This window comes from Ahaetulla prasina, chromosome 4 (genome assembly GCF_028640845.1).
Source record: "Ahaetulla prasina isolate Xishuangbanna chromosome 4, ASM2864084v1, whole genome shotgun sequence".
Lineage (NCBI taxonomy): Eukaryota > Metazoa > Chordata > Lepidosauria > Squamata > Colubridae > Ahaetulla > Ahaetulla prasina.
Genome location: NC_080542.1, coordinates 69,226,322 through 69,298,410, shown reverse-complemented (window position 1 = coordinate 69,298,410; position 72,089 = coordinate 69,226,322). Strand labels below are relative to the sequence as shown.

Below are 72,089 nucleotides of genomic sequence, written 5' to 3'. Positions count from 1 at the left end.
CATCCCAAGCGGCAGAGACGCTTACAGAAACCGGTTCCACAAAAGGCGGCGCGAAGGCAACCCCGGTGAACCAGGAGGAGGTTCAGACCGAATCGAAGGTGAAGATGAGGAAGGGTCTGCCGGACCGGCAGCGACAAAGGGACCGAGATGAATGCGGAAGCTGCGGGGGTCAACACCAGCGCCAACGCTGCAAATTTAAAGATGCGATATGTCGGAGGTGCGGGAAGAAGGGACACCTAGCTCAAGTTTGTCGAGCGGCCCAACCTTCCCGCCGAAAATTCAAATCGGCCAATCAGAGCGCGGAATCGGCAAGGCGACCCGCGATTGGCTCAAACAAAAAAGGCGCGGATTCCAACCAAACAACCGTGGTCATAGGCCGCGCCTCGACCAAAGTGGAGAAGAAGATCTTCACCAAGCCAAAAATAGAGGGAGTGCGGTGCCGGCTTGAAGTAGACACGGGATCAGCGATAACCATCATGTCCTGGGACACTTTGGCGAAGTCGCTGCCGTCCGTCGCGAAGCGCCACCTGCAAGCACAACGACTACGAGTCCACGACTACCAGGGGAATCGCATCCCTGTTCGAGGGACCACCTCCGTCCGAGCACGCCCTCACAAGAAGACCCTGCCCATCACGATCGTCGAAGGAACTCTGCCCAGCCTGTTGGGACTAGACTGGTTTCGTGCCCTGGGCATGGGAGTGACTGGCATCTACAGAAGTGACTGCAATTTGAAAGACATTCTCTTTAACGAGTTCGAAGATGTCTTCAAGGACTGCCTGGGCAAGTACAAGGAACCCCTATTTCCTTCAACTTAGACCCCAGGTAGCCCCCATTAGGCTTAAGGCGAGGAGAGTCCCTTTGCCCTAAAACCAAAAATCGATAAGGAGCTGGACAAGCTCATAAATCAGGGATCTTGGTGCCAGTCGATCACGCAAAGTGGGAGACGCCAATCGTCACCCCATCAAATCGGACGGGTCAATTAGAATTTGCGCTGACTACAAGGCGACGCTTAACAAAGCCTTACAGAAAAGCGTGCACTGTTCCGTAGTGCAACACTTATTGCACTCTTTGGGGCAAGGGCAAGTCTTTGCAAAGTTAGACTTGGCCCAAGCCTACCAACAACTGCCAGTAGACGCCCGCGACAGAAGCCCAAGATTGTGACGCACAGGGGGCATTCAAGTGCACCGATTGCAATTTGGGGTTAGTGTGGCACCAGGGCTGTTCCAAAACCTGATGGAACGACTACTGCAAGGGCTCCCAGGGTAGTCCCTACTTGATGATGTCCTAATTTCAGGGAAAACATGGAGGAATTGGGGAGCGGTTAAGAAAGGTCTTGAGCATTTTCCGGACAGCGGATTAAAAGTCAAGACAAATAAATGTCAGATAGGGAATCGGTCGATTTCTTGGGCTACCGGATAGACAAGAAAGAATTCACCCTACTGAGAGCAAGGTTAAGGCAATTAGAAGGCTCCAGCGCCCAAAAACAAAGCAGAGCTGCAGGCATTCCTGGGATTGGTTAATTTTACGGTCTTTTAAAGAACAAAGCAACCGTTGCGGAACCGCTGCATAGGCTCTTAGGGAAAAATACTGTTTGGTCTTGGGGAAAGTCAGAAAATAGGGCTTTTGAAGCAGTAAAGAACCTGCTCTCAAGTGATAGCCTGCTCATCCAATATCACGACTCACTACCCCTAGTGCTGGTTTGCGATGCATCCCCTTATGGGGTGGGGGCTGTACTCAGCCATAGACTTCAAAGCGGCACAGAAGCCCCTATAGCGTTCTACTCTAGAACGATGTCCTCCCAGAGAGGAACTACAGCCAAATAGACAAAGAAGCACTAGCCATTGTATCAGGGTCAAAAATTCCATGAGTATGTCTTTGGGCGGAATTTTGAAATCGTGACTGACCACAGACCGCTACTAGGATTACTGGCTGGCGATCGCAACGCCTGTGGCACTTTCGCCACGCTTGACCCGATGGACTATATTTTTGGCCGCTTACAAGCTGCAGCATCGCCGGAAAGAAGTGGGGCATGCAGGCGCGTTGAGCCGATGCCCACTGCCAGGGGCGACCGAAGACCCCACTCCGGGACACCCATCCTCCTTATTGACTCTTTGGACTCTGGCCCAGTCACATCAAGGAAGTGGCTCGGGCATCATACCGGGACATTGTGTTAAGGACTGTACTCGGTTGGGTACAGAGAGGGTGGCCCTGCACGCGTGACGGTTCAAGAATTTGTTAAGAAACGATGAGCTCTCGGCTCAAGGGGTGCCTGTTATGGGGTGATCGTGTAATAATTCCTGTTAAGTTAAGGGCAAGGTATTGGACCTCCTCCACGAGGTCACCCAGGCATCGTAAGGATGAAGGGGTTAGCTAGAAGCTATGTATGGTGGCCACTCATGGATGCAGAGATTGCTGAGAGGGTAGGGAAATGCCAAGCTTGCCAAGAGTCCAGACCGCTACCCCAACAGCCCCAGTCAGAGAATGGGAAAAGCCCCAAGGGCCTGGTCAAGAATCCACATTGACTTTGCTGGCCCTTTCACGCCAAACGTTCCTAGTGGTGGTGGACGCATATTCCAAATGGTTGGAGATCATACTCATGAAGTCCACCACGGCCGAGGCAGTAATCGCAACACTCGCCACCTATTCGCAACTCACGGGTTGCCGGACACTCTGGTGTCCGACAATGGGCCCCAATTCACGGCAGCCCAGTTTGAAGAGTACCTGGCAGAGGAAGGCATCCGACATGCCCTCTCTGCGCCTTTCCACCCTGCGTCGAATGGCCTTGCAGAGCGTTCCGTCCGGAGCGCTAAGGAGGCATTGTCAGGCTCCAGCCAGGTGACTGGCAAACGAAAATAGACTTTTTCCTAGCCGTCCAGCACAGAACCCCAAGCACAGCCACTGGGAAAAGCCCAGCCGAATTGCTAATGGGACGGAAACTCCGGTGCCCACTTGACCGTTTGAACCCCCATTACACACCCGAGGGTTACAAGGGGGAACTAGAAAGACAAGGAAATGAGCATAGGCGACGGGTGTGGGCCGGAAACTATGGGGACGGCCCGAGTTGGGTCGCAGGACAAGTAACAAAGATAACAGGCCCAAAATCGTACGTGGTAGAGCTACCAGACAACCGAGTGTGGCGACGCCACATAGATCAGTTAAGGAAACGAATAACTGACCAAACCAAACCAATAGAGACAGGTAATGACCAATACCACTTTGAATCCACAGCTGACAATGACCCGGGGGAGGCGCAAGACTTAGCTGAGGTCCCAGAGTTCCAGCGGCGCCATCAGGTCCCCGAAGGGAAGCAGCAGGGAAAATTCCAAAATTAATCCAAGGCCGGATGGCCAAGAAAAAGAGTCGGCCAATAATCCGGAGCCCGATGGCTCAGAGAAAGAGCTGGGAGGAGAAAACAGCCCCTCCGACCAGCTCAAAACACCACCCAGAACTGAACCGCTTTCTATTCATTTATTAGATTTGTATGCGACTCATCTAATTGAGAGGCAATTCAAAGCAGCTTACAAACCTTTTCAAACTCCTTTCTCTACCTTGAACAAATAAGCTCCTTGTCGTGTTTATACAATAACCTCTTGACCAGATATAGTGGCCTCCCTATTTCTTGTAGGACTCCCCACAGTTAATCAGTATTTTTTTATTCTAAAACTTCATGATCTCTAGGAAGGAGAATAATAATTGTGGGGTTTCTGTCCTCAGCTCCTGGCTGATGGATACTTGGAACAAAGACACCTGTGATAGTTTCACTGGATTAGATTGGCTGAACCAGGCAGACATTTCTTTGATGCACAGCTCCATTTCCATTATGTGTATTTTAACCATTTGAAATCCTTGGAAAACATTCATAATTTGACAGATCCTTTAAGATCAAAGACAGTTGATTTGGAAATATCTTCAAAGAGCCAGAGCAGCTTGTCTGATTTCACTTCCATGACAACAAATGCCTGGTATTGTCTTTGATATGCTGGCAGCTGCAAAAGTTTGAAGTTTTCTATTAAGACAAGCAGTATTTACTTCAGTGGCACTTACACATAATAGAGCACTTTTGACTTCTATAAAGTGTATGTTATTAAAGCACTTGGCTAATGTTCCCAAGCTCTTGCACAAAACGAGGAAAGATAGTAGCAACCCCTTTTCAAAGATCTTTTGGAGATGAAATGAAAGAGAGGTGGAAGGGGGGAATTTCAGGATGCAAAGCAGTTATTTAACAATAAGAAGAGTTGTCTTGAAGTGTTGCATGCAATGCATGATTAAAGCCATAACTTTTATACTTGGAAGTATTTTTATAATAATTTGTAACAATTTAAGCATACTCTACTATTTTATACTTCCCACTCAAGGATTCTTCTTATTAGTGGCAACATTTTGGATGAAACTGAAGAGGAAAGATAGAGAAGAATAAGTCTACTCAGCAGCCTTCATGAGCTTTCTATCAGAAGAACAATGGTGACGTCAGAAAGATAGCAATATGACATTGTTTTTGTTCCCAGGTAGCTGCTATGGTTTGAAGATTGAGGGTTACAAATTGCATCACACAGCTATTTCCTGCTCATCCCTTTCAAATTAAATGTGTTGACACTGACAAAATAAATGCACAGAAACTGGAATTCTAGAGTATGGTAGACAGGATCTATTGGGAGAATTCTGGATGATATATTGAAACTATGATATAAACTTTAGTGGAACAAGGTACTCTCTTTTCCTGGCTTTGAGTCATAGAACTGTGGGGCTTCGCCACAGATCTAATCCTGGAGCATCCCATTTTTCATGGATCTTACCTGGTTATAAGCTTTAATGTGTATTATATTCTATAAAAGATAAACTCACAGGAAAGGGACTATGAATATAAATCCAATTGTTTCCATGATTCACACCATTGCCATTGAAAGGAAAAAAGAGATACATGGAGTTTTCCTGCTTTAGAAATCTGTGCTTTTTATGCTATATACTCTGGTCTGTTATTACAATAGAAGCATTACTCCCAAAGACAATTCAGGACTTTTACTTTTTTATTAATTGTTTTTGTAACAATCAATGCAACAACTTATCTGGAGTTGAACTCTAGCAATTTCTAGCATGTAAGTATTTGGGTGTTCATGCATTCAAATAAGAGGCATGCTTACTAAGCATAAGTTGTCCTCTTTTACCTTTTTCTCACAACTATTTTCACTACCTTCAGGACATCCATGCCTGTAATTCATCTGCTGGTAGAGAATCTTCACTTGTATCATGGTATGCAATCTATTGCTTATACATGTTCAAAGACTTTATATTATCAGGGCACAATTACACCAACGAAGGATTTATTCAGGTATCTTCCCAAAATCCCCAAAGCTTCAACCAAAAACTGTCCACTATTGACCTCACCCCATTTCTAAGAGGTCAGTAAGGGGCATGCATAAGAGCACAAGCGTGCCTACCGTTCCTGTCCTATTGTTTCCTTTCATTATATCCAATTAATATAGTTATTACATATTCATACTTATATATATATACTTATATATTCTATGGTTATTACATGCTTATGCTTATATATACTGTGTGTGACAAATAAATAAATTAAAAAAATTAAAAAAAATCATTGTGCTAAATCCAGGAGGAGGCTCATTTGATTAAAAACCTTAGATATCTTCCTTTTCTTTTTGACTGCCTTTAGGAAAATAGACTATGCCTGAATATTAAGCAGTCAAAACTTCATTAAAAAGGCATATATTGGCAGGACAACTAAAATCCTCTGTTAAAAATGGATACACAACATCTTTCTACCTCTGAAAAATAAACTTTATTTTCGGAGCAAATGAGTTCTCTACTCTACTTCACTGCTTTTCCCCCCTATCTATTGAAAACTTCTCTTTGGTCTTGAAGCTCTACCCTTGATCTCGCTATCATATAGAAATGTAGTAAGATAAATACACTATAGCCGAATTCCTACACAAAGAGTTCATTTTGGTACATGAAATTAATCTCTCATGGGTGTTGTTCAAGAACTCAAAATGACCCCATTATATGAAGTCCTTTGTGTAGAGATCTATAACCTCTTATATCTAATTCATTACTGAATTGCTGTTCCCTTTATAACAAGGTAGGATTTTTTTTCTCTTTTAACTATAAATTTAAACCTTCTTTAAAATGTCATAAAAACATTTGAAGTATGTTTGCCATAAGCTGATTTATAGAACTTGAACCCATTCACAGCAACAGCATATCTTCTTATGTTTTTTTCTTTCTATTAGCAAAATAAGGCAGATTTTTAATTTAATTTTCCTATAAAAATATAAAGCATATTTAATTACAATTGGTAGGGAATATCTAATTAAGCTAGATACTTTTCTTCTATTTTCCTGCCTTCTTCATCTGCCTTTCTGATAAGCAGTAATAAAGCAGTAAACAAAAGGCTTGATTTAAGGGCAGTTGGTCAAGTTATTTTTAAATTTAACTCTCTTTCAACTGGATATATATGATCCAACAGCCTAAATGTGTATATTCTTATTTCTAGATCCTACTTTATTTTTATTTTATTTATTTATGTATTTATCCATCCAATTTAAAGACCACCTATCTCATAAAGTGCCTTGGAGTGCTATACAATTAAAAATATAAAATGTATGAAGTAGTAAGGAAAGTTTGTGTATGAAATTATTATGTATGGCTGGCATTTTGTCACTTAGGCTGAAGAATAGGGGCTCCATCTTCTCTTTACTTTAGCTTCCCATTGAAGCTATCTGTGATAAGTGGAATTTTTTCACGTTCCTCCTTTTCTTCTGTGGGTCTCCTCTGGGCCCCACCAGCTCTGCAACAATAATTTTGTCCTCAGGCTTCTCTTGGAACCAACAAATTTTCATCAGCTAATGCTGTCTAGAATCTATTTTGGATTTGTCAGACAACCAACCATTCCTTCTTCCTCTTTTTAGAAGTCTCTCTCCAATTTTCTTCTCCTCTTGCCAGTGCAGCAAGAATAACAACCCCCCTCTTTTTTTTTCCTATGGGAAACTTACTGTCTATGAAAAAGTATGCCATCTTTCCTAATATCCATTCTGGTATCAACTAAAAAGAATAGGCAGTATGTTAGCAAGCTCACATGACAGGATGGCAGATAGCCCTGGGCTACTGTATGCTGTCACAGTGGTGAACTTCATCTCTTTTTAGTTCACAAGGAAGTACATTTATTTTCAATCATGCTTCTAGGTGGTTAATATCCATCAGATCCTCTGTTTCTTAGATTTAATTTTGACATGTCAGCTGTATTATTGCTATTTAGATTTTAGATTTTTGTTGATTCCATTACTGCTACCTTGGCATTGAAACAATGAAGTTTCAATAAACAGTTGATGTAAAATAGCATAATTGTCTCTTCTAAAAATCCAAGATAGATTTTAAAACCAAAATGTTGATTATTGAATGGACTTTTATTAGCAAGAACTTCCTTCATCTATGATAAATACATTTGAGTGAACTTGGGTCAGCCACTCTCTCAGTCCAACTCACATCACAGGATGGTTGTTGTAGGTAAATAGAAGGAGGAAAGCATGTTGGATTTGTTCACCAGCTATGTTATTTGTAAAAATAATAAAGTTGTGAAATAAATAAATAAAAATTGCACATAGAATAGATGGAATAGATGGAAAAGGTGATTACATGACCAACCAATTGCTACTCAGCACCTTGTGTAAAGAATAAGGAAGATTACCTTGATGAAGATATGTAAGATCTGTTACAAAATGATAAAGAATGAAACACGCTAACTACATAATGGAGAGAAAATGTACAGAAGAACCTCAGAGAGAGATATTACTCTTTTTTAGTAGTATAAGAAAAATAGAATAGAATTCTTTATTGGCCAAGTGTGATTGGACACACAAGGAATTTGTCTTGGTGCATACGCTCTCAGTGTACATTAAAAAAAAATACATTCATCAAGAATCATAAGGTACAACACTTAATGATAGTCATAGGATACAAATAAGCAATCAAATCATACTAGGAAACAATCAATATAAATTGTAAGGATACAAGCAACAAGGTTACAGTCATACAGTGATAAGTGGGAGGAGATGGGTGATGGGAATGATGAGAAGATTAATAGTAGTGCAGACTTAGTAAATAGTTTGACAGTATTGAGGGAATTATTTGTTTAGCAGAGTGATGGCATTCGGGGGAAAAACTGTTCTTGTGTCTAGCTGTTCTGGTGTGCAGTGCTCTATAGCAGGGTAGGAATTGAAACAGTTTATGTCCAGGATGTGATGGCTCTGTAAATATTTTTACAGCCCTCTTTTTGACTCATCCAGTATACAGGTCCTCAATGGAAGGCAGGTTGGTAGTAATTGTTTTTTCTGCAGTTCTACTTATCCTCTGAAGTCTGTGTCTGTTTTGTTGGGTTGCAGAAGCAAACCAGACAGTTGTAGAGGTGCAGATGACAGACTCAATAATTCTTCTGTAAAACTGGAACAGCAGCTCATTGGGCAGTTTGAGCTGTCTGAGTTGGCGCTGAAAGAACATTTTTTTGTTGTGCTTTTTTTTGATGTTTTCAATGTTAGGTGTCCATTTTAGATGTTGCAATATGGTAGAAGCTGGAAATTTGAAAGTCTCTACTGTTGATACTGTGTTGTCTAGTATTGTAAGAGGTGGTAGTATGGGAGGGTTTCTCCTAAAGTCCACCACCATTTTTTTGGTTTTGAGTGTGTTTAGTTCCAGATTGTTCTGGTCGCACCACGAGGCTAGTTGTTTAACCTCCCTTCTGTATACGAATTCATCATTGTCTCAAATGAGACCGAGCACTGTTGTGTCGTTTGCAAACTTCAGTAGTTTAATTGATGGATCATTTGAGATGCAGTCATTGGTATATAGAGAGAAGAGAAGCGGAGACAGCACACAGCCTTGGGGGGTGGCTGTGCTAATTGTACAGGTATCTGATGTGATTCTGCTTAGCTTCACCTGCTGCTTCCTGTGTGTTAGGAAGCTTATTATCCACTTACAAGTGTGTTCAGGTACCGTTAGCTGCTTTAGTTTAGTTAGAAGAATGTCTGGAATGATGGTATTCAATGCCAAACTAAAGTCAACGTAGAGGAACCTTGCGTAGGTCTTTGGAGATTCAAGATGTTGTAGGATGTAATGTAGAGAGAGATGTAGTGCAGGGAGAGGAGGGAGACCACAATCAGTTTACAAGATTCTATTATAATTTTCATTCTCAGTAAAAACAGTTTTACTTTTCCTGTGAAGCCGATTTCCTGTTTGGGGCTGGGGCTGTCATCATGTTTGATCAATGCAAAGTTTATGTTAAACCATGAGAAAACTGGAAGAGAAAAAGCTCTGGATTTAATCTAAAATACAGAAGGGACATCATGCCTTAGGTAGTTTATTCTTCTACACAATTATGATTCTCATCCAGCTGTGCTGTGTCAAGCTCCAAGTAGCTCCTACTGAATGAGGTTGGAAGACTAATTTCATCAAATGTTAAATGAGAAACAATATTTTTGGAGTTAATCAATAAAGCAAAGGAGGATATGGAATATCATTGAAGTTAATGTCTATGGAGATTCTCATTCATCCAGGTCAAAAAGTCCCAAAGGTACTTTTTCAAGAGGCTACTGGACTTTGTTTTTGCTTGCAGACATTTATCTTCTCATGCAAGAAGCTTCTTCAGCTGTTTCCCCACCACCCACTCAGAGCTGAAGAAGCTTCTTGGATGAGAAGCAAAATGTCTTCAAAGAAAAACAAGGAAGTACAGTTACCCCTTGAAAAAGCACCTTTGGGATCACTGAAATTATATGATGTTTGAGACAATATTTGAATATCAAGTATTTGTATCTTACTAAAACTGCCATTGTTATTACCTTTAAATGTACATTACAGGGAAGGGAAGGGAAGGGAAGGGAAGGGAAGGGAAGGGAAGGGAAGGGAAGGGAAGGGAAGGGATGATTTCCACTGTTCCGTGACAAATTCCCACAAAAAAACTCAATGGAGAAATCAGAAGTCATCCCTGCTCCCAATGCTTTTTGCCCTACTTCCAATCATTCTGAATCTCTGTTTAGGTAAAGAAATATTTCTGAAATTATGACCCAATGGAGTTCAATTTGTCTAATAATAAATAAAAGAGAAGAATATTAAATTGCATCAATTGAGATATCTCAATTAAACCTTTATTTATAATAACTACTTTATTTCTATGAGTATATGTTGTATTTAATTTATTCTTAGGCTATTCTGGTGGAATACAGTAGGATGTAAACCATAACTGGAAAGTATTCTACTTCAGGACACTATAGTATATGCTTCCTCAACAGGTACATTTAATTCTTTAATTCTTGGTTACTTATACTCACACAATTCCTTCCTTCCTTCCTTCCTTCCTGATTACAGTCAAACTATATGGAGTAGAATTTTTCTTAGTGTACTTTGACATGTCTGGCAGTTCATCTAGAAGAATGTAGCTGAACAAAGCATCTCTTATGTTGTCAGAAACACAATGAAGATACTATCTGTTGCAGTTGCTACCTACCATCATCTGTATGATTTTCTTGTCTTTTTAATGTATCAGGAATCTTCTAATACTCTAATACCTGTGTCAGGCATTCCTCATATTACACTCTAGTGTAATAATATAGTGCAAGATTTATGCAAAAATCCTGGGAAATCAGCTTCGCTATATTGAAATGCTGAGTTTTCTTTTGAAGGCTCCTAAGTTCTTTCAAAGCTCTTAGCAGGCTCAAAGTAAATGTAGTCATTATGAAAACAGCTCCTGTTTTCTCATGCAGCTTTCTCATACAGCTGCCAAGAACAATTACCAGTAAGTTAATAATTTTATTTAACAGCAGCATCTTCAGGCAAAATCTAACAATCAAGAGAAAGATCATGGCAAACCATTGTATTTTGTATGTTCATGCAATGTTGACATATATATTAAAAGGATGGATTTCATTATTGCTGCCGCAATTGCCATCTTGACCATTTTCAGACACACAGATACACATGATGCAGATACTACTCCCACTGCCTTTTTTTCAAATAATTTTATTAAGAATTAAAACAAAGAGAATAAAAATCAATATAAAGTACCAGGAAGGAAGGAAGGAAGGAAGGAAGGAAGGAAGGAAGGAAGGAAGGAAGGAAGGAAGGAAGGAAGGAGAAGGGGGAAAAAGAAGTAACTTCCTCTTTCATTCAAACAGGCAAAAAATATTTTAATAGCTTATCACAATTTCTAAACAAAATAAAATCTCCCTTCCCTCTTAGAAAAGGAACAGAAAATCCAAATGGTATATCAATCAATCTAATCAATTAATCAAACTCCAGTAAGGGCAAACAGATGTAACTATTTTCTTCTTTTAACCCTGCTCAAGCAAGCCAATCTTATCTTACCTTCCCTGATTGTTTTTTAAAAAACAATTCTTTGATCCCTTCAAATAAGTTTCAGAAGTAGTTTACTATTCATCTATATTTCAAAGCAAAAATCTTTAGAACTTTACAGTTTATTTTCTATTGATAGCTAAAATTTATCACAATTTGTCATGTTTAAAAAATACCTTTCAAATCTTAGCAGAGCTCTTTTTATTGTCCAGAAGAAAAAAACCATCCAGATCAGTTTCTTGGTTTAATATCTGCTAATCTCTTTAGGGAATGAGATATCCATCAGATCTATTTCTACCTATATTTAAAACCCTCTTCAAATTAATTTTATAGACATCCATTGCTGTTCATTCTTGTTTTACAACCTCACTAGAACATGCTCTTTCAATTTTATCAAGCATTTGATCCATGTTTCATCAAACATGGTTATTCAAAAGTCAACTGTGAACTGGATGACTGAGAACCACCATAAGCATGGTTAAAAGATATTCAGAAATTTTCACTAAGGATTTCTGTTCCATTTCCTTTATCTTCTTGTTCTAATGTCCAATCTTTAAGATTTTCTTTAAGAAAATAAAAGCAATCTCCATTTTCCCATGATAAAATATCTTCTAAATAATTCAGATCTGTACTTCCAAATTCATTTGATACTTTAATCTGTTATTTATATTCATAGTATATATGTTATTATTAATATATTCATATTAAGTATCTTTTTTCTGCATTGTGCAAAAAAAAATAAATCGGATAAACTTTAAAGAAAAAATTTACACCATCATCTTTAAAGAGGTGGAAACTCACCAGATGATAACAGCAAAACTTGTCTGTCCAAAGGGTCTCTCCAATATGCCAAAAAACAAACAAACAACTTTCTAATTCTTTCATGTTTTCCCAGGTTAACCTCATGTTTTACTGAAGTTTTCTTCGAGTCATCCACACACTATATGCAATTATAAGTAAGTTTGCCAAAAGTATAAAATAGGAAGTAACACTATTAACTGAAATTCATATAATAAAGCTAATTTCTAAATCTGCCTGCCTGCTGGCCTGTCTGACTATCCATCCATCCATCCATCCATCCATCCATCCATCCATCCATCCATCCTCTATCTATCTATCTATCTATCTATCTATCTACCTATCTATCTATCTATCTATCTAATCTAATATAATATAATATAATATAATCTATCATCTATCTATTATCTATCTATCATGTCAATTCCTTGCACAAAGACACATCCAAATGGACTCTGTTGGTTTATTCACACAAGTAAGCTAGGCATCCATTTGAAGCAATAGCCCTGAAAAGACAGATATATGAAACCAGATATCTGTTATTTCTCTCTGCTTTAATCAACATCAGTAGGAGGAAGTTGAAAAATGTTTCCCCCATCTCTGAACTATATTGTTTCTTCCTATTGTTTTCCCCCTCCCTCTCAAGTTAAAAACAGAACAGACGGTAAAAGTTCCTTCTGTGAGTTGCCAAGGTGCTCCCAGACCATTGTGCACAATCATTGTCAAGTTAAATTAGAAACAATATTTTGGAGTTAATCAATAAAGCAAAGGAGGATATGGAATATCATTGAAGTTAATGTCTATGGAGATTCTCATTCATCCAGGTCAAAAGTCCCAAAGGTACTTTTCAAGAGGCTACTGGACTTTGTTTTGCTTGCAGACATTTATCTTCTCATGCAAGAAGCTTCTTCAGCTGTTTCCACCACCCACTCAGAGCTGAAGAAGCTTCTTGGATGAGAAGCAAATGTCTTCAAAGAAAAACAAGGAAGTACAGTTACCCCTTGAAAAAGCACCTTTGGGATCACTGAAATTATATGATGTTTGAGACAATATTTGAATATCAAGTATTTGTATCTTACTAAAACTGCCATTGTTATTACCTTTAAATGTACATTACAGGGAAGGGAAGGGAAGGGAAGGGAAGGGAAGGGAAGGGAAGGGATGATTTCCACTGTTCCGTGACAAATTCCCACAAAAAAACTCAATGGAGAAATCAGAAGTCATCCCTGCTCCCAATGCTTTTTGCCCTACTTCCAATCATTCTGAATCTCTGTTTAGGTAAAGAAATATTTCTGAAATTATGACCCAATGGAGTTCAATTTGTCTAATAATAAATAAAAGAGAAGAATATTAAATTGCATCAATTGAGATATCTCAATTAAACCTTTATTTATAATAACTACTTTATTTCTATGAGTATATGTTGTATTTAATTTATTCTTAGGCTATTCTGGTGGAATACAGTAGGATGTAAACCATAACTGGAAAGTATTCTACTTCAGGACACTATAGTATATGCTTCCTCAACAGGTACATTTAATTCTTTAATTCTTGGTTACTTATACTCACACAATTCCTTCCTTCCTTCCTTCCTTCCTGATTACAGTCAAACTATATGGAGTAGAATTTTTCTTAGTGTACTTTGACATGTCTGGCAGTTCATCTAGAAGAATGTAGCTGAACAAAGCATCTCTTATGTTGTCAGAAACACAATGAAGATACTATCTGTTGCAGTTGCTACCTACCATCATCTGTATGATTTTCTTGTCTTTTTAATGTATCAGGAATCTTCTAATACTCTAATACCTGTGTCAGGCATTCCTCATATTACACTCTAGTGTAATAATATAGTGCAAGATTTATGCAAAAATCCTGGGAAATCAGCTTCACTATATTGAAATGCTGAGTTTTCTTTTGAAGGCTCCTAAGTTCTTTCAAAGCTCTTAGCAGGCTCAAAGTAAATGTAGTCATTATGAAAACAGCTCCTGTTTTCTCATGCAGCTTTCTCATACAGCTGCCAAGAACAATTACCAGTAAGTTAATAATTTTATTTAACAGCAGCATCTTCAGGCAAAATCTAACAATCAAGAGAAAGATCATGGCAAACCATTGTATTTTGTATGTTCATGCAATGTTGACATATATATTAAAAGGATGGATTTCATTATTGCTGCCGCAATTGCCATCTTGACCATTTTCAGACACACAGATACACATGATGCAGATACTACTCCCACTGCCTTTTTTTCAAATAATTTTATTAAGAATTAAAACAAAGAGAATAAAAATCAATACAAAGTACCAGGAAGGAAGGAAGGATGGAAGGAAGGAAGGAAGGAAGGAAGGAAGGAAGGAAGGAAGGAAGGAAGGAAGGAAGGAAGGAAGGAAGGAAGGAAGGAGAAGGGGGAAAAAGAAGTAACTTCCTCTTTCATTCAAACAGGCAAAAAATATTTTAATAGCTTATCACAATTTCTAAACAAAATAAAATCTCCCTTCCCTCTTAGAAAAGGAACAGAAAATCCAAATGGTATATCAATCAATCTAATCAATTAATCAAACTCCAGTAAGGGCAAACAGATGTAACTATTTTCTTCTTTTAACCCTGCTCAAGCAAGCCAATCTTATCTTACCTTCCCTGATTGTTTTTTAAAAAACAATTCTTTGATCCCTTCAAATAAGTTTCAGAAGTAGTTTACTATTCATCTATATTTCAAAGCAAAAATCTTTAGAACTTTACAGTTTATTTTCTATTGATAGCTAAAATTTATCACAATTTGTCATGTTTAAAAAATACCTTTCAAATCTTAGCAGAGCTCTTTTTATTGTCCAGAAGAAAAAAACCATCCAGATCAGTTTCTTGGTTTAATATCTGCTAATCTCTTTAGGGAATGAGATATCCATCAGATCTATTTCTACCTATATTTAAAACCCTCTTCAAATTAATTTTATAGACATCCATTGCTGTTCATTCTTGTTTTACAACCTCACTAGAACATGCTCTTTCAATTTTATCAAGCATTTGATCCATGTTTCATCAAACATGGTTAAAAGAGTCAAAGATGCGTGAACTGGATGACTGAGAACCACCATAAGCATGGTTAAAAGATATTCAGAAATTTTCACTAAGGATTTCTGTTCCATTTCCTTTATCTTCTTGTTCTAATGTCCAATCTTTAAGATTTTCTTTAAGAAAATAAAAGCAATCTCCATTTTCCCATGATAAAATATCTTCTAAATAATTCAGAGCTGTACTTCCAAATTCATTTGATACTTTAATCTGTTATTTATATTCATAGTATATATGTTATTATTAATATATTCATATTAAGTATCTTTTTTCTGCATTGTGCAAAAAAAAATAAATCGGGTAAACTTTAAAGAAAAAATTTACACCATCATCTTTAAAGAGGTGGAAACTCACCAGATGATAACAGCAAAACTTGTCTGTCCAAAGGGTCTCTCCAATATGCCAAAAAACAAACAAACAACTTTCTAATTCTTTCATGTTTTCCCAGGTTAACCTCATGTTTTACTGAAGTTTTCTTCGAGTCATCCACACACTATAAGCAATTATAAGTAAGTTTGCCAAAAGTATAAAATAGGAAGTAACACTATTAACTGAAATTCATATAATAAAGCTAATTTCTAAATCTGCCTGCCTGCTGGCCTGTCTGACTATCCATCCATCCATCCATCCATCCATCCATCCATCCATCCATCCATCCTCTATCTATCTATCTATCTATCTATCTATCTATCTATCTATCTATCTATCATCTATCTAATCTAATCTAATCTAATCTAATCTAATATAATATAATATAATCTATCATCTATCTATTATCTATCTATCATGTCAATTCCTTTCACAAAGACACATCCAAATGGACTCTGTTGGTTTATTCACACAAGTAAGCTAGGCATCCATTTGAAGCAATAGCCCTGAAAAGACAGATATATGAAACCAGATATCTGTTATTTCTCTCTGCTTTAATCAACATCAGTAGGAGGAAGTTGAAAAATGTTTCCCCCATCTCTGAACTATATTGTTTCTTCCTATTGTTTTCCCCCTCCCTCTCAAGTTAAAAACAGAACAGACGGTAAAAGTTCCTTCTGTGAGTTGCCAAGGTGCTCCCAGACCATTGTGCACAATCATTGTCAAGTTAAATTAGAGAGTACAGACTCTATGAGTGTAAAAAAATCAATACTTGATGGAAGATTACTCCCTGGAAAATCTGTTTTGATTCCAGGATTAATTCGCAAGCAAAGGCTTTTGCAAAATGACATGCCATTAGTCAGAAAATGAACACATTCTACTCTTGAAATTGGATGGAAATATGTCAGGTGATTGACCCATTCATTCTCTTGCTCCCTGGATAGAAAAAGTAGGTGTGGTAACCAAAAATTAGGCTTGTCCATTTCCCAAGCAGTAATTAATATATATTAAAAATAACTGCAATGTGAAGTGCAAGTATTCTCTAGGCCATTGTCATAAAACAACTTAAGATGCATTCAGTCAAGGTAAATGCATTTGTCTGGAAGGCCTGACTCTCTTGTGTTTTCTGAATCTCAGAAAAAAGTATACAGAAAAAAAAATGTTAAAACCAAAGAGGGAGGCATTTGCAGAGGAGGGGAGGAATAAAAGAGGGCTTGCAATATTAATGATCTAAAGTAATGCTATACCTGCTGGCCTATACTTTGGCTTACAAATCTGTGAGTGTGAATGTGGATGTATATCCTTCCCAAATGCTTTTAAGGGGAAAACACAAGTATTTCAGCTTTTCTAGTTGCAGGATTTTAAGGACAGATCCACCAACACAAATTATGTATTTACTGGATATGTTTTCATCCAAACTGTCTTTGCATCCATGTTTTCAAGTGAAGTGCTGATATCTTTGGACAAATCGGGACATTTTTATTTCTGTCTTTTTATATTCTGTGGATCTCTTCACCATGGTGTGTAGCTAGCTCATAAGTTGTTGTTGTTTTTCTCCAATTTCACATAAAAGAACAGGGTCAAAGAATTTATCCATGGCGTGATGTCTCTGGTCAATACTTCTCTGCTTATTCTGTCAATGCCATCAAAATATTGCTTAATAATTTAGAAGCAACCATGTCATTTTCTTTCCAGTAGCAAATTAGGCACTTACTAAATAATTGGGGGGGGGAAACTTAATTCTAGGGATGTCTTGAAGAATGTGCTATTATTAGCTGGTGTTTTTATTTAAAAAATACTTGGATCTTTCATTTTCCTTTTTCTTTTTTCTTTTTTTTAGATCAAGCAGGACACAGAATACTCAGAATTCTTATTTTATTTTTATTTTAAACAACTTTTTCCTATTTGTAATACAAAATTTATTGTTCTGGTAATATCTCTGCTTCCTCACTATAATAGCTAAATTATTTAAGCCTAGATTTTAAAAATATGCAAAATGAAAAATTGTGATATAATAATTATATCTATTAAATTGTCTATTTAGATGAGAAATCATAAATTGGGCTCTCAGATGCCTCCAGAAATGCAAGATATATCCAAATACTAATTATTTCTCCAAAGCTCATAAAAGGTAACTCATTTTTCTGAACATTTTATATGATTCTAATCACACTACTCTCATTATCTGATACCTTACTTCATAATGAAAAATAACTATCAGAAAGAGAGCAAAATGATCGTGGAAAGTTAATTAAATATATTTCTTACAATTGAAGTTTCATTCAATTTTCATTCACACTTATTTTCAGCTGTTCCCCATCCCCCATTCCATAGGGGAAACTTTGCAGCCTTAAATTTTATATTCAATATAAAAATATTATATTCAATAAAAAAATATTCATTTTGGATAATTATGGACCCAATCTTGGGATTTGGGGGGTTTGATTATATTAGGGTAAGCAAATTAAATTTTCCTTTATCTTTCATTTTGACTGCAACATGGGCTGGGGTTATGTTTCTATTACCAAGTAATAGTTGGATATATTGTGCCTTACTGTGTTCTGATAATAGTTTCATTCCTAATGTTTCAGGGTTTTTTTAGATTTTCTATTCCTGTGATGTATGTGTGTATATGTGTATATGTATATGTATATGTATAGCTAGACCAGATGGGAGAGATATATGTATTCCTTCAAAAATGGTTGAATAACATATAGGCATAAAATGCACATCTAGATAGAAATCATCCATACACATGACATTTTTACAACAGGTTTGTTTTACCTTGGCTCTCTACCTGCTTTTTGACCAGAGCTGGTTATCAGCTGTTTGAGGGGAAACAGGATCAGAAAAGAGATATAAAGATGCTTTTCTGACCCAATTTTAAAATATTTCACCTAAAAGGACATCAAATTAGGATTGATTGATTGATTGATTGATTATTTCAATTTCTATACCGCCCTTCTCCCAAAGGACTCAGGGCGGTTTACAGCCAGATAAAACAACAGATACAAAAATTAAAAACAAATTTAAAAAACTGATTCAAAATTGGCTGAAAACTATAAAAAACTAATAAAAAACCCCCATTAAAAACTATTAGGCCAGTCCTGTGCGATGGAATAAAAACGTCTTAAGCTCGTTTCACCAGGATGGTGAGTACATTCATAAGTAGGACAGGCATATAAAGGCCCAGTTTAATAAGTCTCAATGGCCAATGGAGAAAGCATCTGGAATAATCAAAAGGCACTTGGTATTTTGTTAGAAGAGGCTCTTTGGTGATTCAGTAAAAGTGTAATTGCAGACACACAAAAGATTAAAATGTAGATAAGTGACTCAAAAGGAAGAGAGGAATTTGAGGGCAAGGAGGAGGAATTTTAAAAAAACCTGCCAAACTGCTTTTTTGAGAAATTATTTAATTCCTAACTCCATATATGCAATCATAACTATAACAAAATATCATATATGCAGGTGATGTAGAAAACACATTTTTCCTTGACAAATAGAACATTAAAGTATAACTGGGATATTAGGAAAAAAATGTGGTTTTTGGAAATATTCAAGTCTTAATGGCTAATATCTGAATTCCAACAAAAATACGTTTTTAGTATTTTCTAGTTTTTTATAATTCCATTTAGACATTTACTTTTATAACCTACAGAGAGTTAGAGATATTATAAGCTTCTTTTTTATGACTGTATCACACTTTCTTATAGTGGTCTATCACTATACTAAGGATTACCGGTAATTTGATTTCCATTAATTTATAGTATAAGAATAGTTCTTGCCCCGTTCTGTGAATCTTTCACTTCTTGCTTTATTCTCACCATTACAGTCTGGAATTTATAAACATCTGAACCAGACTATATAGTTGCGATACAGGAAAAAAATAAATTCTGAGAATACTCTTTGTGAGCAGTTTATGAGATCTTCACAGCATGATCATTCACATTGGATTCTCCCTTTATCTTCTACAACACATATTCCTTGTTTGAGCAATCATTTCGTAGTGAAATTCCAGGCAGAACAACTAATAGAGTCACAGCAGTCTACCTGTATTATAACAGGAGGGAGCAGTGGACACCAGAGGTGAAGTTAAACAACTCAAGATTAACTGATGCACTGACTATTCCAGTGTGTGCAAAAAGATCTCTGTGGATCTGACCATTATGGGTTTGAAACAATTTGCAATCATATGAGTTCCTGTATTGTTCTTTCTTGGTAAAAGTATGAGTAGAGCCCACTCATAAACATATGCACAGCACATTTCCACTTAACGGAGTTCAGCATATTATAATACTAACTCACTGCTTTGTAAAACTGTGACAGTATTGGCATGACTTTGATTATATTGTTGTTGACCGCACAAAGCAGAGGAAGTAATTTTTAAAAATCACAGTGGATAGAGGTAGCACCCATTATTTCTAATTATTTCATAAAATAACTAGTTCATTTCACTACCACATCATTGTTCTTTGCTTTATCTAGTAGAATCCTAAATCAAGAAAGGTATTTTATGCTTAACATCGAATAGCCTCTTTTAGCTTCATTAGGTTCAATAACTATATAAATACAATTCACAGAATTATACTATCCAAAGCTCTGGAATGTAATCTAGAAGTTAAATGCATTTAAGTCTTATTGAAATCAGTGGCACTCTGCTTATTTACCTATGCTGGATACATGCAGGGTAACCAACCAAGTAAAATAGAGAGAGAGATATACTCAACAATGTCATTTTTTCAGTCCCAGACAGACATCTAAATCAGAAAGGTGACAGAGCCTTCAGTGGACTGCTGTACTATACATGGTTGGTATGGCTGGTATTGTTTCATTTCATGGGTCACTAGTCATGCAACCTTCATTTATATATTTGAGTTTGCTTCATTTGGCTTTGAATTTGCTTAATTCAGCTCATTATGCGATACTCTTTGTACAAGTTTAACCATCTACCCTCTGCTGCCAATGTAATACTGAAAGTTAGGAAATCCTGCTAATCAAAAATTGTCTAATGTAGCCAAGAGGTTCACTAATGTTTGGATAGAAGCACCTTATCATAATTTACCCCCCATTCAGCTGGACATCCTGAATGTTAAAGGGTATTCTCAGGTGATTTGTATGAGAAATCATTCATTTTAATGAAAGTAAAACACAATTTATTCTGGCTTTAAAAAATTAATTGCAATTAAACTAAGGTTATGGTTCCTTAGCTAAAATCAGAGGGACTGTATTGTTAAAATATATCTTTACCTGAAAATTCTGAGTAAAATATTCATATGATTGTATTACAAAGTACTTAGTTTTGACTGGATATTGAACATAACTTTTATTAGTCTGTATCGATAATGGTTTTCCATACTATATCTTTCAAACTGACTTAGTGATCCAAGATGGTGCTGCTGAACACTGCCTTGGTGAAATACTCTCTAATGGCTTCTTTATTTTTAATTATTTTCTGTGACTCACTACGGATTTCTTACTCATGAGACCAACTGCTGTTTCTTTAAGGAGCAGATGTCTTTACAAACACAGAAGAAATTCTAACACAGGAAGAAGCAATTTCCCCAAAACCAAACGGAGGAAGTGGAGAAAGAGAGGAAAAAGGGCAGGAATTCTAAGAAATTAGAAGAAATTCTAAGAAAGCTAAGAAATAGGAGAAATAAAACTCCTCTGCCTTCAATTTTCCTAACCAACGTATGTTCACTTGCTAATAAGATGGATGAAAGACTCCTTTTAAACAGACAATTCTGATTTTTACAATTCAACAGTCCTATGCTTCTCTGAAACCTGGTTAAATGAATCAATTGAAGATAACAGCCTGCATTTCCCAGGATTTCAGATTCAACGATCAGACAGAATTGCAGAAACATCTGGTAAAAAGAAGGGAGGAGGCTTATGCTTATATATCAACAACAGCTGGTCTCATATATAATATAATATACAAATTCTGTGACAAAAACCTAGAGACATTAATTATCAACTGCAAACCATACTATTCGCCTTGTGAATTTTCCTGATTTCTTCTAATTGCCTTCTATGTTCCACCACAAGCCTGTGTAAACAAGACATTACGAACTCTAGCTGACCAAATTATGGAGGCTGAAGCCAAATACCCCAATTCACTGGCCATTATTTTGGGAGATCTAACCAAGGCAAACTTAAGGAAAGAGCTATCAAAATACTTTCAGCATGTCAGTTGTCCCACTAGAGGCAAGAATACTTTAGATCATTGTTAAACAACACTAAAAGATGTTTATCGGTCTTTAGCATGAGCAGCTGTAGGACATTCTGATCACTGCGTGACTCACCTTGTACCTGCTTACAGGCAAAGACTTAAACCCACAAAACCAACAACTGAAGCAATGAAAACCTGGACTGGAGGCAAAATTAAAATTACAGGCTTGCATTGACTACACTGACTGCAATATTTTTGAAGATACGTCTGCAGACCTGGATGAACTCACAGATACTGTAACATCATATGTCAGCTTCTGTGAAGACTTATGTGTACTGACAAGGAACTTGTGAATATACAATAACAACAAATCTTGGTTCACAGCTAAATTTAAGCAGCTATGTCGTTCCAAAGAGAAAGCCTACAGAAAAGGTGATAAAATGCTGTACAATTAGGCCAGAAATGTATTAACAAGGAAGATCAGAGCAGCAAAAAGAAGCTACTCTGAAAAGCTAAAGAATCCGTTCTCAACGAATGAACCAGCAAACATGTGGAAAACTCTTAAAAATATCACTGGCTATGGCAAACCTCTTTTCCAGGCTGAAGGAAATCAACAACTGGCAGACGACCTGGATGTGTTTTACTGCAGGTTTGAAAGGAAACTACAGCCACTTATCTCTACAACCCCCATCTCAGACACACCAACAACAGCCAAGCCTCCTACAACTGACCCCATCCCATTGGGTTCACAACAACTAGAGATCACAGAAAAGAAAGTGCAAGACCTATTTCACAGACAAAAGCCAGGAAACGCTCCAAGCCCAGATAAGATAACTCCTTCTTGCTTAAAAGTCTGTGCTGACCAATTGGCCTCCATCTTCACCTGTATCTTCAATAAATTACTAGAGATGTGCTATATTCCTTCTTGCTTCAAATGCTCTACTATCATCCCAGTGCTGAAGAAGCCCACCATCAAGGAACTGAATGACTACAGACCAGTTTCTCTAACTTCTGTAATTATGAAAACCTTTGAAAGGCTAGTGCTGTCTCACTTGAAAACCATCATGGATCCACTGTTAGACCCCTTACAATTTGCATACCAAGCAAATAGATCGACAGATGATGCTGTTAATATGGCTCTGCACTACATCCTACAACATCTTGACTTTCCAAAGACCTATGCAAGGGTCCTCTTTGTAGACTTTAGTTCAGCATTGAATACCATCATTCCAGACACTCTTATAACTAAGCTAAACCAGCTACAGGTACCTGAACACACTTGTAAGTGGATCATAAGCTTCCTAACAAACAGGAAGCAGCAGATGAAGCTAAGCAGAATCAGATCAAATACCTGTACAATTAGCACAGGGCCCCCCCAAGGCTGTGTGCTCTCCCCACTTTTCTTCTCTGTATACCAATGACTACATCTCTAACGATCCATCTGTTAAACTACTGAAGTTCACAGATGACACAACAGTGATCGGTTTCATTTTAGACAATGATGAATCTGCATACATATGGGAGATTAAACAACTAGCCTCGTGGTGAGACCAGAACAATCTGGGATTGAACACACTCAAAACCGTAGAAATGGTGGTAGACTTAGGAGAAACCCTTCCATACTTCCACCTCTCACAATACTTGATAACATAGTATCAACAATAAAAGGTAAAGGTAAAGGTTCTCCTCGCACATACGTGCTAGTCGTTGCTGACTCTAGGGGGCGGTGCTCATCTCCATTTCAAAGCCGAAGAGCCAGTGCTGTCTGAAGATGTCTCCGTGGTCATGTGGCTGGCATGACTCAACGCCAAAGGCACCCGGAACGCTGTTACCTTCCCTTCAAATTTCTAGGTTCTACCAGATTGCAAGATCTAAAATGGACAGCTAACATTGAAAACGTCATCAGAAAAGCATAACAAGGAATGTTCTTTCTGCGCCAACTCAAAAAGCGCAAATTGCCCAAGGAGCTACTGATCCAGTTCTACAGAGGAATAGTGAGTCTGTCATTTGCACCTCTATAACTGTCTAGTTTGGTTCTACAACCCAACAAGACAGACACAGCCTTCAGAGGATAAGTAGAACTGCAGAAAAAACAATTGTTACCAACCTGCCTTCCATTGAGGACCTGTATACTGCACGAGTCAAAAAGAGGACTGTGAAAATATTTACAGACCCATCACATCCTGGACATAAACTGTTTCAACTCCTACCCTCAAAACAACGTTATACAGCACTGCACACCAGAACTAGACACAAGACACAAGTTTTTTCCTGAACTCTATCACCTTGCTAAACAAATAATTCTCTCAGCACTGTCAAACTATTTAGTAAGTCTGCACTACTATTAATCTTCTCATCATTCCCACCACCAATCTCCTTCCACTTATGACTGTATGACTGCAACTTTGTTGCTTGTATCCTTACAATTTATATTGATATTGTTTACAGATTGCTTATTTGTAACCTATGATTATCATTAAGTATTGTACCTTATGATTCTTGATGAACGTATCTTTTCTTTTATGTACATTGAGAGCATATGCACCAAGACAAATTCCTTGTGTGTCCAATCACACTTGGCCAATAAAGAATTCTATTCTATTCTATTATAACAAAATAACCAATTTATTGTTAAAAAATTAAGTAAGAATGATATTGGTGAACAACAGTAGCTTAAAACATATCGTCATAGAAATGCTAAATATTTTACTATGGTATAATCAACAGAACACACAGTAGATCACTGATCTAATTATATTTATATATCAACAAACACTCAATGAGTAACTTTTAAGATTGTTTTATTAGAATTGTTACATCTCTTTGCGTCATAAATTCAATTTGCAGAGCAAATATCTAAACCATACTCAATCTAAGTTTGTACAAGCTCTGTTTTCAGGCTAAATAAAAATCAACTAGGAACTAAAGAAGTAAGATCCCCAAATAGTTGCTTTTCAGATCTCTGGGACTCCAGTTTCCATAATTTCATTGTCTATAATCATTACAGATTATAGTAATTGAAGTCCAGCACATTAGAAACATCAATTTCTGATTAGATATTAATCCATGAATACATTTAATTTATTTAATTTGAATATTGCCTGATTCCAAAATGCCTACAATAAATCCAAACAAAATACAAATACAAATACAAATGTACATAACAAAAGAAAAAGTATGGCAATAAAGAACAAGAATAAATAATGTGAATCTCTTTGTTGGTTATTGCCAAAGAGGCTGACACTTGAATGACAACTGATTTCCAGCATTAATAGTCTCTCTATATAATATACGTAATATTACCATAGTTGTCTTCACATCTTATGTCTCAGGGAAAAAAAACTTCAATGTTACCAGATTTGATTACTTTCCAAAGCTATTTTATGCTAGTATATGCTGGCTGAAAGACCAGGCTAGCTATAGGCCCAGACTTCTGAATGTTACAGATCCTGGTATAACTAAGTCTAGAGTAGAAGGAAAGGTGAAAATGGAATTGAGAGAGAAATTCTGTTGCACAAATAGATATTGATTTGTGCCTTTGCTTGGTCAAAGGATTATGCAACTAGAATTTTTGCCTTATCCTGTGAAAGCAAGATTCAGAGGAAGACAGAGAAATTTTATGCCCATTTATTCCAGGCATTTGCAGAAATGACTTGAAAAAGCAGGGCTATAGCTGACAGCCCTAGAGTATACATATTATTAAGAATATTTATGCATGTGTCCTTGGGACAAAGGAAGACATGAAGATTTATTGCGATACCAATTTGACAGCAGTTTTGAATTAGTCAGTAAGACGACGAAGCAGTCTGTTTAGCCTAGAAAGGATTGCAGGCTTCTCATCTGTCCAATAATATGAGTTACCAATTCTGAAGTGATGATTAGGTCAGTAGCCATCTCGTTGTCCTCTTAACAGCTCAGCAAAAGAACAAGAGGCAGACAATTTTGACCTAATCACTTGAAAAAAAAATCGTATTGATTCTCTTCCTTAGGACTTTTTGCTTAGAGTGTACTATTAAAACATATTGCCAAGTGAGTGTTTCATTCATATAATGAGAGTTTTGTATTTTAATTGTTTTGGATTTCATATGACAAAGTGAGGGTTACCAAGATGTAAAACAGACAAGTTTCTGGTCAGCAAATAGCTTTGATGGTGAGGAGCAACATTTGAGAAGGTGAACTGCCACCTTATGGCAGAAAATGTCTAATATTGCTTCTCAGGCAGCAGTAGCCATAGCTTCTAAGTGAGCTTTTGTTCTATTGTTTCCTCCAAAGACAGTAGAAAAAGAGATGTTTGGAGAAGAACTGGAGGGCAGCATTGCTTAGAGCAGGAGTCCCCAGTTCCCAGGCCAGTTCATGGACCAGTAGGAACTGGGCCATGCAAGTGAGCCAAAGCTTAATTTCTGCATGTGCGAGATCTAAATAGTGTGCAAAACCACACCTCACCCCAGTCCATGGAAAAATTGTTTCCCACGAAGCTGGTCCCTGGTGCCCAAAAGTTTGAGGACCACTGGCTTAGAGGCCTATACCCTTGTTTTGTCATAACGGTAAGTTTAGGCTGAATGCTTTAATTTGGTCGATTTGCTAAAAAAAATGACAAATACAGGTAGTTTTCGATGTATGATCCTGAAGTACTTCTGGCAGTTGTAAAATAATGTGCTCCCCATGATCACATGATATTTCAGGCGCTTTGCAACCAACTCAACTTTATAGTCATGTGACTGCAATGAGTAACATTTTTTGCTAGTTTCCAATATTTTTTTACAGATTTCCAGAAAAAAAACACCCATTCAGAAAAATAGGTTCACATTTACAATCATGTCATTTGCTTAACAACCATCAATTCACTTAAGCGAATCATAGTGATTTGCTTAATGACTGTTGCAAAAATTGTTGTAAAATCAGGCCTGATGAAATGAGTGTCGTATCTTACCACTGGAAACCAGGTCCCAACTGCAGTCATAAATTAAAGAATAGTTAACATATTAACAGAGTTGGAAGGGACCTAATAGGTCATCTAGTCCAACTCCCTGCTCAAGCAGGAGACCCTATACCATTTCTGATAAATGGAAGTCCAATCTTTTCTTGAAAGTCTCAATTGATGAAGCTCCCACAACTTCCGAAGGCAAGCTGTTCCATTGGTTGATTCTTCTCACTGTCAGAAAGTTCCTCCTCATTTCTAGGTTAAATCTCTCCTTGGTCAGTTTCCATCCATTATTCCCTGTCTGGCCTTCAGGTGCTTTGGAAAACAGCTTGACCTCCTCTTCTTTGTGGCAGCCCCTCAAGTATTGGAAGACGGCTATCATGTCTCCCCTGGACCTTCTCTTCACTAGACTAGCCATGCCCAGTTCATGTAACCATTCTTCATATGCTTTATTCTCCAGTCCCCTAATCATCCTGGGTGCTCTCCTCTGCACTTTTTCTAGAGTCTCAACATCTTTTTTATAGTGTGGTGATCAAAACTGGATGCAATACTCTAAGTGTGGTCTTACTGTATATCATCCTTGATAGAAGAAGATATATAGGTATTTCTCATTTAGCAACCTCAATTGGGACTGGCAACTCAATTGTTAAGCAAATTAGTAACTAAGTGAAAAAGCAGCTTTGCTTATTATCTTATTTCAGCTTTCCTCTGCTTTACAGATCTGTGAAGGTCATAAATTCAAGGATTAGTCACAAAACTACTTTTCATCACTGTTATAACTGCAAATAGTTGCTAAATGAGGCAATTGCAAAATGAAGACTGCCAATAATTGAAATGTAAGACTATGGAGAGGGGGCGGGAGGGAGGGAAGGGTTAGTTATCCACAATCCTAATATTTGGCATAAATTTTTTTACTGCAGCTTTAACTTTCAGCAAGAACGTTAAAGTTGCAATAAATGAAGAAGAACTGGAAAGCAATACATAACTTTTTTCCCTTCTTTCAAGCATTTATATATATAACTGTTGACCCTGCCTCCAAATTAAATAAAAGAAGTACAGTTACGGTACTTTACAACATTGCTTCCCACTATTAATTTCTCCAGTATGAAAAGTGATTGTGACAAGTGATAGTAATCATATATTAATAAAGTTCATAGTTTTTTCTTTGGAAAACAAGGTGACTGTAAAATATCTGGTTAACACAATATATAACTAGGCCTCTTGATTAGTTGTATAGGATACTAATTGCAGGTCACAACTGATCATTAATTAATCAATTTTTTGCCTTCACATAATATATTGAACTATAAAATGACCAAATGATTGGATTTGTACAACATCTATACCCCCCCACCCCCAAATAAGAATGTTGGCTGGGGAATTCTGGGAGTTGACATTCATACAACTTAATGTTGCCAAGGCTGAGAAATACCATGCTAGGGAACTAATTTTGGGGAAATATCTGAGAGCACTTTTAAACTCCAGGCTATATGGGAAATTGAAGATGGCAACTTCTGGCTAGCATCACGATGGGGCGACGCAAACCCCAGGAACTCCAGGAAGAGTGCCGAAATTCCTGTCGTTTTGAGGGTCTGTAATGGACCATAGATGTCCTGGAGGGACAGCGAAGAAAGAAGGCACTGGCCAGCGCAAACAGGGAAGTTGCGAATTCCCTGCAGCACCGGCATCCAGCCTTCAACCCAATGACAGGAAAGGCAGCCATTAGAAGCTGTCAAAGTCAGGACAGCTACACAAGAACATTGAGCAGGAGGCGAGATCAGAACAGAGTATTGTTACTGGGTGAGCAATTGGCCAACTCGCAGGTAAGAAGAAAAAAAAACTTTTAAAGCTCAAAAATGTTCCGACTTGAAGTTAGCAGCTAATTGGCATGCGGAAATTTAAAGTGAGATGAAACAAACAGTAAAGAGGATTTATAAGACAAAAGCACTAAAAGAAACAACGTTCCATCTGGACTTAAAATTGATTTTGGAAGAAAATATAAATATTAAAAGGAGAAGAAGACTGAGAGAAAGCATCTTTTGCTAACAAAAGGATTTAATAGAGGAAGAAAAAGAAACTGCTTTTGTGGATTAACAAGTGACATTTTGTTGCTAGGAGTTGTGAATTGGAGAGAAACATTGCTGGAGGAAGGGAAAAAAATAACATTGCATTTTTTGGATTACTAAGAGAAAAAGAAACACCAAAGGAGTATTTGTTTGAAAAGCTGTGGCATAGCTTCAAAGAACTGGAAAGATCAAGATTGGAATTAGGATGACCTAGGAAAAAAATATTTGAATTGACTTGCATTTGGAAATAGAAAAAAAAAGGGGGGGGGAGGAGAGAGAATATTTTGGACTTGAATTTGGACTATACATAAGTTAAAATTTAAAAAGACTTTCTCCTTATATTGAAAACATGGAGAGTTGGGAGGATGAATATGAGGAACTATGGGAGATGCTTCAAATGGTGCGAGAATCTTTTAATGGGAATAAACAAGCAGAGCTGTGGTTTAAAAATAAAAAGAGAAAATATGAAGAAATTATGATGAAACAAGAAGAACAAAAATATGTTGAAAAAGAAGCGAGTGAGGATAATACAGATGATCATATTGGGACTGATAGTGAAAGAATAAAAATGGAGAGGGGGAAAGATATTTTAAATAATAATAATAATAATAATAACAATAATAATAACAACAACAACAATAATAATTTAATTTGTATACCGCCCTTCTCCCGAAGGACTCAGGGCGGTTTACAGCCACAATAAAATACAAAAAAAACAACACATACAATGCTAAGAACAACCATTAAAAATTTATTCAATTGGCCACATTTAAAATACAATATCAACCCTATAAAATTTATAAAAATTTAAAACCCATAAAACCAATTAAAAAATTTAAAAATTCAAGCCAGTCCAGCTTGAAAGAAAGGAAAAAAAGAAAAGAAGAAAGTTTTTTTTGGGGGGGGTAATTAAAAGAAATGAAAAATGAAAATGAAAAAAATGAAAATGAAAAAAATAGATGATTACACTGGAATTAGCAGTGATAGAAAAAAGAGAAGAAGAGGAAAATTGAAGGGGAAAATTAAAAGAGTAAAAGCTAGAGAAAGGAGGTGGAAAAGAGGATGCAAGAAAGGGAGAAAGAAGAAGATAAGAGCGGGAGAAAGGGAGAAAAATATTAAGAGATGGGATTTGGGGGAGACAGAAGGAAAATGGTTAAAAGAAGGAGAAAAACGAATAGTAAAAGAAATTAAAATAGTGGTAGAATTTTTTTTTCTTTTTTGGAATAATGGAAATTAGAAGAAATATATAGATTATTATAAAAAGGTAGTAAAAAAGGTTGAAATGAAGTGAATGAAGGAAATAAAAAAGGAGAAGTAAATTAAATGCGGAAGATATAATGGGATATATAATAATAATAATAATAATAATAATAATAATAATAATAATAATAACAACAACAACAACAACAACAACAACAACAACAACAACAACAGAGTTGGAAGGGACCTTGGATGTCTTCTAGTCCAACCCCCTGCCCAGGCAGGAAACCTTACACCATTTCAGACAAATGGTTATCCAACATTTTCTTAAAAATTTCCAGTGTTGGAGCATTTACAACTTCTGCAGGCAAGTTGTTCCACTAATTAATTGTTCTAACTGTCAGGAAATTTCTCCTTAGTTCTAAGTTGCATCTCTCCTTGATTAGTTTCCACCCATTGCTTCTTGTTCTACCCTCAGGTACTTTGGAGAATAGTTTGACTCCTTCTTCTTTGTGGCAACCCCTGAGATATTAGAACATTGCTATCATGTCTCCCCTAGTCCTTTTTTTCATTGAACTAGGCATACCGAGTTCCTGCAACCGTTCTTCATATGTTTTAGCCTCCAGTCCCCTAATCATCTTTGTTGCTCTTCTCTGCACTCTTTCTAGAGCTTCAACATCTTTTTTACATCATGGTGACCAAAACTGAACGCAATATTCCAAGTGTGGCTTTACCAAGGCATTATAAAGTGGTATTAACACTTCATGTGATCTTGATTCTATCCTTCTGTTTATGCAGCCCAGAACTGTGTTGGCTTTTCTGGCAGCTGCTGCACACTGCTGACTCAAAACTAAATGGTTATCCACTAGGACTCCAAGATTCCTCTCACAGTTACTACTAGTGAGCAAGGTACTACATATATGGTATCTGTGCATTTTGGTTTTTTGGCCTAAATGTAGAACCTTACCTTTTTCACTGTTGAATTTCATTTTGTTAGCTAGCGCCCAATGTTCTAGTCTGTCAAGATCTTTCTGCATCTTGAGCCTATCTTCTGGAGTGTTGGCTATTCCTGCCAGGTTGGTGTCATCTGCAAATTTGATGAGTTCCCCATCTATCTTCTCGTCCAAGTCATTGATGAAGATGTTGAAGAGTATTGGGCCTAAAACAGAGCCTTGGGGTACTCCACTGCATACTTCCCTCCATGTGGATGTAGTTCCATTGAGGACTACACATTGAGTGCGGTTGGTCAGCCAGTTATGAATCCATCTGGTGATGGTGCTGTCTAACCCACATTTTTCTACTTTATCTAGTAGTAGGTTATGGTCTACTTTGTTTTCTTTTTTTTTTGTTTGTGTCTGAGAATGCATGGAATGAGAGAGAACTATAGTTGATGATAAAGAAATAAATTTTAAATATATAAAATAATGGAAAATTTGATTAAAGTTAAGATATAACATTGAAAAAAAGGGGGGGAGAGAAGAAGAAATACATTGTTTTAGAAAAAAAATAGTCCAGCAGATGAAATGTGAACAAAAGTGAAAATAATTTAAATGAAGATGTAAAAGGGAATAAAATTGAAATGTTAGTAAATAATGTACACTATTGGAAGAAAATAGTAAGTATTGAATTGTGAACAAAAACTCTAAGAAAATAAGAGGTGGAGGGTTGCATTAATTGATTATAAGATATAAATGGAATGAAGACAATGTTAATAACTAAAATATAGGAGGGGAGGTTTGAGAAATATACATACTAACTGAGAAAATCAGGATATTCTGGACACCAGAAATATTGAAATGAAAATAAATACAGCAATGGAGAGAGATAAGAAGGAGAGAGATGGAAAGGGAGAAGGAGGGAGAGAGAAAGAAGAAAGGGAAGAGGAGAGGAGGAAAGATAGGGGAAATAAGAGTAGGAGAGAAGGTTAGATAGGGAGGAATTAGGGAGGAGGGGGAGAAAGGAATGGGAAGCAGAGAAGGAGTAGGAGAGGAGAGGAGAGAAGAAAGTAGGTAGGATGAAAGGAGGGAGGGAAAGGAGTGAGAAGGAGAAGAAAGGATTGCTGTGAAAAGGAAAAGATGAAATGGAAGAAAGGCAACCCTAAATATATTTGAATAAATTAGGATAAAAATTGAAATAGTTAAAAAAAAGAATGAAAGAGAATGAACACTAATAAAAATGGAGAAATTAGAACTTGAGAGTGAAAGAACATGTGACTTAATGAAATGAGCAAGGAAATATTAGGAAATGAATAAAAATTATGAAAAAAGAATATTCTGACAAAAATTGTAACTAAGTAAAATATATTTGAATATATGGAATTGTATAAGATATGATATGGCCAATACTCTGTTCATAAATCATGTATGTGTGTAGGGGGAGAAACTAAAAATATCAATAAAAACTTGTTTTTTAAAAAAAAAGAAGATGGCAACTTCCAAGCTGCCTACAAGGTCAAGGCCAAGTAATACCAAAATATAAAGAAGCAGGCCAACCCTGGAACCAGCCTGTCTCTTATATATCATTCTGATTAGAACTTATGTTGTAATAAGAGAATAAGCAATTGTCTGGGGCATTTTCTTGCTTTTTTTAAAACATTTTATTGTAAATGTATTATAATTAATGAATAATAGACAATTTATTATAAATTGTCTGTAGACCAAAAAAAAAAAAGCAGTTTAAGATGACAGATATGAAAAGCTATTCTTGGTGATGATGGGCCAGGTGTAATTGACAGAATCCAAGAACATAATCTAACACTGATTTTCTAATGGCATTTGAAATTAAATTGAATGATTTAATGAAAATACCCACTACAAGGATTGCCAACCTTTTGCTATCCAAAGGTTGTACTTAACATTAGCAAGGAGACAATTTCTGCCACAAATGTAACAGATCAACACTGCCCTGCCCCCAACTTCCCTCTCCCCAGGTCAGGATAAAGGAAATTTCAGGACCAAAACCAAGCCTTCAAAATCATGGAGTATTATCTCATATTTCTCCAACCCAGGGAACTGCATAAAACAATTACTACCTGCCAATTCTCACAAATGAAAAAGTCATACATTCACTGCTATAAGAGCCTCTCAAAAGAAAAGAAAAACGTAAACCACTGCACTAACAGAAGAATGGTGTTAGAAGAACAGTCTTATTCAAATAATGACTATAAGAATGTTCTTTATTGTAGCATCCACAGTGGGTGTCAACCTTTGCAAGATGGGAAGCACAGCGTGTGAGCAAAGCCCCATCCCTTTTGCATGTGCATAAAAAAGGGCTTTGATTGTAACATAGTGCTTGCCATTTTGACTCCCTCCCCGAGTGGATGTCACTGCCCAGATCATAATGTTATAATACACTTTGAAATTTAAATACTATTTGCACCATAAGTTCAAACCAAGAATATCTGCATAGTCTGCAAAATAAACTGGATTACTAAAAGCATTTGTTTCTGATTGAGGATAGGAGTTCACTAAAATAGAGCAAAACAGGTCAAGAAATTATTTTTTTTCCCAGTACTTGGAATGAAGATTGTACATTTTCTGTTATTGAAAGGACTTGCTAATAGGATTATGAGCTCTCTAAAATAGTCAAGGTCCTGCAGCACCATCTGGTGTTCACAACCAAGATCTTTTCTCATTTAGAAAGTTAAAAGCCAGCAAGAAAGTTTTTTTATTTTACCTACAACATATAGACATGTTGGCTTTTCTGTGCATTTTCCAAACACCAATTGACACCATGAATTGTGATGGAAGCAGGAAATTAAATGTGAGATTCAAACACAACATTTGTTGTTGTTAGTTGTGAAGTCATGTCCGACCCATTGCAACCCCATGGACAACATTCCTCCAGGCCTTCCTCTGGAATCCATTTAACCTCACATCGACTGCTTCAGTGACTCCATCCAGCCACCTCATTCTCTATCACCCCCTTCTTTTGCCTTCAATCTCTCCCAGAATTAGGCTCTTCTCAGTGAGTCCTTCCTTCTCTTTAGGTGGCCAAAGTATTTGAATTTTATTTTCAGAATCTGGCCTTCTAAAGAGCAGTCGGGTTGATCTCCTCTAGGACTGACTGGTTTGATCACCTTGCACTCCAAAAGACTCACAGGAGTCTTCTCTAGCACCATAGATCAAAGGCCTCAATTCTTTGGCACACAGCCTTTTTTATGTACAATTTTCACAGCTATACATTGCCACTGGAAAAACCATAGCCTTGACTATACACACTTTTGTTGGCAGGATGATGTCTCTGCTTTTTAATATGCTGTCTAGATTTGCCATAGGTTTCCTCCCCAGGAGCAAGCGTCTTTTAATTTCTTGGCTGCAGTCCCCATCTGCGGTGATCTTGGAGCCCAGGAAAATAAAATCTGTCACTACCTTCATTTCTTCCCCATCTATTTGCCAGGAATTGAAAGGGCCAGATGTCATGATTTTAGTTTTCTTAATGTTGAGTTTCAGGCCAACTTTTGCACTCTCCTTCACCTGCATCAAGAGGTTCTTTAGTTTCTCTTCACTTTCTGCCATTAAAATGGAATCATCTGCATATCTGAGGTTGTTAATTCCAACTTTTGATTCATCTAGCCCTGACTTTCTCATGATGTGCTTTGCCTATAAGTTAAATAGGCAGGGTGACAGTTTACAGCCTTGCCAGACTCCTTTCCCAATTTTAAACCAATCAGTGGTTCTGTGTCCAGTTCTCACTGTTGCTTCTTGACCCGCATATAGGTTTCTCAAGAGAAAAATAAGACGGTCTGGTACTCCCATCTCTTTAAGAACTTGCCACAATTAGTTGTGATCCACACAATCAAATGCTTTAGCATAGTCAATGAAGCAGATGTTTTTCTGGAATTCCCTAGCTTCCTCCATGATCCAGCGTATGTTGGCAATTTGATCTCTAGTTCCTCTGCCTCTTCAAAATCCTGCTTGTACTTCTGGTAGTTCTCGATCCACATACTGCTGGAGCCTAGTTTGTAGGATTTTAAGCATAATTGTACTAGCATGTGAAATGAGTGCAATGGTGCGATAGTTTGAACATTCTTTGGCATTGCCCTTCTTTAGAATTGGAATATAAACCGACATTTTCCAATCCTGTGGCCACTGCTGAGTTTTCCAAATTTGCTGGCAAATTGAGTGTAGCACTTTTACTGCATCATCTTTTAAAATTTTGAATAGCTCAGTATAAACTTTGGTTATACGATAGAACTAGCAAAATGGCAGCAATTATGGGATAGAAATTACAAACTAACAATGTCAACTGCATATAAAGAGAATTTGTATAAGATGTTTTACAGATGGCATTTGCCACCGGCAAGATTGGCGAAGACGTTTAAAGATAAATCAGCAAAATGTTGGAAATGTCATCAGACACCTGGCTCATATTATCATATGTGATGGACATGTGTAGAAGCTAAAAAATATTGGACAAAAATATGTACGTGGTTGGAAAAGATGATACAACAACATGTTGATTTGAAACCTGAAATATTTTTGTTGGGGATACTGCCACAAACTTATAATAAAGAAAATGTATATTTGATTATTCATGTAATAACTGCAGCTAGAATTGTATTTGCATAAAATTGGAAAAGTGAAGAGATTCCTACAGAGGAGAATATGATAAGGAAAATATTAGAATGTGCCGAAATGAATAGATTAACACTGGCAATTAAAGAGAAAGAACAAACCGGCTATTATGTGATATGGGAAACATTTTATCGATGGTTAGAGGACAAATATAAAAATTAGAAATAAAAATAGATGAATAAAATATAGAAAATAGTTAACAGAGTTAAGCAAATAAAGAAGAGGATGTAAAGTATTAGATATTTAATATATTGGTATTGTTAAGAATAGATTAAATAATGAATATGATTGTAAATTTTATCTGTTATTGCACAAACATTGGTACCCAGATAACACACTGTTTAATGGAAGATGGATTATTTGTATTAAAATAAAATATAAAAAAATTAAAAAGAAAAAAAGAAAACATTGAGGTTATGCCATGGGGCTATAGTGATCACCATCTTATTATATTCCAATCCATGGGCTTTGAAGATAGTGGAATATTAATAATATATATAAGATCACATTCCTACTCTAAATCTTTCAGGTCCAAAAAACCATCCAGCACATATTCAACTTAACTGATTAATGCTGATCCAATTCCTCCAGTTACCCTGAGCCAATAAATAGTCGAAATATTTAAAATGATGGCAGAACATCTGTAAGTTAAGTTCAATTTACCAATAATATAGCCAGTTTGATATGGAATGTAGAACTACACACTGAATGGAAAGGAATTTCGCAAGGAGAGCAAAGATTAGCCCCATTGATAATTACAGAACTGCTTAGAAAAAAAGGCAATTTAAACTTCTAAAGCAAAAGAACGCATTATATCAAACAATACTTTTGCTCTCCTGACTGCCACAGATTGTAAAGACATAACATTATTCTGGGAACTGGTAAATATTCAATTATCTACTTTTGCAAGCAAACTTAGACCTCTTAATGCCTGAAGATTGAAATTATTCTACTTTCTGTCTTCTTGATATTGTAAATTTCAGTCACAACTGAATTAGTGTACTAGCTGAATACCCATGTTCCGCTATGAAATTATGTGATCAGGCTTGATAAATCGATTTATAGCTTGAAAATTAATGAGTAGCTACAATAGGCCCCTCTTCTCTTTTCTCCCTCAGCCTTGCCCCACAGAAGCCTCCTCTATCCTATCCCCTTCTCTCCCTCAGCCTTGCCCCATAGAAGCCGCCTCTATCCTATCTCCTTCTCTCCATCAGGCTTGCCCCCGCAGAAGCCTATCTTATCCTATCCCCCTTCTCTCCCTCAGGCTTGCCTCACAGCTTCTGCTGTGAAAGTAAAACTGAAATTGAAAGTCCACTCCTTTGCTTGTGATTTGCTTTTGGAACAAATTTCTTTTCAGGTGGAGAGGGGGAATAAAATTCCTTAGCATCAGAGCATGTTAATAATAATAATATAGGAAATACTAATGCTCTGATGGTCATTTCGAAAAATCCTTTCTTAGTGAGTACCTAGAAGCCAAGAGGAACATACATGGCAAATTTCAAGTTTGTAGGCTTTACGGTTCTGGAGATTTTGTGATGATGCATGAGTGGTATTTCACTTTTATCTATATATAGATTTTGGTTGTTAGTTTGAAAAAGTATTAGAAAGAGTATCAAATCCAAGAACTGCTCCTTTCCAAAATCAAAATTAAAACAACCCAGATAGATGCTGAAGCATCTACTAGAAAGTATCTATCAAAGGGAAGCTCATCACGTAATTGCTGTCAAACTGTTCCTTCTGTTAGGATTTTTTTTCTAACATTTAGAAACTGCTTTCCTATAATCTAAATTTGGGATACCGTATGCAGCACTCCTGGATGACAGATAAGATTCTGACTGCAGAATCAGTCAGATATTTGAAGAATGCTATCATTTTCCCCTCATTCCCTCAGTATTTTTTTTCTCAAAACTAAACATTCTCAGTGCTCAGAACATCTTTTCAAAGACTTACTTGCAATACAGTTATAAAATAGATTGGAACGATGAAAAAGTTTGTGCATAAAACTGCTACCAAATATCTTTTTATATCTGGACTTGATACACTGTGCACTTAAACAAAATCCAAGAGTAAAGCTATTTTTGAAATTTCAGTTTTATTCAACTATGGAATCATATGCTAACACTGGTGGCACTTAAATAAAATAAATAAAATACTATAATTTTTCTTGTTTCTCGGGGATGCAAAAAAAAAATGAAGGAAATACGAAGCAAAATGAAAGAAACATACTGGGGTAGGATTTTCACCATACAAGCTGATCTTCGCTTTTCTTCACTAAAAAATGTAAAATAAGAACATGTTATAGGAATCAAAAAGTTGCTTTCACACCACAGAATCTTGAGGATAGCTTGAATATATACACATATGCAGACACATTGAATATCAGTTTAGTTTATTTAAAATTGGTAGTAAGTGCTCAAAATCACAAGTACATTTTAGTAACTAATATATCTAATCCCTCTGAATCAATTCTCAATATGCAAAAAAGCACCAAAACAAGTTAATGGAGCAATTGAAAACACATATTCTTTGAATAATGCTAAAGACATACATGATAAGAATAACATTACGATTTCTATAAAATATGCAAGTTTTGTTAGAAACCTCTTGAGTAATGCAGAACAATCTTTCATTTGCTTGTAAACATTATTAGAAGAAAAGTCAAAAAATAATCTGTAGCTAATCTTAAAATTTAGATGACATAAAAGAAATTACATGTATGTAGAGCAATGGGATGCATATCTCAGTAAATTTAAATGACAATTAGACATTGCTTCTGCATATATTTCTTGTAACAGTCCTTATTGCAAGGATGTATAGACTATATTCATTAACTCTGCCATCTTATGATAATCAGTTATTGCAGACATATACTAGTTCAAAACAATTAACTCTATTTTTATTGTTTTTCTATGAATTTTATGCATGGGATTTTATGCATGCATGTTTTATCCCATGCATGTTTTTTATTCATGGAAAAACCTGTTCATTTTTATTGGAGCAGTGGACTAAAACAGCATTGATTTGTTTTTTAAATTAATGACTTTCTCTTTCATAGTTCCTGAAAGGATACAGAGAATTTTGCGCTTGTATCTATAATATACAACAACTTCTTTACAATCCACAGCTCTTGAAAGTGACATATAGATTAAGAATTCATAGCAAAACAGAAGTAAATCAGACAAACGAGTATTTCAAGAAATTTTAATAATTCATGAATTATAAGGCCTTATAATATAATTATAAGGCCTTATATATAGATGAAATATTTAATATATTTTAAAACTGAATTATGCTCATAGTTTCATTAAATATGAGAAATGTATACTACTACTACTACTACTACTACTACTACTACTACTACTACTATTACTACTGTCAATTCAGCTATCAAGACACTACATGGGGTGATACTGAGACAACTGTATGCTGTATTTTTTACATTTATTGTTTCATTTTCCTTCCCATAGATACAAATAAACATGCCATCTTCACGATTGCTGTATTTGTTGAGCCTTTCAAGAGATACATCAGAAATATAGGGGGTGGGGACTCTAAATGGTCTAGTAGTTAAACCACTAATTGATCTCGTGTGGTAAGACACCAGGCTAGAAATTAAGAGATTGTGAGTTATAGTCCTGCTTTAGTCATGAAAGTTAGCTGGGTGATCTTGAGATAGCCACTGTCTCTCGGCCCAACTCACTTCACAGGATTGTTGTTGGAAGTAAATAAGAGAAAGGCAATTAGATACGTTCACCACCTTGAGTTATTTGTTGAATTTATTTATTAAATTTGTATTCCACTCATCTTGTTATCCAAGGCAACACTGGACAGTTTACAAAATATGGATACAAAACAATTCTAAATATAACACAAATTAAAAATATAAAAGATTAAATACAGACTAAGACTGGCTCAGATAATAGTAGGTGAATGGTGCATAATCACTGCACCATCTGCCTCTAGCCTCAGGATTCTCCATGGCATCCAGCAGAGTCTGGTTTCCAGTAGGGTGGGGGCAGATCTCTCCTCCAGTGGCAAGTTGCTCCAACAGCAGAGGCCATGGCAGAAAAGGCTCTTTTCCTAGACTCCACCAGCAAAATTCTATGGCTAGTAGGGACTGCAGTAGGCCATTTCTGCCAGAGCAAATGGGGTAGGGCAGAGCAGTCCCATTGGAGCAAGGCAGTTCCTCAGATATCCTGGGGACTTTAAAGATGATAACCAACAGCATGAACTGGACCCAGAAGCAGACTGGCAGCCAGTGCATTTTTAATAAGTGATTTTATATGTGTCACCCTAGGGCCTCTCCATGCCAATGCATTCTGGGCCAATTATAGCTTCTAAATACTCTTCAAAAATAGCCCCATGTTGAGTGTGATGCAATAAGCCAAACAAGAGATGACAGGGCATGAGTGACTGAGGACAGGGTCCCATAATACAGAAAAGATCAATTTGCATATAATATGAAGCTGCAAAAATGCTCTCCTAGTCATGACTGCCACCTGCACTTTGAGCAATAGTTGAAGTCTAAGATAACACCAAAGTTGTGCATTGGGTCTGTTTGGAGTAGTGCAACCCCAACTAGAACTAAAGATAAAACTCCACAGGCACTCCCCTTATCAGAGTTCAGCTGAAGCCTGTTGTCCCCTATCCAGCGCCCATTATCTAGCACCATGAAGGACAGCCACAGGATTATTTATAAAAATAATAAAGATGAAATATAAATAATTATCATCATCTGTTGAAACCATACAGGTAATCTTGCCAACTGCATTGTGTGGTGACAGCTTGAAATTAAGACAATTTCAACTTTGTATCCAATTCTTCTATTTATGATCGTTGCTGTGTCCTGTGATCATGTGATTGTCAAAAAGAACGCTATAAATAAATATAATTTAAAGCAACACATTTATTTTGCCAAGAGCTAGATACGTTTAACTGTATCTGGAGACAAACCAAACTGTTCCATGATACTGGCAGTTCTTTCTTTAAGCCAATAAAAGGTTGTTCTTTCAGAACCTTTGTGATCTTCTGTCCTGCCACAATATTCATTTTGAAATGAATCTGTTCCATTATTTCTGCAACTGTTTTTAGGAAGCTCAGCACAGGTTCTACTATGTTGTTCAACAGCACAGCATTCATGATCAAGATCCATGTCATTAAGAGTATGTAGCAAATCTCCAACACTGGGTTGTGAGTTTATACAATTTAAATTCTTAAGCATATTTTCTTCGTATGTTCTTAATTGATTCAGCAGATCAGTCATCTCATTCAGCGTCGCAGGGCTGTGTTTATTGTGATGATACCAAGACAGTAGAGCACTACAATGTGGATATTTGAAACAACAAAACAATGTTTACTTTTAAAATGCTAAAATAGACTGTGAATCTAGAAATCACCATTGTATCAATAAACATTTTAGAATGGATTCATTCCAGAAAATGAGAGATTTGAACAAAAGCCCTAGTGTTTACTATGGCATGGAAATCCTTAAGTGTCATTCAGTGGTTCCAATTTATCACATTTTCCACCTCTCACCTTGCAAACTACAGAGTTGGCAAAGATTTGTTCTAAGTTATCCAGGCTATAAAAAAGATGACAGCTATACATTTAATAAAACCCATTAATTTCTAGGGGGAGGGTATCTTTATTTTTACAACATACCTTATGGTTCCTTTGAGCTGGCTACATTCAAACATCATCCTTATTGCTTCTTTGTAACCCTGATTGAAGCCTTGTTGAAGTGTTACCCCTTTCCCAGCATCAACACCTTCCCTATAGCCCTCCTTTAAGTAAAAGAAATAAAGTACAATTTGTTAGCATTTGTCTATATTATTTAAATATAACACCAACTAGAATAAGTAAAACAAAAAAACTTTAAAAGCTATCCTTCCAAATGATTATCAAAAAGAAGAGAACAAATGAAATTTAATTTCAGAGCCTGATTCACAGCATTATTTTAAAGAAGGCTCAACCATGTGGTATCATATAAGTAAGGTAAAGTTAAAGGTTCCCCTCGCACATACGTGCTAGTCGTTCCCAACTCTAGGGGGCGGTGCTCATCTCTGTTTCAAAGCCAAAGAGCCAGCGCTGTCCAAAGACATCTCCGTGGTCATGTGGCCAGCATGACTAAATGCCAAAGGTGCACAGAACGCTGTTATCTTCCCACCAAAGATGGTCCCTATTTTTTCTACTTGCATTTTTTACATGCTTTCAAACTGCTAGGTTGGCAGAAGCTGAGACAAGTAACAGACAGTCACCCTGTTACATGGCACTAGGGATTCGAACTGCTGAACTGCCAACCTTTCAATGGATAAGCTCAGTGTCTTATCCACTGAGCCACCGCATCCCTATATCATAAAAGTATTCTTGCTAATTAAAAGATCAGTTTTGTTCTATAGGATCATTTCCAAAATTCAATTCTGAGATAAATTCTATCCACCTGGCATCTAATTTTTAAGAATCCCTCTAAACAGAGAACAAGATTTACTCTCCTGATTCTAATCAAGAATTATGCCAGCATTCCATCTGCATTCAAGTTAATACAAAAGAGACAGAGAAGAAGTAATAACATCAATCAATATTGGTTACTTGTACCTTGACTCGTTTCTCCATTGCACTCTTCCATTCTTTCTGGGCTAGGTCCATCTCATCTGCATTTTCATCAAATACATCTTCACCGCACTGGCTAACTGCAGACTGTAGCCATGACATTTTGCTTGTCCTGCTGATGCAAAAAAAGGTTAAGAATCAAAGCAGAGGAAATCGAGCATAGCAGGAAAGCCGGGCGAACGGACTAAACCTGAAAAGAATCAAAAATGATTTGAGAAGCATTGGAAACATTAAACTCTGCGACAAAATAAGTCGAATCAGGAAGAAAACCGTATTAAGTTCTCTCGTAGCAACTAGCTAACGAGGAAGGCAAAACAAATCGGAGGTGTGTCAGTTCTACAAAAAAAAGAAAAAGAAAGAAAAGACGAGCTTCTCCCTAAATGACATATAACGCATTTTCCCCTCCTCCCCTTCAATCACCGACAGACCCGAAGCCAAACCCACCGCAACCGCTTAATCAGTCTTCCGCTTCCCTTCTTGCCTCTTGCCAGACAACAACCCAAAGTCCCTATTGCTTCCGGAGTCACAGAAGAAGCAGCGAGAAGCGCGCGCGCGACATCCGTAGCAGAAATGGAAGTTTGCGCATGCGCATTGACTACATCACCTTGCGTTCGAAGGTTGGGAATACGGCGCTGTCGGATTGATAAGTGTTGTGAGCAGGGGAAGAGAAAATCGCCCACTCCTGAAATAGCTGTAGATAAAACTCTAAAGTTGTCAGTGCCAGCCTAGCAAATGTTCAGCTGTTAAATGTTGAAGAGAAGGCGCAACTGCCATCACTATGTGATGGCATTCGTAAAGGCTCAGTTCGGTTCCCAGCTAGGTTGCCAGCTGATTTTGAGTATATCCACGTATCTTTCTAGGAAACAGCAGAGAAACCCTTTGATATTTGCCTTCCTCCAGGATTTTCAAAAGTTAAAGTTGACAATAGTTATGCCTTCCCTGGTTGCCAGTCTGCTTCTGAATTCAATTCAAATGGCTGTTTTTGACCTCTAAAACTCTTCATTGCATGGGGCCAGATTATTTCAGAGACCACCTCTCCCCAATTACATCTGCTTGTCTCATTAGATCAGGCAAAAAAAAGAGACATTTTATGGATCCCATTCCTCAGGGAATTGTATTTGATAGGCCCAAGGAAGCAACCCTTCTCTGCCATTGAAGCCACCTTTTGGAACATTCTCTTTCCAGAAGTGGTATCACTTCCATCTCCTTTATTTTTCAGAAGTCCCTCAAGCCCTGGTTTTGTCATCAGACCTGGGGGTTTTAGGGGCCAGTGAGATCTTGAGGTCATTCTATTGCTAATGAAACCTCATGTTTTGTTTTGTTTTGAAGTATGACAGTGTTTAACATATTGATCCGTTTTACATTTTTTACAAATGTAAGAGTTACTTCTTGTGAGATGGGTGATATATAGATTTGATAAATCTACATAGGTGTGCGAGAATCTATAACTATAGATCTGGCTAAATCAGTATTAATAAATTTATACCATAAAACAAGACTAGGCCGTATCCATGTAATTTAGTTCAAAGTGTCTCCCAAAAGTTAGTAATAAAATCACCAGTCTTGGCAGCATCTCTGATTAGAAGTCAGATTTTTAATAGTTTGAATGAAATAAATCCCTGTGTAGCCATTTAATAATACTTGCTGTGAAAATGTGAATGTAAATGTGATAGGGACAAGTAATCTGATACTTATTAGGTGTTTTGGTTTAAACCCTCATTAAATCCCACCAGTATGGCTGGTGATCCAGAATTATGGGAATTGTAATTCAATTCACATAGATACCAGCATAACTGGTATATCATGTTCTTATAATTCAATAATAGGCAGTTCAGAATATAGGTCAGTTTGGAGCCGTGTCATGTGAGGAGGTCAGAATCTAATACTAAACTAATGGGACTAGTTAGGTAGTTGCCAATAGTCCACACAGACTCATAATTCAGAAGTAAAAAAAAGATATATAATGCATGATAAAAAAATCATAATTCAGAAATTAAAAAAAGATATATAATTCATGAACCAATACTTGGTTTAAGCAGTCCTCCATTATGAATTCCCAGAAATAAATTTACTGAAATATAGAAATGTTAGAATTTCAGACTACTGAATATTACATTTATTTTTCCAAACTTTTGGATCAAATATCCTATCATACAACACAATATCCTTTACAGTATCCTTTATGCAATTTAATGTATAAAATAATTTTGGAAGGAGCCACAGTAGCAAAAGTTTCCTCTCTTGCACTCAACCTGTCTTTTGAGCATTACATTTTTAAAAAGACGATTCATTTTTTTAAAAAAGTTGCATAGGTGTCCAATAGACATGAAATAATATTGTCACAATAAATGCCCAAATAATCTTCTATTGATAATCATGGGACACAGTGTTCCAGTTCCTTGTTTCAGAAGCTCTCAAAATTTGCAAATGCTTGACCTCCCAAAATGATAGGATCTTCCACCTCACATAAAACCAATTATTTTGCTAAGGTTAGGAGTGAACATGCAATAAATTCACCACTCATCCTCAGTAGATAAACTTCAAGAAGTTTGAAAGAACAAATGTATTGAAAATGTTTTATAAAAAAATTCTGTCCAAAAATTTGCTAAATCGGAGGTCGGGAAAGGAAGCTTTAGAAAATCAGTTCCTGGCATTTATGAGCCAGGAAGAGTAGGTCTAGTAAATATGTATTTATCTTATTTTTATTTAGGAGCTCTCTTCTCAGTAAGAGTGAATGCTGTCGCTAATCTCCTCCTGCTCTACCATTGACAGCACCTCCACAAATCCGCCATCATCTTTACAAACTTCTTTCTCCCAGCGGACAGGCCAAAAAGCAATTACAGAGGAACATTTCGGGTTACATGGGAAGTAGGAAAACTTAAGAATTACTTCCGGAGCAGTTGAGGGAGGGCAGGGACATAGAAATTGTGCCTGTGCATTGACTCAATCTCCTTTTTTGATCTTGAATTGGAAACCGGGCCTGCTATTAGATGGTGCTATTGTATGTTTTGGATCGAACAGGAGTACTGTAGTTTGGTGGGGGTGGGGTTCATGGAAATCGCTTATAGGTAGGAATGTAAATTTGTCAGCATCAAATTAGTAACTTTCCTTAGGTTTTTTTTGTTTTGTTTTGTTTTCAGCATCATGGGCCAGGTGTTTCCATCCTTACCTGGCTTTTGTGGCCCTTGTTTTAAGTGTTGTACAAAGAAAGCTTGGTTCACTCATTTCATAAAGTAAGCCAATGAACATGCAGTGGGTTATCTTTCACTGTTAATATTATAAACTACCTTTTCAGTAAGTAAAATCAACATAGTTCATATTAAATAGCGTTAAAAAACACAAACAGGATAATTACTTTTACATAAAGTTGCATATGCTTTGTTTTTCTTAATATAAAAAACAATTTGGCTTCCTGAAGATTTATTTATTTATTTTGCCTGTACAGATAGTCCTTAACTTAAAACCAATTGAGCCCAAATTATGACTCATTTTCACATTTACGACTGTCACAGCATCCCCATTGTCACACAATCAAAATTCAGACACTTGGTAACTAACTTATTTTTTTGATTGCTGCAGTCTCCTTCCTGGGTCATTACCTTTTGTACTTTCTGACAAAGTCAATGGGAAAGCCAGATTCACTTAATAACCATGTGACTAAATAACTGCAGTGATTCACTTAAAGCTGTGGGAAGAAAGATAACAAAGCAAAATTCACTTAATAACTGTCTCACTTAACAATAGAAAATAAAATTCTTTATTGGCCAAGTGTAATTGGACACACAAGGAATTTGCCTTTCATTCCCCTTTCTTCCAACTTGAGGAATGTCTGTCTCATGTTCTGCAATTGTGTGGATACACATTCTCCTGGCTTCAGCTGTGCTTTATACAGCCTTTTAGTCAGCAACACTTTATTGCCCACAGTCTCTTTCACAAATACACTGCACAATGCTCCCAGCATTCTTTCACAGACTGGAGATCCTTCACATGTATTAGTTGACTATCTTCCAGGGCAAGGATTATGCTGGCTAATGCCTTTTTGGTTTTTTTCTGATACCCATCATCCAGGACTGCTGGTGGATTAGTAACAATCGTCCACAACACCTCCCTCTGTACAGTTCCATCTTCACATTCCAGGAGAGGTAATTAGTCTCATTCAGCCGAGACACCAGGAAACCTCCTCCCATTACACCAACGAAGGCCATGCTGCCTGCTAACACAGCTTAAACCACTTAGTCTGGTGCAAGCTCACACTGGGATTCTCTTCTCTCTAGGCTCACTAGTCACTAGTTACTCTGGCCTTCACTGTGGACTGGGTCCTCAACCTGTCAGAGTTTAAGCAGTATAACTAGTATTATGAGATAAATCCAGGAGCAAAATACAGCACACAGCACATAGAGCCTTTAGATAAATAACAGTGGTTTATATACAGCTAAATATATGTGGACTTATACATGGTAAATACCTTATCATACAGCTACTGACACAGAGCAATGAGATACATGAGGAGAGAGAACATGAGGAGAAGGAAAGGCTCTCTAATGGCTTCCCTTATATAGGCAGCTTCTGACCCAGCTTTCTAAAGTGGCAGTAACCCTGCTGCCTCAATCCCATTGCATCAGCTTTCAGTTGCCTCCGTCTACAACCTTCCATCAGTTTACAGCTATTAAATCTACATATCCTCACACCAGTGGTGGAATTCAAATAATTTAACAACCAGTTCTCTGCCCTAATGATTTCTTCCAACAACCAGTTCACCAAACTGCTCAGAAAGTTAACAACCGGTTCTGGAGGTCCAGTCGTTTAGAGGCTGATCGGACACAAGTGAGGTCCTATACTAGGACCTACCTTGTGGCACTGAGGGATGCGAGACGTTGTTTATATCGTCCTTTCAAAAAGGAGTTTCACCAGGATGAAGAGGTGGCTGGAGGCAGCATTTGTGTTGGGTTGGGCTTTCTTCGTGGCAGGGGTGAAATGCTACCGGATCAGACTGGATCGGGCAAGTAGGTAGCGGAGTTTGGATCTGGTTCGCCGATCCCATAGCGATCGCTGGCTGGCCACGCCCCTGAACCACTCCACAGACCCCTGCTCGCCGCTTCCTCAACCGGGTCGGGGAATGCACCATTCCCCGACACCAGCCTTGTCCCGGAGCCACTGCCCACTCTTTCTTCACCACGTAGAATATATTTACTTTCTTCCAGCGGCTGGCTGCCAGGAAAGGCAAGAGTCCAAAAGTTACCAGAGTTCTTCTCCTTGAATCTGCTGCCGCTATTGCTGTGTTTTCCATGCACCGACTGTGCAAGCGCACACCCGTTTATTTCATTTATTTATCAGTGGCAGGTTGGGTGTGCGCTTGCGCAGCCAGCGCATAGAACAAGGCGGCATATTCAAGGAGAGGAACTCCGGTAACTTTTGGATGCTTGCCTTTCCCAGCAGCCAGCCGATGGAAGAAAGTAAGTATATGCTGCATGGCAAAGGAAGAGCGGGCGGCGGCTCCAGGACAAAGCTGGTGTCGGGGAATGGCTGGTGTCGGGGAATAACCAGCTTATCCCTCTACAGCCTGGGACCTTCCAGCCACTTTCCCAATGCCGTTAGCCAGCAGATCTAGTCCACGTTTAGCTAGATCCCTTCGTGCGAAGACTCTCGCAATGCAAAGAGAGGCGGAAGATGTATTCTTCCCGGGGCAGCGGGGCATAGGAGCGCGGCTTTCCCCTCCCCAGAAAACACTGGATCACACGGCGTAACAGCCAAACTGGACGGCAATGCCGGCTCCGCCCCGCATGAGATTCAACCTGGCGCCCTTCCCGTTTCCCCCCCCCCACGCCTTCCACGTGGGAGCGCAGGCAGAACTTGTCTTCTGGGCTTCGTTCCACTTTCTAGCGCCAGTGCACCTTCGGGGTGGGGAAGAAGTAGGCAGGCGCGGTCGGGAGCGTCTCAGTCCTGAGCAGCCTGTCTGTGGTAAAGCGACCGGGTTTCTTTTCCGCCTCTGTCCTCAGAGCCAAAGGGAGAGGTATGGCCGCGAAGGGATGCCTGTCTAGTGATCCGGGGCTGGAAGCGGCAGGCCATGAAAAAAAAGAAGGAGCGAAGGTTGGAAAAGAAAGAAGAGAAGCGCCGGGTAAGGAAGGGACCCGCTAGAGTCTCGGAGGCTGCCAAAGGAATCAAATTGGGGAGGGGGGGAGGGAGAGAAAGAGAAATTTGGGGCTACTGTGGGGGCAGGAATGTTATGCTTCTTTTGTTGCTTCTAACGATATACTGGGCATATTCCTATTTATTTATTTTCTCCTACCTTGCTTGCTTTCCCCAAATCAAAACTTTTGTAGCATCGCAATGAGTCACAAAGCAGTTTAAGATTGGGAGCATTTTATTATTATTATTATTTTGAGGAAGCAGCGAGCAGGGGGCGACTCCGGGGCCTCGGAATGGGGCGTCCCTGGGCCCCGGCCCCTGACCAAAGGCGAAGGGTGAGCAGGCGGTGAGTGGGCGGCAGCTTTGGAGAAAGGCCGGACTTGGGGAATGGTACATTCCCCGACCCCGTTGAGGCAGGTGGCGGCTCCGGGGCCTAGGTGAAGGGAGAACAGGTGGCGAGGGAAAGGGAAAAGAATTTTTTTCCCTACTGGGTTCTGTGGGCATGGCTTGGTGGGGGGGTTGTGACTGAGTGGCCGTGGCCAACTCAATGTCACCCACCCACCAAGCCACACCCACAGAGTAGGTAGCAAAAAACAATAGATTTCAACCCTGCTTCGTGGGCAAACGATCTGGGGAGCGAAAGATTTATCCCCAGGGATGAGCATCTTGTGGACTGGCCGGAGAGGCAGCATCTTCAATGAACTTTGCTCTGTTTGTCTGTGTCTCTGCAGGTGGCAGTGTCGGCAGCATCTCCTCGCAGGGCTCCTTCCTCCTTCTCTCTGATTGAACTCAGAAACTGTAATGTAAGGCCCAACAATGTTTTTTTTAAAGAATACCTCCCACATCCCCCTAAAACCAGTAAATCCTAATCTTACCCCCATTGCATCTCAACTCAGCTAATCCCACTCTGGCCATTGAACGTTGTCCACTTCTGAATACTGTATGACACCAATCATCTAGTAAATGAATGAGTTTGATTCCATCATGATGCCTCAGTATAACATAGCACACAAGATGGTTGTGAGAAATTAGTTTGGAGGAAGAGGTACAATCCGTGGGGCGGTACACCCTTCCTTTTAATGTGTAGTGAAATTCTCCCTTATTTTTTGCACTCTGAATAATAATAATATAGCACTGTTAGCTTCATTTTAAATATCAAAAGGGTTTTGTGGCTCCCAGTATTTTATTTTCTGTGTGAAATGGGTCCAAATGGAGTATTTAAGGTTGCTGACCACTGCATTAGGACAAAAAAATCAGTGATGTTGACTTGGCCCTGCCCACACAGTCACATGACCACCAAGCCATGATCACCAAACAAGCCAAGCCCACAGAACTGGTAGTAAAAAAATTTGAAACCCACTACTGAATTTTTTGCTAATCAGTTAACTAATGTATGTAGGAAACATCACAGTAGTAATGGGGGACTTTAATTACCCTGACATCAACTGGAAAGCAAACTCTGCATTAAGTGGGAGATCACACAGGTTCCTTACAAGCCTAGCTGATAACTTTGTCATCCAGAAGATACAGGAGGGAATTAGATGAAAAGCTGCACCTGACCTAATTGTCTATGGAAATTCTCAATCATCCAGAAACTGAAGAAGCTTCTTGGATGAAAACAGAAGGTTTACTTGTCTCTTGAAAAAGCACTTTTGGGACACTGGACCTAATTGTTACTAATAGAGAAGAAGTGATAGAAGGCATTACCAGAATTTTGGGCAAGAGTGACCAAGTCATACTGGAATTCAATGTAATGCAAACACAAGCCATACAAAATAATCCAACCAGAGTCTTATACTTTAAAAGAGCTAATTTCAACAAACTTAGAAAAAGTTTGGGGAAGATTCCATAGATGAAAATCTTAAAGGAGAAAATAACTCAAGAAGCTTGGGAAATTCTGAAAAAATATGATTATAAAAAAATCCAATCTATCACAATACCATTGAAAAAGATAAATAAGAATTCCAAGAAAAAAACCACATGATTGCATAAAAAACTCTCTGATAAACTGAAAGACAAAAAGGATAAAAATATAAAATGAAAAGAGGAACACATAATTAAGGCAGAATACCAGCATATAGCCTGAATCTGCAAAATTGAAGTCAGAAAGCTAAGACTCAGAATGAATTAAGATTTGCAACAAATGTCAATAATAATAATAATAATAATAATAAAAGATTCTTTCAACATGTAAAAAACAAGGAAAAAAGTCAAAGAAACAATGAGAGACGATGGCAAGGAAGTGACAAGCAGCTACAAGAAAGAAAAGCTGCTTAATTTATTATTTGCATCAGTTTTACTGTAAAAAGAAAAAAATAGCCCAATCTACCAAAAACAGAATCATAAAAGACAGATTAGAAATACAAATTAAAACAGACAAGAAAATGGTAAGAGAACACCTGTCCACCTTCGACAAGTTCAGACACCACGACCAGATGGATCCGGGGTGAAATCCAGCAGGTTCTGACACGTTTTGGAGAACCAGTAGCGGAAATTTTGAGTAGTTCGGAGAACCGGCAAATACCAACTCTGGCTAGCCCCAGAGTGGAGAGGGAATGGGGATTTTGCAGTATCCTTCCCCTGGAGTGGGGTGGGAATGGAGTATGCAGTATCCTTCCCCTGCCATGCTCACCAAGCCACACTCCCCATGCCATGCCCACCAAGCCAGGCCCACAGAACAGGTAGTAAAAAAAAATTGGATTTCACCACTGGATGGATCACACCCAGAGTTCTAAAGGAGCTGGCAGACATGATCTGGGAAGAATTGAATCATACCTTTCAAAGATCCTGGAGCAACAGGGAACTACCAGAGGACTGGAAAAGAGCTGTTGTGGTTTCCATTTTTGAAAAAGGGGGGAGCAACTACAGATCAATCAACCTGACATCAATATCTGGGAAGCCCTGGAAAAGATAATCAAGCAACAGATCTGTTAATACCTAGAAGCAAGCAGTTATAACTAGAAGTCAACATGTCAAAAACAAATCATGCCGAACAAATCTTATTTCGTTCTTTGACAAAGTGACTAAATTAGTGGACCAGTGAAATGCTATGGACATATTATACTTGGATTTCAGTAAGGCATTTGACAAACCACCACTTACTTCTTAGTAAGTTATAAAAATGTAGGATAGACAGCATCACCAGCAAATGGATTCATAACTGGCTGACAAACTGTGCTCAATGAGTCGTCCTTAATGGTATTACATCTACATGGAGGGAAGTAAACAGTTGGGTTCCACAAGGTTCTGTCCTAGGCCCAGTACTTTTCCATATCTTCATAAATGACTTAGAAGGGGAACTTACCAAATTTGCACATGAGACTAAACTAGCAGGAATAGCCAACACCCTAGATAATAGGCTCAAGATCCAGATGGATCTTAACAGACTTGAACACTAGGCTCTAGCTAACGAAGTGAAATTCAATGTAGAAAAAAGTAGTTGTAATGTATTTGAATTCTAGGAGGGAAATTTGGGCAGGAAAATGCACGTTGCTGATTGGCTGATGCCTCAGCCAAAATACTATTTAAAGAGGGGTTTTTGCCTGTTGGCTTTTGCTGGGATCACAATAAACTACAGAGCTGTTGTCACTTGTATCGTCTCCTGCCTCGTCATTGCCCGAACTTAACATTGGCGACAAGGATGGGATTTTGAAGGCAGCGAGACTAGGAAAAGAGCTGAAGGAGCGACTTAGTTTAAAACCCAGCCAGTAGTAAGAGCGGATACATAGCGATGTCTAGCTATACGCCGCCAGCGCCATTCGACCCAGCCAAGGAGAAATGGGGGTCGTACATGGCTCGTTTCGAGTGTTTCCTCGAAGCTAACGAACTGCAAGGAGTATCGGATAATCGGAAGGGCGCTTACTTCCTGAGCCACTGTGGGCCAGAAGTCTTCGATACCGCTGAATCGCTGTCGGAACCAACGCCGGTACAGTCGGTGCCATGGCAAACACTACAGATGACGCTACGAGCACACTACGCGCCGGTGCCATCAAAGTTTGTACAACGGTTCGAGTTGAGGCAAAGAGTTCAGCGAGAGGGCGAATCGATAAGTGTCTACATGGCCGCATTAAGGAAAGCCACAAACCACTGTGAGTATAGGGACTTGGATGACTCTCTATTAGAACAACTCATTTGTGGGGTCAGGGACATCCGACTACAGAGGCGGCTGCTGTCGAAAAGCAACCTAACCCTGGCAATAGCCCTGGATGAGGCCAGGGCACACAAGATGTCGACCAAAGCGGTGGAAACCTTACAAAAGCCGAACACGCTGAATGCCGCGGCAAAAGCAACGCCAGTCCACAGCGAAGAAATCCAGGCCGAATCGGACGGTGAGGAAGAGGAGGAGGTTTTCCACACCGGGAGGCCGGAAAGAGGCGACCGGGACGAGTGCGTGAGTTGCGGAGTCCAACCCCAACGTTAGAATTGCAGGTTCAAAGAGGCGATTTGTCGGCGGTGTGAAAAAAAAGGACATATAGCTCAGGCCTGTCGAACCTCCCAACCTTCCCGCCAAAGATTCAAACTGGCCAATCAACAGGGCGCCGGTTCAGCGAAGCGGCCAGGGATTGGCCAATTCAAAAAAGGCGCAAAATTGAATCAGACCACTGTGAGAGTGGGCCACGCATCGACACGGCTAGAAAAGAAAATATTCACCAAGACATACATCGAAGGAGTGCAGTGTAAAATGGAGGTGGATTATGTCTTGGGACACAATCGCAAAGGACCTGCCAGACGTCGCGAAACGCCAGCTGCAACCAAAAGCTGAGAGTGAAGACTATCAGGGGAACCGAATCCCTGTTCGAGGAGTCACGTCCGTCAGAATGAAATATGGACAATTCAAGAAAACCCTGCCGATCACCATCGTAGATGGAAACCTGCCCAGTTTGCTAGGTCTGGACTGGTTCAGAGCCTTGGGCATGGAAGTAACTGGGGTTCACAGAAGCGGAGTCAACCTGAAGGACAAATTATTGAGAGAATTCGAGGATGTTTTCCAAGACTGCCTGGGCAATTACGTGGGCACCCCCATCTCATTCAATTTGGACCCCCAGGTGGCTCCCATTAGATTAAAGGCTAGGAGGGGCCCGTTTGCCCTCAAATCCAAGATTGACAGGGAACTAGACAAATTAGTAAGCCAGGGAATACTAGTCCCCGTCGACCATGCAAAATGGGAGACACCAATAGTGACCCCAGTCAAACCGAACGGATCAGTCTGGATTTGTGCTGACTATAAGGCAACACTTAACAAAGCGTTGCAAAAGAGTGCTTACCCCGTTCCCGTAGTGCAACATTTGTTGCACTCGTTAGGGCAGGGACAAGTCTTTGCCAAACTCGATCTGGCTCAAGCCTACCAACAATTACCGGTAGACAACGGAATGGCTGAAGCGCAGACGATTGTCATACATCGGGGTGCGTTTAAATGCACTCAACTTCAGTTCGGAGTTAGTGTAGCTCCCGGGTTATTCCAAAACCTAATGGAGTGACTCCTACAAGGTCTACCAGGAGTAGTTCCATATTTTGACAATGTACTGATATCAGCAGAAAACTTGGAAAAATTAGGGGTCAAATTGGGGAAGGTTTTGGGCATTTTCAGGTCTGCGGGGCTTAAGGTTAAACTCAACAAATGCCAGATAGGAGTTGAATCTGTAGAATTCTTGGGTTACCGGATAGATACGGAAGGCATCCACCCAACGGAGAGCAAAGTGCGAGCCATTAGAAAGACCCCAACCCCCCAAAACAAAACAGAATTACAAGCATTTTTGGGGCTCGTAAATTTCTATGCGGTATTTTTAAAAAATAAGGCAACGGTAGCCGAACCGCTACATAAACTGCTAGCGAAAAAAGCTGTTTGGACTTGGGGCAGAGTTGAGGCTAAGGCATTTGAAGGAGTTAAGAATCTCTTGTCCAGCGATAGCATTCTTATTCAGTACAATGGGACATTGCCACTAGTACTAGTTTGTGATGCATCACCCTATGGGGTAGGGGCTGTCCTCAGCCACAGGTTACCGAACAGGTCAGAAGCCCCTATCGCATATTTTTCCCGCACGATGTCCGCAGCGGAAAGGAACTATAGCCAACTAGACCGGGAAGCCCTGGCTATAGTTTCTGGGGTCAAAAAATTCCACAAGTACCTGTTTGGGCAGCAATTTGAAATAGTCACAGACCACAGACCTTTATTGGGACTATTGGCGGGGGACCGTCCAACACCGGCTGCATTATCACCCAGGCTGACCCATTGGACTATTTTCCTGGCAGCATATTCATACAAACTGTCTCACCGACCGGGCAAGTATTTGGGACATGCGGACGCTTTAAAGACTATTGAAGACCTGACCCCAGGGACGCCCGTCTTGTTAATTGACTCTTTGGACTCTGGCCCAGTCACATCTACGGAAGTGACTAGGGCATCTTACAAAGACATTGTCATAAGAACTGTGATCGGTTGGGTGCAGAGGGAATGGCCTACTGCACTGGGGGATCGTTTCAAAGAATTTACAAAAAAGCTTTTGGAACTGTCGGTACAAGGGGGTTGTCTATTATGGGGGGATAGAATTGTTATTCCGGAGAAATTACGAGGGCATGTGTTGGAACTATTGCATGTGGGCCACCCGGGGATTGTAAGGATGAAAAGCCTAGCGAGAAGTTACGTGTGGTGCCCACAAATGGATAAAGACATTAGCGACCAGGTAGGGAAATGCCAAGCATGTCAAGAATCAAGGCCACTACCCCCAACAGCCCCCATAAGGGATTGGGAGAAACCCCAGGGTCCTTGGTCCAGGATCCATATAGATTTTGCTGGGCCGTTCCATGGGCAGACCTTCTTAATTGTGGTAGATGCCTACTCGAAGTGGTTAGAAATTTTACTTATGAAAACCACAACAGTGGAAGATGTAATCACAGTATTGAGACATCTATTTGTGACACACGGGTTGCCCGACACTCTAGTATCCGATAATGGCCCACAATTTAAGGCCACCCAGTTTGAGGGGTACTTGGCAGAAGAGGGCATCCGACATGTCCTCTTGGCGCCTTTCCACCCGGCGACGAACGGACTTGCAGAACGTTTCGTACGCAGTGCCAAGGAAGCGCTATCTAGAATTAGCCCAGGAGATTGGCAATCCAAAATTGCTATTTTCCTGGCAGTCCAACATAGAACTCCCTGTGTGACCACCGGCCGCAGCCCATCGGAGTTATTAATGGGTAGAAGACTCCGGTGCCCCCTAGATCGGTTAAACCCAACATACTCCCCTGATGGGTACCAAGGCACAAAGGAAAAAACCAGAACAATGACAACAGATGACCCGGTATGGGCACATAACTATAGTGAGGGCCCAGCGTGGCTAAAGGGAACAACTGCAGGAGTGACGGGCCCAAAGTCATACATAGTGGACATGGAGGATGGCTGAGTGTGGAGACGCCACATAGATCAATTATGAAAAAGAATACAAAACAATCCAGAAACCAAACAGCCAGACCCTGACTACCCAATATTTGAACCAACAGCTAACTCAACCCCGAGGCGATCGGAGGACTTAGCTGAGTCTGAAGAAGTCCAGCGACGCCAACCGGCTCCTCCAGAGGACAGCAGGGACAACTCTGCCAATAATCCAGGGCCAGATGGCCCAGAGGAGGAGCTGGGAGGAACAAACAGTCCCTCCGACCAGCTCGACTCACTCCCAGGGAATGAATTGCGCAGGTCAGAAAGAGTTAGGAGACGCCCTGTCTACCTGCGTGACTATGTGGAAAAATAACATGCAAATGTTATGCAAAAAACTATGTAAATATGGTACAATGTGTTCTGGGAGGGGAGAAGTGTAATGTATTTGAATTCTAGGAGGGAAATTTGGGCGCAAAAATGCACGTTGCTGATTGGCTGATGCCTCAGCCAAAATACTATTTAAAGAGGAGTTTTTGCCTGTTGGCTTTTGCTGGGATCACAATAAACTACAGAGCTGTTGTCACTTGTATAGTCTCCTGCCTCGTCATTGCCCGAACTTAACAGTAATCTTACACTTAGGCAAAAAAACCTAACAGTACACCTATAGACTGGGTGAAACCAGGCTTAACAGATAACTGTGAGATGGATCTTGGAGTTTCCATGGACAACCAATTAAATATGAGCCAACAGTGTGTGGCGGAAGCCAAAAGAGCCAATGCAATCCTAAATTGCATTAACAGAGGATACAGTCAAGATCTAATGCCACTTTATAAAGCCTTTCCAGTGGTGGGATTCAACTGGTTTGCACTGGTTTGGTGACTGGCTGGCCCTGCCCCTCTGCCTTCCCCTCCCAGTCACTCCTCACCTGGCCTGAGAAGGTAAGGGTGATGGCGGGGAAGAGAAACTCGCTCCATGTGGGGCTGGTACAAGAAGTAATACAAGGAGTAGCATAGCACTCGCCAGCCAGAAAGAGGTAATTGTACTGTTGCGGCAAGATGGGGTGGCGCAGGCTGGCTGAAGCGGTGGTGGTGATGGCCAGAGCCTTAGTGCAGAAGTGAAGCACTGCTGTACTTGCCTTTGCACAGCAACAGCATTCCATCTTTGTTGCAGTACATTTACACTCAAACAGCCCTCTTCTCCCGCCACTACGGGCTTGGAGCTGTAAGCTGCATCCAGGAAGCACTGAGGCAGAGAAAAGTAGCCTGGTCTGATTCTCCGGCACCACATTTCTTGCTGGGTCTTGCTGCCCAATAGTCAGGTTTTTAAAAAAGATTTTTGCAACAAGAAATGGCAGGAGGCTACTTCCAGCCTTTGTTGGTGCAGATGGGCATGCCTTGGTCGCTCGGGAAGATGCGCAACCTGCTCTCTGTCCCAGCCTGCTGTATTTGCCACTACCGAGTGGCCTGCCCACTGCTCTCGCAGTGCCTTGGGCAGCACAGTGAAATTTAGTGTACTTCACAATGGGGGAGACAGGCTCCCTCCTCCCATTATGACATGGAGCTACAATGCAACCCTGTACCACTCACCCCTGGCAACAGCAGTGGCATCAGCTGCGGCCAGGTTTGGTCAGCAGGCAGGCCATGAGGTGTCGGTGGCAAATGCAAAAATCTTTTTAAAAAACCTGACTGTCGGGTAGCGATACCCAGCAAGAGACGAGGCGCCAGAAAATCAGACCTGGGCTCTTCTCTCCACTGCAGTGCTTCCCAGATATGGCTTATAGTTTCAAGTCCGAAGTGGCAGGAGGCGAGGGGTGCCTTGAGTTCAAATGTATCCCAATGAAGGCGGAATGCTTTTGCTGTGCAAAGGCATGTACAGGGGTGCTTCCAGATGTAGGCTTCAGCCGGTTCAGACCGGTTCGAGTGAACCAGTTGTTAACATTCTGACCAGTTCGGTGAACCAGCTAATCCCACCACTGGCTGGCCCCACCCCATCTTTCTGGCCGTTTTTCTGGCTGTTTTCAGCCATTTTGGGGGCGTTTTTCGGTCCATTTTGGATGTTCAGTAATAGTAAATAAATAAAGAGGGAAATTGAGTCAAAGACCTCAACAAGGTACAATTTCCCTCGCTATTTATTTACCACTACTGAACATCCAAAACATCCCAAAAATGGCCAAAAAAGGCCCACAAAACAGCTGAAAAAATGGCTTGCAAAATGGCCTGAAAATGGCTATAAAATCGGCCCCAAAATCAGCTGAAAACAGCCCAAAAAAATGGCCAAAGTGGCCCAAAAGCAGCCAAAAATGACCTGAATGCCAGTCTGAAAATGCCCAAAAAATAGCCTGGAAAACGGCTGAAAACAGCCAAAAAATGACCCAGAAAATGGCCTGAAAATGGCCAAAAACTGGCTGAAAATGCCCCAAATGGCCCTGAAAATGGCTGAAAAAATAACATTGGTAACATGACAACCTCCCCCAGCCACACCTACCCAGCTGGTCATTAGGGAGAACCAGTTGTTAAATTACTTGAATCACATCACTGAGTAAGAACACAACTAGAGTACTGCATCCAGTTTTGGTCACCACACTATAAAAAAGATGTTGAGACTCTAGAAGAGTGCAGAAAAGAGCAACCAAGATGATCAGAAGCCTGGAGGCTAAAACATACGATGAATGGTTGCAGGAACTGGATAGCAGTGTTCCAAAATGTGAGGGGATGCCACAGAGAGGAGGGGGTCAAGCTATTTTCCAAAGCACCTGAAGGCCAGACAAGGAATAATGGATGGAAACTGAACCTGATTCAACATGGAAATAAGGAGAAATGTTCTGACAGATAGAGAAATCAACCAATGGACCATCTTGCCTCCAGAAGTTGTGAGAGTTTCATCACTGGAAGCTTTCAAAAAGAGACTGGACTGCCATCTGTCAGAAATCGTGTAGGGTCTCCTGCTTGGCTAGTGAATTGGACTAGATGACCTACAAGGTCCCTTCCAACTCTGTTAATATGTAATCTAATCTACCTGGAGGGAAGTAAGCAGTGGGGTACCCCCCTGCTCAGTCGTAGGCCCAGTACTTTTCAATACCGTCATAAATGATTAGATGAGGGAATAGAAGGAGAACTCACCAAATTTGCAGACAATACAAAGCTGGCACAAATAGCCAACACCCCAGAAGATAGGTTCAAGATCCAGAAGGATCTTGGCAGACTTGAGCACTGATAAGGTGACCAATCATCCTCCTTTAGGGAGAAGAGTCCTTATTTTGTAAGTTCTGTCCTCTCTCAAAAAGTGTCCTCCTGCTATAGAGCGTGTTCTACAATTATTTGAGTCTCTCCGTTCATATTTTTTAAGTTTAGACAAATGTCCTAAAATCCTGGAATCATTTTTCAATAATGAAATATCTGAAATATTAATGTATTTTGTACATAATCAAGCATCTATTTTTCACAAAATTATTCAAAAGATTGAAGTTGAACACATTTCACCTACAGAAGTTAATCTTATTTTGTCCTTATTGAAGAACTTTATCCTTCAATATAAAGCTAAATTTGAAGAAAAATTTCTTCCTTTAGTTATAAAAAGAAAATTGTTATACTTAGAGGAATCAAATCTGGGCATAACGGAAAAGTTTATCAAAGAGGTGCAGAATTTTTACCAAACATGTTTTCAATATATCGAAGAATGGTCTGAAACAAACATCGCAGGAAATAACAGTTTTCAATGGTGTTTTTGACTTCATTGCAAATATATTGAACAGATATTGAATCTTGTGTTGAAATGCCAGACATTAAAATAGATGACAATTGTCTCTTTGAAGAAATTAGAAGACTGAATGTATTTTAAAATTCTGAAAAATTAATACAATGGGAAAATAAACACATTGAAATTGATAAAAGATGGGTGGAAATATTCAGCCATTTCAAAAATGAACATATTCCATGTGAAAATTTATTTATTCTTGTTCAATTTATGTTGTGCTGCCCTGGAACTAACGCAGCAGTTGAAAGGGTTTTTTCAATTGCTAATGATTTTTGGAAAAGTGAGAAACTGAGATTGAATGTTGATACTCTAGTTGCAGCACTTCCCATAAAATTCAGTATGAAGGATATTTCTTGTTCAGATATTTCCAGTATATTGTTAGAAGATGATACACTGACAAAAAATATTCATTCAATGAAAAAGTACTCATTTAAATAATAATTAATAGACATGTAAACATAATTACAATATAAAATGTTATTGTTACAAATGTTTTTTATTATGCATTTATCATATTATAGTGTATTCTGTATTGTTCTTTCAGTGAATAAAATATTTCCTTTATTTACGTTATTTTTTCTTCAATTTATTTGTGTTCTTCTCATTGTAAAAAAGTTGATCAGCTTAGCACTGAGCCTTATCTAACAAAATGAAAGTGAATTGTGAGAAAAGAATAGAATAGGTGGAGTTTGGCTCAATAAGTACTTGTGAGAGAGATCTTGGAATCCTAGTGGACAGTCACTTAAATACTGTATGAGCCAGGAGTATGCTATACCCTCCAAAAAAGTCAATGCAATCCTAGGCTGCATTAATAGAGGAATAGAATCAAGATCACATGAAGGGTTAGTATGGTTTTATAATGCCTTGGTAATATGCCTTTATAATGCACTCTTGGAATATTGCATCCAGTTTGGTTGTCACAATATTAAAAAAAAATGTTGAGACTCTAGAAAGAGTGCAGAGAAGATAAAAAAATGATTTGGGGGAGGGGATGGACATACAAAGAATGATTACAGGAATTGGGTATGTCTAGTCTAATGAAAAGAAGGATTGGGATGACATGATAGTGGTGTTTCAATATTTGAGGGGCTGCCACAAAGAAGAAGGGGGGCAATTTATTTACCAAAGCACCAGAAGGCAGAACAAGAAACAATAGATAGAAACTAATCAATGATTATATGTTATTTTGCTTGTGTATTGTTAAATGAACTTAGAATTGATAATTAGAATGGTAGAATTATTTGCAAAATTCGACTAATTGTTAACTAATTTTGGAGAGCAGTTATATGATAAGCATATAGAATAGAAGGAATTGAAAAACGACATGGGAGAAGTAAAAGAGGATATAAGAAAACAAGATGATAGAATGGGAGAAATACAAGAGACAATGGCTAAAAACGAACAGAGAATAATGTCAATGCAGGTAAGAACAGAGCAAACAGAGAAGGAATTGGAAGATACTGAAAAAAGATTGATGGCAGCAAACCGAGAGCTCAAAGAGGCAATAACACACCTTGAATTAGATAAATCTGCGTTCTATCTAAGATTCCAAAACATAACAGAAAATAAAGAAGATGATCTTATGAATATTATGATGGACTTGCTGGCTGATAATTTGCAGATGAATAAATCGGAAGTGCAGAATGGCATCAATGAGTTACTCAGAGTTCACACTAACTATGCGTGGTGACATACGTTACCACAAGAAGTACATGTACATTTTACACACACAAAAAAATCATCAGGGATGAAATTTACAGGAGGACACAGGATACATTGTTGACCTACAAAAGGAAAGAAGTACTGACTCTTAAGCAAGTACCTAGAAGAATGAGGGAGCAGAGGCGAAACTATCATTTCCTCTGCTCACAATTTGTCAAATACAAGATTATGTTCCAGTGGCTTATTCCAGAGGGTCTGCTAGTAATCAATCATATCAAGATTAGACTTGATACGATTGATAAAGCCCAAGAATTTTACAATCAATGTATAGTGACAGATGAGGAATGGGAGAGTGGAGAAGAGATAGAAAATAAAAGCCAGGAAGAAGAAAAAGAGTCGGAAACAGAAGTATAAGAGAGGATCGAAAGAGAACAACAGGAAAGAGAGGGGGCGAGGTCGAGGACACAACAAGAAATAAGACCATGGAGAGGAACGAGGACTACTAACAAATGATAATATGGAACAAGAAATCAAATTAATCTCAATTAATATAAATGATTTAAATTCTCCAGTTAAAAGGAAGCAAGTCCTATCCAAGCTCCAAAAGCAAAATATGGACATTATGTGTCTGCAAGAAGTCCATATTAAAAGACAGCAAGGGCATATTTTAGAAGCCCCCAAATTAGGAAATCTCTACACAGCTCTTGCATTAAAAAAAGAGAGGGGTAGCAGTATATATAAAAGATTGGCTACAACTGAGACAAATTTACTTAGATGATGAAGGGAGGATTTTATTAATTGAAATAAGACAAAAACTGAGGGTAAAAGTTGAAACAATTTATGTCCAGGATGTGAGGGGCCTGCAAACATTTTCAAAGCCCTCTTTTTGACTCATGCAGTATACAGATCCTCAATGGAAGGCAGGTTGGTAGCAATTGTTTTTTCTGCAGTTCTAATTATCCTCTGAAGCCTGTGTCTGTCTTGTTGGGTTGCAGAGCCGAACCAGACAGTTATTGACGTGCAGATGATAGACTCAATAATTCCTCTGTAGAACTGGATCAGCAGCTCTTTGGGCAGTTTGAGCTTTCTGAGTTGGCGCAGAAAGAATATTCTTTGTTGAGCTTTTTTGATGACGTTTTTGATGCTAGGTGTCCATTTTAAGTCTTGAGATATGATAGAACCAAGAAACTCAAAGGACTCTACTGTGTTGTCTAGTATTGTAAGAGGTGGTAGTATAGGAGGTGTATTTAATTCAAGATTGTTCTGGTTGCACCACAAGGCTAGTTGTTCAACCTCCCATCTGTATGCAGATTCATCGTTGTTTGAATGAGACCAATCACGGTTGTATCATCTACAAGCTTCAGTATTTTAATAGGGGGATCTTTTGAGATGCAGTCATTGGTGTATACAGAGAATAGTAGTGGAGAGAGCACACAGCCCTGGGGGGCTCCTGTGCTAATCGTGCAGGTATCTATGTGATTTTGCTTAGCTTCACCTGCTGCTTCCTGTCTGTTAGGAAGCTTATGATCAATTTACAAGTGGGGTCAGGTACAACTATCTGATTTAGTTTAGTTAGAAGAATATCTGGAATGATGGTATTGAATACTGAGCTGAAGTCTACAAAGAGGACCCTTACATAGGTCTTTGGAGATTCAATAAGAATCAATAAGATTCAAAAAGAAGGGCCAGAATAGCTCAGGCTGTAAGGAGCCTGTTATTAGAACACAGTAGCCTGCAATTACTGCAGGTTCAAGCCCGGCCCAAGGTTGACTCAGCCTTCCATCCTTTATAAAGTAGGTAAAATGAGGACCCAGATTGTTGGGGGGGCAATGTTGACTTTGTAAATATACAAATAGAATGAGACTATTGCCTTATACACTGTAAGTCTTCGGAGAAGGGCGGGATATAAATGTAATTAAAATATATATATATATATGTGGGAGGATGTAGTGCAGAGTCATATTAACAGCATCATCTGTCAATCTATTTGCTCATAGGCAAATTGCAAGGGGTCTAACAACAGATCCGTGATTGTTCTCAGGTGGCCAAGCACTAGTCTTTCAAAGGTCTTCATAATTACAGATGTTCGAGCAACCGGTTTGTAGTCATTCAGTTCCTTGATGGAGAACTTCTTTGGCACTGGGATGATAGTAGAGCAGTTGAAGCAAGAAGGAACATAGTACATCTCTAGTGATTTATTAAAGATGTGGGTGAAGATGGGAGCCAGTTGGTCAGCACAAGTTTTTAAGCAAGAAGGCGTTATCTTGTTCTGGACCTGGTGCTTTTCCTGACTTTTGTCTGTGAAATAGGCTTTGCACCTCATTCTCCGTAATCACCAGAAGTGGTGGGCCCAATGGGATAGGGTAGGTTGTAGGAGGTTTAGCTGTTGTTGGTGTGTCTGAGATGGGGATTGTGGAGATGGGTGGCAGTAGTTGTCTCTCAAGCCTGCAGTAAAACACATTCAGGTCATCTGCCAGTTGTTGATTTCCTTCAGCTTAGGCAGAAGGTTTGCTGTAACCGGTGATATTTTTAAAAATTTTCCACATGTTTGCTGGTTCATTTGTTCAGAACTGATTCCTTAGCTTCTTTTTGCTGCTCTGATCTCTGATCTCCCTTGTTTCTGGCCTGATTGTACAGAATTCTATCATCTTTTCTGTGGGCTTCCTCTTTGGAACCCTGGCTTGTAGTTGAAGGGTCAAGGGTGATTTCTATAGGCCCCCTGATCCGTAAACATGAGGTTACAGGTTATGTAGATAACTATTGACTGATCAAGCTAAGCAGACTATGCAACTGCCGCTATCTAGACTTGTACAATGCGCATAGTACTGATTTATAGCTCAATGGGTTTGTGATGTCATCTGGCAGATTACAGTTTAAATGCTGTATACAATGCTGATATAAGTTTTTATTTCCCAATTGTAGTAATTTATCTCTGCAAATTCTTTGTTATTTGTTCCAACATGGAGCAGAAAAAAGGGACAAGTTTGATAAGATGGGTCATCTTCTGCATCGTATGCCATATTTTTTCACCTGGAGACAACACACTTTCCTAGATATCATATCTGTACCACCAATTGCTGACTCTGCTGTTCCCAGCAGTGACCCATTATACCACATGCCATTTCCTCTCTGGGGCAAGTGTAGGATCTGAAACTGATTGTGCATTCCAGTGACAGGAACTTGGTCCTCAAAGTATTGTACATGCTCCCAGTATTTTTTTTATTCATTTCTTATTAAAACATTGGACACAGTGCAACTATCCTGGCGTTATGTCCGCCATACACACTAAAATATGAAACAAATAACATATTTACTCATCATACATTACTAATTATATATAATTACTCTACCAAATATACTTATATTTTCATATATTACATCACATTCCAGGTCTACAAATCCTGGTTATTTCCTGTTCCAACTCCCGCCTTTAATTTCCAACCATTGGTAAAATCTATTCCATATATCATAATATCTCTCCTTTATTTTTTAATTCTAGCATCAATTTATCCATTTGTGCACAAACCAATATTTTCTTTTTTTAAGTTTTTTTATTTTTTTAACAAACATAAACAAATAATACATCCTTAATCATTCAGTGTTTCATCTGAGTACATACTTTGTATCTTCTACTCCCTCCTCCATCATTTTCATATTATATTTCTATCATACCTTTATATTTTTATTTAGATTACATCATTCTTCCCAAATTTAATTCATCAATTATCTAAATTTATATATATAGATATCTTCTCTAACCATTGATATAATTGCCCCATACTTTAAAATACTCCGATTCTAACTTTGCTTTAATTACCAATGTTAATCTATTCATTTTTGCACATTCCAATATTTTCTTAATTACTTCTCCCTCTAAAGGGATTTTCTCTGCTTTCTAATTTTGTGCAAATACAATTCTCACTGCAGTTACAATATGTATAATCAAATAAGTATTCTCTTTATTATATTTCTCTGGTAAGATACCCAATAGGAACAGTTCAGGTTTTAAATCAATGCGTTGTTGTATCATTTCCTCTAGCCATGTTCTAATTTTAATCCAGTAGTTCCTCGCTTCTGGACACGTCCACCACATATGATAATACAATCCTGGTATCTGATGGCATTTCCAGCATTGAGCTGATTTATCTTTAAATATTTTTGCCAATTTTTCAGTTGCCATGTGCCATCTATAGAACATTTTGTATTGATTTTCTTTATATGCTATGGACATAGTTAATTTATACTTTCTTTCCCACATTTGCTGCCATTTGTCTAACTCAATTGTATATCCAAAATTCTTAGCCCATGCTATCATTGTTTCTTTTACCTGTTCTTCTTTTAGCTTCTAGCTTAATACTCAATAAGTAATTGTATAGTTTTTTAATCATTTTTTCATCTGTTCCTGTGAGTATCTTATCCACCTCTGTCATTTCCAAGTAAAAACCATATAGTTTAGCATCTTTTTCATATTTTATTTGTATTTGTAATTGCATATACCAATCCATTTCAATCCCTTGTTCTTCTATTTCTTGTTTCTTTTTCAATTCCCCCTATTTGTTAGTATATATCTAAGATTAGTCTCCATATTAATAATATTTGGATATATTAACACTTCCATTGTAGATAACTGTATTGGTATTTTCATGTAATATTTATTTCTAACATCCTCCCATACTAATAATAATGCATTTCTTACATAGTGTCTTTGAAAATAGATGTGCATTTTATTTTTGCTATACCATAAAAAAGCATGCCATCCCAATTGTAAATCATGTTCTTCCAAAGTTAATAGTGTTGTATTTCTTAATTCAGTCCATTCTCTCATCCACGTCAATGCCGCTGCCTGATACTATAGTTCCCAATTCGGTAGTCCAAATCCTCCTTGAAGTGTCACATCTTGTAACATCCTTATGATAATTTTCGCTTTTTTTCCCTTGCCATATGAATTCATTACTATTTTATTTAATTGTTCAAAATATTTTTTCCACTTTTATTGGTATTGTTTGAAATAAAAATAAGAGTCTCAATAATATATTCATCTTAATTATCACAATCCTTCCCATTAGTGATAACCATACATTTTTCCATTTCCCCAATTCTTTTTCAATTTGATTTTTCAGTTTATAATAATTACCCTCTTTAATCGTTAACACATCTTGACGTTAATTGGATTCCTAAATATTTTACTTTCTTCGCGATCTGAATGTCTTAATTTCTCCCTTAAGTCTCTCTTCTGTTTTTCTGTAATATTTTTCATCAATATTTTTGTCTTTTATTTATTTATTTATTTTCAGCCCTGCAACATCTCCATATTCTTCTATTTGATCTAGTAATTTGGGTCCTGTTATTTGAGGTTTCTCCAAGATAAATACTAAGTCATCTGTGAAGGTTAGCAATTTATATTCTTCTTTTTTGATTTTCAATCCTTTTATTTCTTCATTTTGTCTTACATATCTATTTTTCTAATGTCAATACAAAAAATAATGGGGATAAAGGGCATCCTTGTCTTGTTCCTTTCATTATATTAAACTTTTCTGTCATATCTCCATCATTATCTTTGCTGACTGTTATAAATTGTTTTATCATATTTATAAATGTCCCCCCAAAGTCCATAATTTGTAATTGTTTTATCATAAATTGCCAATTTACATTGTCAAACGCTTTTTGCGCATCCAAGAATATAATTGCCATTTGTTTATCTGAGTGCACTTCATAATATTCTAGAGTATTCAAAATTGTTCTCATATTATCTTTAATCTGTCTGTTAGGTAAAAACCCATTTTGATCAATGTGTATAAATTTGTTTAACAACTTTTTTAATCTATTCACCATTATTGATGCAAATATTTTATAGTCAGCGTTCAACAATGAAATTGGTCTATAATTTTTAATTTGTTGTAAAGCTGTATCTTCTTTAGGTATAAGTGTAATATATTCCTCCATCCATGAGCTTGGTATCTTTGCATTTACTGCGAGTTCTTTAAATACTTCCAACATTACGTTGCTTAGTACATCTTATATAGTTCTGATAGTATCTGATATAATTCTGCTGGTAATCCATCCGGGCCCGGTGTTTTCCCATTCTTTTGTTTTTTAATTGCTTCTGTTAATTCCATTATCGTTATTCTTTCTTCTAGTGCTTTTTTATGATTTTCAGGTATTTTAGTTGGTTGGATTTTCTTAAATATTGTTCTTTTCTCCAGCTATTATCTCTTGTTTATATATTCTCTCATAGTACTTTTGAACTATTTTTTTCTTTTCTTCATTTCTATAACATACCATTCCTTTTTCATCTGTTAATTGGTTGATTAGTTTTTTTCTTAATCTCTTTTTTTATTTTATATGCTAACCATCTGCCTGGCTTATTTGCATTTTCAAAAAATATTGTTTAGAAGCTCTTAATTTATTTACCAAATCCTCTTTAATTGAACATTAAATTCATTTCATGTTTTTTCAAGTTTATTTCTTTTTTAATTTTCTTGTTTGGTGACTCTTTTTGCAATTCCGTCTCCAGCTTTTTATATTCCTTTTCTAACTTTTTCTGTTTTTGTCTTTTCTTTTTATTCTTTTTTCCCAAGTATGTCATTGCCAGATCTCTAACATATGCTTTCACTGTATCCCATAGATTTTGGAGTGATGTATCATCTTGTTTATTTTTTAAAAAAACCAACTCCTTTTCCAGAAATTATTGAAATTCATTTTCCTGTAAAATTATCGAATTTAAAGTCCATCTCGGCCTTTTCTTCTGGCGTTTCCATATAATTATAATTGGATTATGATTTGCCCATGTACTTGTTTCAATATTCACTTCTTGTACATTAGCTAGTAAATCTGCTGACATCCACATCATGTCTGTTCTAGACCATGACATATGCCTGTCTGAATAAAAAGTATAATGTTTTTCTTTCAAATGTCTTTTTCTCCATGCATCTTATATATTTAATTCCTCAACCATTGTAAAAAAAGTTGGAAGTATTTTCCTAGGTTTCTTATTTATCTTTGTTGTTTTATAGTCCAAATCTGCATCTACATTGCATTAAAATCACCCATTATGCAAATATTTTCATATAATATTTTTCTGTGTAGTTTCCCATAAAATTCTCTCTAGGTTCTCATTTGTATATTGCATATATTGCTATCAACAGCATTTGTTTATTCTTCATTGTTACCTCAAACATAAGTATCCTCTCTTCTTCATTCACCAAAGTTTGTTTAGGTTCTAATTTTTCCCTTATATATAACACTACATATCTCTTACTTCTATCAATGATATTCCCAATTTTGAGTGTTCTAGTAGTTTTTATGTTGTTTCCTGATGTGAACTTCTTGCAAGCATATAATATCCATCTTTAGTCTGTTTAATTTATTTAGAGTTCTATTTCTTTTTGTCGCCGAATTTAGTCCATTTACATTTATAGATACTGCTTTTATTTCTTCTTCCATGTTTACTTGTTGGTAGTCTTTGTCGATCTTGTCGATCTTTTCTCTCTCTTTTGCCTCCTTTGCCTTCACTCCTTCTCTCATTGCTCTCTCTTCCTGCTCTTGTGTTCTTCCTTTTCTTATCTCTTCTTTCTCCTTTATAGTTTCTTCTTGGTCTTTAGTCTCTCTTGCTTTTTCCAGTTTTCCATCTTCAAGTGGTCCCCAAAATTGCTCATAGAATGTTTCCGCTTTATCTATAGAATCTAACCTATGTCTTTGTTCTTGCCAGGTCACCAATATTCCTTCTGGGATTAACCACTGAAAGCCAACTCCTTTTTGGATTAGCAACTTTGTCAGAAAATGATATTCTTTTCTCAGGTCTCTTACTCTTCTGGGTATTTGTCTCAGCACTACTATCTCTATCTTTGTATTTTACTGGAGTGTTCCTTGCTATTTGTAGTATTTTTGTTTTTATCGCTTTCTTTGTGAATCTTACATGAACTTCTCTTGGTAGTTTATTTCTCATTGCATATCTTGAGTGTACCCTAAATATTTTGTCAATCCTATCTCCTCTCTAGGTTCTTCCATCATTTCTGTCAGCATCTCTGCCATAACTTCTGCCAAATTTTCCCCCTTCTCTTCCTCTACATTTTGAAATCTTAGATAATAATTAGATCTGTCCATTTCTAATACAATAATTGTCCTTTCGTGATTTTTGTCTATTAATATCATTCTTTCCTCAAGTTCTCTCACTTTTTTCTCTGTCTGATTTGCTTTTTCCTCTGTCTGATTTGCTTTTTCCTCTATTTTTTGAATTCTTTCTTCAGTTTTCCCTATCATCTCCTTGACATCTTTTAAATCTTCTTTCAGGTCTTCATGAAACATCTGTATCATATTTTTAAGCTCCATAATTTCTGATGTTTTCTCTGATTGCAGAAGAAGGACTTGCCATTGAAAGCAGTTGTGCAGTAAATTTCTTCATTTCTTAAATTTGATAGCCACTTGTTTTATAATCCACAAATGGTTCAATTTGTAATCCAAATATCTAATCCCCCCATTGGGTGGATTAGAAAAAATATAGGTAAGAATAAGACCACCACAAGCATACTCAAAAAGAAAAGAAAAAAGAAGAACGGAAAAAAATAAAAAGAAAACCAATTATCCTCCTTCAGGCTTTTCTTGCCTTAATCCCAATTCTCTGTAGTAAAACCCAGTCAAAATGTCTCTTTCTGCAGTCACCAAAAAAAAAATGCCGAGGGGGGAAAAAAGCAAACAAAAAAGAGAGAAACAAAAACCCCAGGTCCAAAAATCTTCTATTCCCACCAATATATGGTAAACAATAAAGTCAAATCAAAAGTTCCAAAAAGTACTTCAAAAATAGCGTATACACAAGAAAGTTGGAAAGTAAAAAAAAATAGTAAAATAGAAATTCAAAAAGTAAAACAAAATCAACCAGCCAGTTCATTGTCTCAATCTTTCAAAAGGTTCACTATTTATCTTGCATTAAAAACATCACTCCCATAGTCTCTCTTTTTCTTTAACGTCTGTTTTTTATCAGAAAAATAAGGTCAGCCTTATTTTTTTTCTTCAATTTAAAGTCTTTTCTCTTATACCACCAGATGGCACTGCAGTTTTAATTTCAGTTTGCAAAAATAGAAAAAGTTAAAGTTTTCAGAAAACTCCATTCAGTTCCAATTCATTTAAATTCATTTGTCCATACAAAAAATAATAATCAGGTTCTCTATCTTCTCTTGTTTTCAGATCAAATCCTTTCTTTCAGTTCATTCTGTAATTCATTACTTGCTTTCCTCACCACTCTAATACCAGAAGTGGAGAACTGTCATAGACCAGCTCTCCCTGCCCTCTTTGCTCCATTTCACTTTTTCACTTTCTATTTATTCCAAGCGGGTATGAAAAGAAACTTTAATATAAAGAGCCAATTTCTCACCCAGAAGATGCACTTTGTCATTAACTCCTTGTTCCAGTTGTGGCCGGCAGCTTCTTAGCAGCACAATGGCCGCTTTCTCAGTCACTTGGTGTGAGAGGCTGTATCCAACTGACCACGGATTTTGAGGAATCCGTGTTAGTCTGTCTGTGCTCTCTTGTTTGCCAACCCTATGAGTCAGCTTAGGTCAGTGGTAGTCAGCCTGGTCCCTACCGCTTACTAGCGGGCATTCCAGCTTTTATGGTGGGCGATAAGGGTTTTGTCCGATACTGAAGCACTTTCCTTTTTTTTAATTTAATTGACTTTTTAAAAAAGTTCATAGCATTATTTAAAAACATTTTCATTAGGTTTTCATAAAATTCCCCATGACAATTTAAATTTCTGAAAATGTATTATTTGTATTGCCCGTGCATAAGTTTAGTTCACGTTACGTAAGTGAAACTAAATGGCGCTATAGTGCGACCGCAAACAAAAGAGCCTCGTCCCAAAATAGCTCACGCATCTCCCCCCCACACCACCCAGCTGTAACAGACAAGCAGAGCTAGTAGCTATCGCCCCCCACCCAAACCCAATCCATGATGCGTGAGAAGTGGTAGTCAAGGTGATGATACACGGCGCACAGGGGTGAAATGCTCCCGGTTCGGACCGGCTCGCGTAATCCGGTAACGATGGTGGCTGCTGGTTCAGAGGACCGGTAGCAAAAATCCCTGGCCCCATCCCCCTCTGCCTCTGCTGAGCCACACCATCAACAGAGGGTTTTTTTTACTTTTAAAAATAGGTTTTTCTTCATCCAAAACATGCCTTTAAAAGTAAAAAAAAGCCTTTGAGGATCCCGCCCCTCAGCTGAGATCGGCACAGCTTTTAAACATTTTTTTAAAGCCTCCTCTGGCGATCTCACCTGAGTTCCTCATCAGCAGAACCTTAAAAAAAATGTTTTCTGTAGAAAACATGTAGAAAACCTTCTTTTAAGAGATTCTAAGGCACTTACCTGATTACTGATCAAATGCATGGCTTTTTCCCCAGCCCGAAAGCCCCAGTTTCACTTTCAGCAGAATCAGTTGCTTAGCTAATCTATTTCATCACTGAGCAACTAATGCTGGCTGGCTTTGCTGGCTGAGGAACTCTGGGAACTGAAGTCCACAAACCTTAATAATAAAATAAAATATGTGTGCAGCTTTCTGAGATTTGGTGTGTTTCCGTAGTGTTTCACTCTAACTACACAAACACACAAAATCTCAGAAAGCTGTATGTGGTATTTTGTGTGTGTGTGTGTGTGTGTGTGTGTGTGTCAGTTGTGTTGTGTTGTGTGTGTGTAAAGTGTGAAAGCTGGTTTTTGAGCTTTTTGTGGCTTTGTGAAGTGTGAAGTGCAGCTGCTTTTACATTGTGTGTGAGTCAGTTGTGTTGTGCTGTGTGTGTGTAAAGTGTGAAAGTTGGTTTTTGGTACCTTTTATTGTTTTTTATACTTAGTTTATTGTTTTTATTATTTATTGTTATTGGCCATGCCCACCCAGTCATCTGATCACTAAGCCACGCCCACCAATTAAGCCATGCCTACAGAACCGGTAGGGAAAATTTTTAGATTTCACTTCTGATGGCACATTACTGTGAAACCGGTGGGCGGTTAGAAAATTTTACTACTAACAGAGATACAAAAGTGGGTGTTAGCTATAAAGAGGTTG

At 38.1% G+C, this 72,089-nt stretch overlaps 2 protein-coding genes across 10 annotated transcripts; one reads left to right on the top strand and one right to left on the bottom strand.

The window, feature by feature from the left end:
• Positions 1–40,412: 40,412 nt before the first annotated feature.
• On the bottom strand, positions 40,413–42,680 carry YAE1 (YAE1 maturation factor of ABCE1). 2 transcript variants are annotated; one of them, XM_058182279.1, is made up of 4 exons: positions 42,578–42,680; positions 42,119–42,245; positions 41,186–41,307; positions 40,413–40,842 (listed from the first exon to the last, which is right to left on the bottom strand). In XM_058182279.1, exons 2-4 carry the CDS (start codon positions 42,233–42,235, stop codon positions 40,446–40,448), a joined length of 636 nt encoding a protein of 211 aa, XP_058038262.1. In that variant the 5' UTR covers positions 42,236–42,245; positions 42,578–42,680; the 3' UTR covers positions 40,413–40,445. The 2 variants fall into 2 exon arrangements, with proteins under 2 accessions (XP_058038262.1, XP_058038263.1); XM_058182280.1 differs by lacking the exon at positions 42,578–42,680 and adding an exon at positions 42,562–42,572.
• On the top strand, positions 42,658–56,805 carry LOC131197786 (uncharacterized protein K02A2.6-like). Of its 8 annotated transcripts, XM_058182276.1 has the most exons (5): positions 42,686–45,001; positions 46,202–46,275; positions 48,130–48,248; positions 48,991–49,062; positions 55,757–56,805. In XM_058182276.1, exons 1-5 carry the CDS (start codon positions 44,868–44,870, stop codon positions 55,787–55,789), a joined length of 432 nt encoding a protein of 143 aa, XP_058038259.1. In that variant the 5' UTR covers positions 42,686–44,867; the 3' UTR covers positions 55,790–56,805. The 8 variants fall into 8 exon arrangements, with proteins under 8 accessions (XP_058038256.1, XP_058038257.1, XP_058038252.1 ...); XM_058182273.1 differs by having other exon boundaries at positions 42,658–42,750; positions 48,991–56,805; XM_058182269.1 differs by having other exon boundaries at positions 42,670–42,750; positions 44,844–46,275; positions 48,991–56,805.
• Positions 56,806–72,089: the final 15,284 nt, after the last annotated feature.

Excerpts from the sequence above, each read along its gene's own strand:
- LOC131197786 (XM_058182273.1), top strand. The coding sequence starts at position 54,301 with ATGTCCGCAGCGGAAAGGAACTATAGCCAACTAGACCGGGAAGCCCTG.
- YAE1 (XM_058182279.1), bottom strand. The coding sequence starts at position 42,235 with ATGTCATGGCTACAGTCTGCAGTTAGCCAGTGCGGTGAAGATGTATTT. Across the intron at positions 41,308-42,118 it reads CAATGGAGAAACGAGTCAAG|GAGGGCTATAGGGAAGGTGT; the intron begins GTACAAGTAACC and ends TTTTACTTAAAG. Across the intron at positions 40,843-41,185 it reads CAGCTCAAAGGAACCATAAG|TGCTCTACTGTCTTGGTATC; the intron begins GTATGTTGTAAA and ends TCCACATTGTAG.